Genomic DNA, 72089 nt, shown 5'->3' on the forward strand with positions numbered 1-72089 from the left:
TGTTTCAAGTATACATGAGACCACTTGAAACTCAATAGATGACTGGAAATGAAAAAGGTGACCAGCACCTCTAGATTACATCAAAATAATAGAAAACTACGCAACTACCTTTATTTATAAGAATCAGTTTCCCCTCCAGCTGCTTTAGGGTTGAATTTTTTGATGATTTGAGAGTCCCTGCATTTTCGCAGCCAATCACATTACCCTTGTTGTGACCCTTAGTACAGAATATGTAATTGATTTGTTGCCTTTATGAAGACTGCCTATATTACAGTAAAATTCATTAAATGTTGCATCAATTAATAGTGACAGCACACATGGGAAAGTGAGCTATTCTGAGTTTTCTTTTGCCATTTTGGGATCTTACTCCCAAGAGTGCAGCATTGCTGATCTGAAAACATTGTTTAAACTCCTCAAATTAATGTTTCTTCTTCCATGTTAGTTGCAGATGAAAAGAAATAGCATCTACAATATGTTCCTCAATGCATGAAAAATGACGACAACCTCCTGGCTGAATAATGTATTGGATTATACATAGGACTGCCCATGAATATGACCTAGGAGCTTCAGTTAGTGCAGAACCTGGCTGCCAAAATTCTAACTGGTTCAATAAGATGTAGTAATATAATTCCTATTATAAGAGGATAGCACTGAAACCTACCTTTGAATTGCCACTTCCCATATCATTCTCTTGACTCCAAAATAACTTTGATTATAGCCTCCTAAATGGAGGTGCTTTTTGTATTCAGTAAAGAGAGAGGATGCAATAAAGAGAAAGTTCCCAGATACTTGGTTTGTTGATGTCTTCTAACAGCTCTCATATTGTTCAGTAAATCAGACTTTCCAGGATTCGGTGGAGGAAAGCCATGGATCTTTAAAGGTGATAAGAGTGCTTTAAAATGTATGGTGTGGAGGAGATGATGGTCCTTCCCCCCACCTCTGGGAACAAGGCCCAATTTAAGAAGGTGAACAAAGTGAACAAGACAATGTTCTGGGATTTTTTTAAAAATGGCCAAAACTTTATTGATTTCAGAAGTTGGTAGGATTTAGCATAGGCATTGGGCATATATCCCTCTCAGTCCCCTGTTGGAGGACTGAGGCTTCATAGGGTCATTCATGGGATATATGGCTCCATCACAAGACACAGGTGATCAAATTATGGAGACATGCAGAATAAAGTTGACGTATTAGGGGGAATTTGTGTCAAAGTTGCCTGATATGCATTCATCCATTGTTCCATTTTGCTCTGTATTCTATGCACTGACTTCCAGTGGCTCTCTGGGCCTTCAGACAGGGCATCATTCCTTGCCCTGCTTGGAGATGCCAAGTTTTAAACCAGGAGCTGCCTTCATGCAAAACAGATGTTCTACAACAGATTATAGGGTGAAATTCACATACAGAAGGTGATTGTGAAGCACGCACATGCTTTCTTATAGAATTCTGGATATGATTTTAGAAGAATGCCCTACATCTAAGAGATTCCACAAGGCAGCCTTGATCTCTTTGTTTCTCATGCTATAGATGAATGGATTCAATGTGGCAGGAATTATAGAGTATATCACAGCAAAAGCTATATCTAGATAAGAAGAAGCTTCACTGGGAGGCCTTGTATAAGCAAACACTGCAGTGAACAGAAACACAGAGACAACAGTGAGGTGGGGGAGGCAAGTGGAAAGGGCTTTTTTCTTACCAAGGACAGAAGGGATTTTGCGCACTGTAGAAAAGATCTCCATGTATGTTATGATGATGAAAATGAAACAACCAAGCCCTATACTACAGCTTAGCACAATAAATCCAACTTCCACTAAGTAAAAGTTAGCACAGGAGAGCTTCAGTAACTTCGGGATTTCACAGAAGAATTGATTGACAACATTAGAACAAAACCTGTTGGCAAATGTGCCCCCAGTGTGTAATATGGCATTAAGAAGGCTAATAAACCACCCAATGGCTACCATTCGAATGCAGGCTCCTTTGTGCATAATTGTTTCATAGTGGAGTGGATTGCAAATGGCTACATAACGGTCATGTGCCATTATAGTTAGCAGAGCATAATCTGACGTTCCAAATAAGAAATAAAAGAAAACTTGAGCAACACATCCAAAATAAGAAATAAATCTGCAATTTAGGAGGGAAATCGCCATTGATTTGGGTACCATGACTGAAACTGTTCCAAGATCCATGATGGCCAAATTCAGTAGAAAGAAATACATGGGTGTGTAAAGGTGATGGTCAAGCACAATAGCAATAACAATAAGGAGATTCCCTATTATTGCCATTAAGTACACTATCAGAAATACGAAGAAGTGTAAGATTTGCAGTTCTCGAACATCTGAGAATTCCAGCAGCAGAAAGGCAGACATGGATGTAAGATTGTGCATTTTGTTCACATGCTACCTGTAGAAGAAATCAAGAATTTTAAGCATACAAATATTGATTATCTAGTTTGATTTAAACAGAGCTCCTTTAATTTAACAGTCAAATGCATCTCATTTTCCTTTGTTTAATTCCCGCTGGGAAAACAATATGATGGTTCTTTTTCCCACTCACTATGTCCGCTCATTTCCCTTGTACACCTTTTGCAAAGCCTCTCCTCTTCGCCAAGGGGAGGGGTTGTGAGCGGGTATCGCTTCCCACGCTTCGCAGGAGGCATGCATGGCCCACTGCACCAATATGGCTGGCTGTGGGGCATGGTTTGCCGCTCTTAAACGAGCGTGGGACTGTGGCTCAGTCTGTTTGTTTCCTGCACACACGGATCTTCCTCCCTCCCTCCTTCCCTCCCTCTTATTTTCATGCATTCAACAACTGAGCTTGTTATGGACCTCAGTTGGTCGCCTGTTGAAGAGGCATGGTTGGGTTTTTTTCCACTCGGCAGATTGACACCAGCCACTTGGTTCTTTTGCCCACCTCAAAGCAAATCATCACAACTTTGTAAGGTTCGGCAGTTAGGCATTGGAAAATGCGTTGTGTGTTGGAGGGGAGGTTGTGGTCATCACCTACCCCTCCCTTTGAAAGGTATTCCGTTAAAGGAATTCAGTGGTCTTGGTTCCTGTCCGAAGCCCAGGTGGTGATCCTCCAGTGACTCTATGGGAAAGCTTCCAGTTGATTAGCATCAACAAGCCTCCCCTACTGGTTGTTAACCCTTGTGTGACTTCCAGCAGAGCGGGCAGGAGTCAAATATAGTCAGTTTGATCCAGTGCCTAAGCCAATACCACTCACATTCTGTAACATTCTTTTAGCCCATTAACCTAAAGTACTTGTGTCCATGTGTCTTATTTTATCATAAAGTGGGGGATGGGGCCTTGACTCACAAATGTGTGCATTGCAACATGATTCTATATCCCTCTAGCTATCCCTTGACATCTGTGCATTAGATGGAGCATCAGAAAGAGAAGCCACTTGCACACACTTATATGTGCAAAGGGGCTCACTACTCAGTTATGGGTCCTAATGATGCATGTTTTTGCAGCAGCTAGAGGACAACATGCATACAAAGTACACATATAGGCTATACTCCCCCCCCCCTTTAATCCACATTTTCCACAGAAGATCTCTAGCAAAATCTGCAAAAAATAACCCATTGTACATCTGCGGTCACTGCTGGGGTGCAAACTCTTTGGCACATTTTTTTTGGGGGGGTGGGGGCTGTTTGTCAGCTTTGGGCTGACTTTTCAGTGACTAACCTCTATTGCCCCACTCCTCCTTTCATTTGTTCCTTGCATTAGCAGATTTGCACAAGAAACGTAATAATGAAAATCAATGATTGGGACTGTTTTCTCCAAAAAGAGTTGATTTAATGTCTATGCCACTATTTCTCGAAACCAATTAATTCCTCTTTCCTTGGAATTGGAGAATGTGTCTGACTGAGTGAAAAGCAGCATGGCAGCCAGACCAGGACTGCAGGAAGCAACATTTATGTGCATGTGATTCTGCTCATGTGACACATTCTGGGCACCACAGTTCAAGAAGGACACTGACAAACTGGAACGTGTCCAGAGGAGGGCAACCAAAATGGTCAAAGGCCTGGAAATGATGCCTTATGAGGAACGGCTAAGGGAGCTGGGCATGTTTAGCCTGGAGAAGAGGAGCTTAAGGGGTGATATGATAGCCATGTTCAAATATATAAAAGGACGTCACATAGAGGAGGGAGAAAGGTTGTTTTCTGCTGCTCCAGAGAAGCGGACACGGAGCAATGGATCCAAACTACAAGAAAGAAGATTCCACCTAAACATTAGGAAGAACTTCCTGACAGTAAGAGCTGTTCGACAGTGGAATTTGCTGCCAAGGAGTGTGGTGGAGTCTCCTTCTTTGGCGGTCTTTAAGCAGAGGCTTGACAACCATATGTCAGGAGTGCTCTGGTGGTGTTTCCTGCTTGGCAGGGGGTTGGACTCGATGGCCCTTGTGGTCTATTCCAACTCTATGATTCTATGATTCTATGATACCTCCACTGCTGCATTGCAGCATTTATTTGAGCAGGCACTGAGCAAAAGCTAGGTAGAACAGAGAGCAAGCAGCAGGAAAGTACTAAGAGCACAGAGCTGGATTTGGGCCATGTGACCTGCCTCTTTACTAGTCTGCTGCCTTCATATGTGGTTTAAGATGCTGTCCTATACCTAGTCTTTAAGAGGGGAACGGGGTGTGGGGAGGAAGTCACCCTTCATCTCAGCCAGCAAAAGGTCTTGGATCAACCCTGACTGGCTCATCTGGGTTTCTGTTCCCAGAAGCAACAAAAAAAAGTGGTGAAAGAGTAACAGCCCAAGAGCAATGTTGGAGGAGAAATAGGGAATGATGAATACCAATATGAAGAATCATCGATTTATGACCATAGGTTGCTTTATATTCAGTGTTCAAAAATTAAAACTTACCTTGGCTCTTTAAGAACAGCTGTGGTTCTTTGTGGGTAGGTGATGTTTATGTTTAGCTATTGTAGATCATGACTAGTCATACATTCATAGAGTCATCTGAAAATTCTTCCAGGAGGTGACAATACACCCTAAACAGGTTGCCATATTTCCCTAAACGTAAAGGTAAAGGGACCCCTGACCATTAGGTCCAGTCATGACCGACTCTGGGGTTGTGGCGCTCATCTCGCTTTATTGGCCAAGGGAGCCGGCGTACAGCTGCCAGGTCATGTGGCCAGCATGACTAAGCCGCTTCTGGAAAACCACAGCAGTGCACGGAAACACCATTTACCTTCCCGCCAGAGCCGTACCTATTTAACTACTTGCACTTTGACGTGCTTTCGAACTGCTAGGTTGGCAGGAGCTGAGACCAAGCAACAGGAGCTCACCCCATCACGGGGATTTGAACTGCCAACCTTCTGATCAGCAAGTCCCAGGCTCAGTGGTTTACACCACAGTGCCACCCACATCCCTAATCTGTGGCAAAATCAGCAGTCGCTGCTGGTGTGGAAATCTTTTAGCACATTTTGGGGGGATTGGTGGTTTGTTAACTGTGGGCTGACTGTTCAGTGTGTAGCGTCTATTGCCACATGCCTCCTTCTACCTGCTCCTTGCATGATCAGATTTGCACAGTGTATGTGAATATTTCTCTAAAGTAATTTCTCTTTCCTTGGAATTGGGAAATGTGCCTGACTAAGTACAAATGCATCAAGACAGCCAGGAGGTTTAATTTATGTTCATGCATTGTTCTGCTCATGTTACACATGCTCAGAGTCAGCCTACCCATGAGGCGAGGTGAGGTGAGGGAACCGTCTCAGGTAGCAGGGGCAGCAGACCTTGGTGTAGATCTTTATTTTCTGCTTGTTCCTGAATATCTTCACTCACCCTTTCTTTCCCGGCAGGGACTGGAGTGCTGTTTTGATGTTCATCCCAGGTACCAATATGTCTTGGGCCAACCTTACAAATGTTGGTACCTCCACTGCTGCATTGCAGCTTTTCTTTGAGCAGCCACTGAGGGAAAGCTAGGCAGCACAATAAGCAAGAAGCAGCCAAATATTAGAGGACAGAACTGGGTTTGTGCTTTGTGACCTGCCCAATGCCTCCTAAGGTAGCCTCTGCCCTCATGTGTGGTTTGCAATGCTGCCCCATCCTTAGTCTTTGCACAGGGAATTGGGGTGAGGGAGAGAGAGAAAGCAAGTCAACCTTCATCTCAGTCAGCATAATGTCTTAGATCAACCCTGAGTGGCTGGGTGGCAATTCTAGATTAATTTGGATTTCTGTTCCCAGAAGCAACAATCACCACCACAACAAAACTGCTCAGGGAAACTTGTGCTGTAAGAGTAACAGCCAGAGAGTGATGAAGGTGGAGAGAGAGGGAATGATGAAATAAGAAAAGAAAAGAAAAGGAATAATAGATTTCTACTATGGATAGAGTTGAATTAATATTTTAAAAATCAAAACTTACCTAGGCTCTTTCAAAACAAGTGGGTTTCATTGTGGGTAGGTGAAGTCTTTTGTTTAGCTGTTATGGGTCATACATTCATAGAGTCGTCTGAGAATTTTATTTGTTTCTTCTTTTCACCCTTGCCAAAAACATGGTGTAGCAGTTTTATTTCTAAATCAGGTTTTAAAAGCTGTATGTGTAGGAGGTTCATTGGATATCTGCTTTGGCATTTTGGGAAAACACTCCCATGAGTCTAAACAGCTAATCAGAACTGGAATTCTCCCACTCCAATTATTGCTGCCTCTGTTTTTTGTCACAAACAAAAAGAAATAATTAATATTAGCACTCTGTGTCTGATGCAGCATTCCAGAGCACACTGCATTTTGGAGGGAGCTCAGCCCTTTTGTCCCAGAGTGGTGTAGTGGTTAAGAGTAGTAGTCTCATAATCTGGTGAACCGGTTCGATTCCCTGCTCCTCCATGTGCAGCTGCTGGGTGACCTTGGGCTAGTCACACTTCTTTGAAGTCTCTCTTTTTTTATATATAAAATATTTATTAAAAGTTTTAAACAATAAAACACCATTCACATACACAACCCAAAAATGGAAAAACACCATCACCATCGGTCACATAGACCAAAAGAGGAAAAAAAACAACGGAAAAAGACATACAAAAAAAGACAAAAGACAAAAAATCATATAAAAGACATGAAAAATAGTTCAGTTTCATAAACAAAATTTCCATAACCCTCTTTTCTGACTCCCTCACATCTCCCTTTTCTGTGTTCCCATTTACAAAATCTTGTTCAGCAATGCTTCACCTTCTCTCAAGACTTATTTAAAATTGTACGTTTCAACTATTATGTCTCCAGTTTTACCCTTTGTTATCAAATATTTAAGCTTGACATAATATTATTCAAGTTTCACCTCTGTTCTTATAGTTCAATTGTTTTCATACTCCTTTCAGCTAAGTCACTAATGCCATATTATCTTTATATCCTGCATCATTCTAACATTCATACAATTTACAATACTTTTGCAAATAATCCTTAAATTTCTTCCAGTCCTCTTCCACTGTCTCTTCTCCCAGGTCTCGGATTCTGCCAGTCATTTCTGCCAGTTCCATGTAGTCTATCAGTTGCATCTGCCATTCTTCCAGGGTGGGCAAATCTTGTGTCTTCCAATATTTTGCGATGAGTATTCTTGCTGCTGTTACTGACTTCTTTGAAGTCTCTCAGCCTCACTCACCTCACAGAGTGTTTGTTGTGGGGGAGGAATGGAAAGGAGAATGTTAGCTGCTTCAAGACTCCTTAGGGTAGTGATAAAGCGGGATATCAAATCCAAACTCTTCTTCTTTTTCCTTGCAGTCCCCCATGTGTGGATTGGAAGATAGATATGAGGATTAGTGCACATATCAATGAACCAATCAATGCATGGGTTTGGCAACAATACTTGTGAAGTTGTCTGAGGGCTGCCTTCTTTATTTCAAAAACATTAAAACTCATTGGAACTGCTAGTAAAGTCACTTTCACACAGATAAAACGTAACAAGGGATCATCTGTCATGTATTACTCTGTCCTGGGCTATATGAGTTTCTTGGCCATTGTCAGCCAAGCATGGCTTTTTTTTGCCTGCCCAGAAACTACCTGACAGATTTATTGAAATCAAGTTTATCACGTTCAGCATGTTGATATTTTGCAGTGTTTGGTTATCTTTTGTTCCAACCTACCTGAGCACAAAGGGAAAATACATGGTGCCTGTGGATATATTTTTTCACTTAACTTTCATTGTTGGGCTGCTGGGTTGTATCTTTCCCCTCAGATGTTATACATCATTGAGTTTAAGCCTGGCCTGAGCAACAGGGCACAGCTAATAAGAAAGAATGACCGCTCCCCGCTTAAAATGGGGGGCGCCCTTTGCGTGGATGCGTGCAGCCCCTAGATCTGGAGCGGCTCCAACAGCATAGGCTTGGCTTTGCCTTCCCTCAGGTGGGATACCTGGAGGTCTCCACCTACCTCAGTCAGTTGTCCAATCCCACCTGGGGAAAGCGTTGCCAAGGAGACTAGGCCAGGTAGGGGAGGGATTACCTGCCCACACAATAGAGGGAGGATCTTACCTAGGAATCCTCACTTGGCTCCAGAGCTTCTCCCACCCTACCCACCCTCAGTTAAGGTCTTATTTTGCAGGTTAACTTTTCTTCGGAGGTTTTGCAGGTTAACTTTTCTTCACAGGTATGTGGGCGCTGCTACGTTAAGGTCGCTGTTAAAGGGCCGAAAAGGAATTTCCCTGCATTGGCAGATTTCGCCTTTCCCGTAGCAAAACGTCACAACTTTGGCGGTATCAGGCCTTGGGCGGAATCCTTTTGTCCATCTTCCTCTTGCGGCGGCGATACCAGGGTTCCCCGTTAAAGGGGTTTTCTGAAGGGAGGCTTTGGCCGTACACCGAAAGGTCGTCATTGCTTCCTCCTGCGGCGGCGGCGTTACGGGGGCGGCCATCTCTGCTTGAACATATGTTCTCCAGAGCCGGCCCATCCCCCCCACACACACTGGATAACCCTGATGCTCCCTAGGTCCCCGGCTGGGGACCGGGGAGGGAGAACACCCAATGCCTGAGCCAAGGTCTACCCACATTTGAAATTTAATAAAGTTGTGGCCAATTTAATCCCATAGCACGTTGTCTTGAGTCGTGATTCACATGACGGGGGGACCGTGCAGGATCTGGGGACTCCGCCTGTCCACGCAAATGTGTCTGCAGTTTGCTATAGTCCACAGCTGATTGTATTTTGTTGATACTAGTGTCAATATTTTCTAAGGCATTCTGTCTTGGCAGCTGCCTAAAAGCTTTAAAAATCACTTCTAGTTGTTTTCTTTTAAGTATTATGAATATACTCAGATTTTATTAAAAGTTAATCTGATGCACATGGAGACCTGAAGTATAAGCTCAGCTAACTAGCCAGCCTAGAGGCCTTGGGCCTATTGTTTCTTTGTAGTGCCTTATCTTGTGCTAGGAGCAGCTTTACTCCCAATGTTGTAAACACATTCCTAAGTGTCTACATTTGACAATGAGACATGCTCTGCTCAAATGTCCTAACCCCCCTCAGGTAGAAAGGAATGCAAATAGATCACATGCAGCGGGGGCTGCTTAGAGAGAGAGTTCTTTGTTCGCTTGCTCAATGAATAGGTAATGAAGGAAAGACCATACAGAAGCACTGAGGGCCTTCTGGTGGTCCCTCACTGGGAGAAGCCAGGTTACAGGGAACCAGGCAGAGGACCTTCTCGGTAGTGGCACCCGCCCTGTGGAATGCCCTCCCAACAGATGTCAAAGAGAACAACAACTACCAGACTTTTAGAAGACATCTGAAGGCAGTCCTGTTTAGGGAAGCTTTTAATGTTTAACAGACCAGGCTTGTTGGAAGCCACCCAGAGTGGCTGGGAAAACCCAGTCAGATGGGTGGGGTATAAATAATAAATTATTATTATTATTACACATGGTATACTGGTAATTATTATTGTGTTGTAACTTTAGATTGGAGGAAGTTTATGTATATGTATTGCTTTAATAGATAACAGCTCAAAATTATCTATCTAGTCCTAGGTTTCTTTTTTCAAAAATCATGTTTAAATAACCAGTAATAAAATAAACAAATGAATAGTCCTAAATATAATAATAATTCCCAGTTTTCTTAACCATTTAATCATACTGGCTCATGTGTTTCTTCCCCAAACAATTATGAGTGTGAATCACACAAATATTAATACAAATTTATTCCTTAAACGTAACATTACAGTCCTGAATTTTGACCATTTTCTCCATGGCAGAGACTCAATTTAGTTAAACAAAATGAAAAACTTCTCTTCAGATGTGGAGGGGGAACGTTTTTCTTCAGCAATTCCTCAGAGAATTCACAACTTCAAACTGGAGATTAGCCTGCCCATTAATTATCAAAAGGACTATAATTATATCCTCCCTTATACTAAAACCCCAAAGAACTGCAGTGGCCACCAGCAAAAACAGAAAATAAAAGAAATACAACTTTTGTAGGATGATACAAATATATCCCTCATAGCATCCCAATCTGGGACCAGGACAAAATACACACAAGACTCTTCCACTTTGATATCTGATGTTTTGCACTTTAAGTTGGAACCTTAAAAGATGAGAATAGAAGGAAACAGGAGCATCCATGTCAAAGGCAAGGGAAAATTGCAAACTTTTGAAAATGAAGCCTGTATTGCTGTTGAATAGTTATTTGTTTTCTGATTTTGAACATGAGAAGAAAAATTATGTGTACCAATCTGGATTTTTGCCCCGTTTTTGTTTTGATTCCTTAATTCCTTTGTTACACATTTTGTGTGTTTTTAAAATAGTGTAAACAGCCCTGTGATCTTTAGATGAAGGGCTGTATAGAAATAATAATAATAATAATAATAATAATAATAATAATAATAATAATTAATATTTTGTATTCAGGATGGAGATTCTAGTAGCATTTCTTCTGATACAGCTTCCTCATATGGCATGCAAGGATCACATTCTTAACTGCATGGTTAAAGATCCACACCTCCACTTCATGACTATCAGCAGCCAGGTGACCTCTTCATTGGTGGAATTGTTTCCCAGAGCATCATCGTCACAAATTTAATACCGTTCACAGAAGTTCCGCCACAGACTCTGCATGAAGAGCTTCTGTAAGGAATTTGTTTTTAATGCATTATTCTTTCTTTCTGTCACTTGAGCAATGTGTCTTGGCAGCTGCCGCCTGAGTTTGTCTCACTGTTAATAGATTTCACTATGTTTACAGCAACAAGCACTCAATAAACTGCAGTGCAGAAGTACTCCAACTTTCATATGGTTTGGTTATTTAATTTTCATTTAGGACAAGTGCTCTTCAATAAATTGCCTATTTAATGTTCTAGTAGTGAAGATGGTGATAATCTTACAAGATGCAGTACACAGGTGAGGGGAAATGTTCAGCCAAGGTCCATATTCATCCTTTGCCTCCAGTCTAGAGTCACATGCCAGCATCTCCAAAATCCCATGATCAAATAATATGCATGTACTGGACAAAACACACGCACATACATACACAGACAAAATACACATGCATACACATCCCCCTCTTCATTGGGGAGATGTCAGCTGAAAGAAATATTTAAAACTCCTGTCTCCTGCCCTCTCAGCAGACACTGGAAATATGGCGTGCTCATTTAACATATTTCAACGAGCGCACTGCATTGTTGCTTCCATGGAATTGTCCGCCTTTTAACAAAATGAATATATGCTTTTGCCAATCATGGGTGGAATTGGATGAAAGCAGGCAGTAGGGCAAATGTGCTGCTCTGTTTGGCTGAAATCAGAAAAGCCCTTGCAGCTACCTCCTTGCTCCAAGCATGCTTTGGCAGCACAGTAAGGACAGCACACTGCAGTAGATGGTGGCTTTAAGCCTGTCAATTTACTCCGCTGCTGGGAAGGAGAATTGCTGAAAAGGCTTTATGAGATTGATCTGGTTATCTATAGGCCACCAGTGCCCTAACACTACTGCAGAATGACATTCTAATACAGAACACACCTCTCTTTCTAGTGTGGTAACAAAGAATTACCAACACATTCTCACCTTGGCGTTTGCAATCAAGGAAATAAATGAAAACCCTCAGCTGTTACCCAACATCACCTTGGGTTTCCGCATTTATGACAGCTATTTCACTGCCAAAGGGACCTACCATGCTACAATGCTACTTATATTCACACCATGGAAACATCTCCCAAACTACAAATGTGACATCCAGGATAACCTCATTGCAGTTATTGGAGGACTGGACCCACTGACCTCCTTGCACATGGCAACTGTCTTGGATATTTACAAGATTCCACAGGTAGGACAGATCCTTCCAGATTTTTAGAGGCAGACAGAGGGAGAAAGGGACAGAAGGATTTACCATTGGAGCAAACAGGTAGATTTTCCTTATAAAGAGATGAACATCAAATCTAAGCCAAGCAATACAGCCCGCTGAATTGATCTTTAAATCTGAATTAAGAAATGTACTTTAAAAGCATAGACTTATCATGGGTCCCATGAAGACAATCAGGACACAGTGAGGTTGCAGGTTTGTTCTGAAGGGGAGAAGGAGGAAGCCTCCAATTTGGCAGAAGGGGAACATCAGGACAGTGGTCTGGATAAGGGTCCTACCCCAGTGTCATCAGGGGTCATGGAAGGGGAGGGGGAGTCAGAGGGGTCCTCTTCTACACCTCATCTGGAAAGTGAATTTTCCCCAGTAGTAGAGTAGCTGCGTAACTTTTCAGTAACTTGTCACTGAAGTCACAATGCTGCATGGGGAAAATACAATTTTAACGTTCCAGGAGAGTTATAAGAATTGTTCATTTGATGAATAAAGATTACTTGAAGACTTCAAATAGAAAAAAAAACTTCTCTCATTCTCTATTCTCCTTCACACCTCCTTTAGCTCATATATAGCCCTGCTCCAGTGATGAATGACAAAACCCCAGGCCTTTCTTTTTACCAGATGACACCTCAGGAAGCCATTCAGTATGCAGGGATTCTCTCTTTGCTTCTGCATTTCAAGTGGATATGGATTGGAATCCTTACCTCCAATGATGAATATGGAGATAGATTTGTCCAAACTGTATTTCCACTTTTCTCCCAGAGTGGTATCTGTTTTGCCTTCATAGAAAGAAGCCACAAACAAACAATTGTCACTGAAATTAATAACATGTTTACTCAGGGGGCAAAAATACATGATAAAATCATTGAGAGCAAAGCCAATGCAGTGGTTGCCTATGCAGAATCATTGGCAGTTGTTTTTTTTGAGATGGCTATCATACCTATCAGAACAACAACATGTGACAAATAAAGAAAAAGGTATTGTGTGGATACTGACAGCCCAGATGGAGCTCACATCTATTACATATCAAAGGACTTGGAGTATAGACATAATCCATGGTGCTCTCTCCTTCTCAATTCACTCCAAGGATCCTTCAGGATTTCAACATTATGTTGAGAATAGGAAGCCTCTGAATGCAAAAGGAGATGGCTTTATCCTGGACTTCTGGCAACATGCATTTGGTTGTATATTTGCCAATGGAGTAACTGAGCGATTGGATGGAGATTTTTGTAATGGGGAGGAGAAACTGGAGAGCCTTCCGGGGCCCTTTTTTGAAACAAGGATGATTGGCCACAGCTACAGCATTTACAATGCTGTCTATGCTGTGGCCTATGCTTTACAAACGATGTTCTCATCTAGACTCCCATACAGAGCAATGGGGGCTGAAAGGGGGCAGAAGCTTTGGAATCTACAGTTCTGGCAGGTAATGGACCCAAGGAGTACAGCACCTAGAGTGTTTATGCACACATTCCACCAGGCTCAAAATGCCGAGTAAACTGACTCCCAAGCTGCATATGGCTCCCAATTCCCTATTACTTCATTTCCCTATGAAGTAGGAAAAAGGATGTTTGTATCTAACTATATCGACACCAAGATATTTGTTGTTGTTTAGTCGTTTAGTCGTGTCCGACTCTTCGTGACACCATGGACCAGAGCACGCCAAGATATTATCTACCCATTTAAACAATTATATACTGAGAAAAATGTTGTTTAAAAAATAATAATATGAGAATCCATTTGTTTCTGGGTGTATTTAAGGAGGCTACCAGTCAGGAATAACTAAAAAGATTTCAATGAAGCTTCTCAAAAGTAAACTTTAAATGTATGAAAACTCTTTCTCATTCGGTTATTGCTATACTGCAATTTGAGGGAAGGGGAGTAGAGGTGGGGGGACATCTCTTCATCAAGGGAAAGCGTTTTTATAACTCCATCTAAAAGATGCAATGCACTACTGTTAAAATGCATCATGCTCTACACGCTTACATTTCCCTTTGCATTCTAGTTCCATCACTTTCTGAGAAGAGTCTCCTTTAACAACAGTGCTGGTGACCAGGTTTCCTTTGACCAGAATGGGGAGTTAGTAGCTGGATTTGACATTTTCAACTGGATTTTTTCTTCAAACCAATCCTTCCATAGAGTGAAAGTTGGACAGGTGGACCCCCAAGGTCTTCTGGGCAATGTATTCAGCATCAATGAGAGTGCCATAACGTGGCACAGCTGGTTTAATCAGGTAGGAGCCAATTGCTAGTAATTTCAGTAGGCAGGGCTGGAGTAAAATGGAGGTGGTACCACCTTTAGCCATATTTGGTTCTTCTTTTGTTCTTTCATACTTACATGGTTTTCTTTCATTTGTGGATTAGGCAAAGCCTCATTCTGTATGTAGTGAAAGTTGTCATCCTGGTTTTAGCAAGAAAGTGAAGGAGGGGGAGCCATTTTGCTGCTATGATTGCATCCCGTGTCCAGAAGGGAAGATTTCAGTCCAACACGGTAAGAAATATATTGCCAAATGATGTCAAACCTTCTTGATAAACAACAGAGCACACCAAAGGTAGAGCACCAGAAAGCAGAAGCAAGTGACTATGCAGCAGATGCAGGCTATGAGTTTATTGCTCCAAAGGATGTAAATCTCACCTGCCCCCACCTTCTCCTTAAACATTAGAGTGTTACCAGATGAACATAAAAAGGTACATAACCATTACTTTGCATTGTATCCATTTGGTATTCCTCCAGTTGCCTTGAACTAGCAGAGATGGCGGCATAAAGCGCCTATCTTTCCCTTTTCAGATATGAATGACTGTTCCAAATGCAGTGACATAAGCTATCCAAGCAAGAACCAAGATTCCTGTGTTCCCAGACTGGCTTCCTTCTTGTCTTTCAAAGAACCACTGGGGGTCGCTTTAGCCCTTTTTGCCCTTTTCTCTTCCTTGATCACAGCTCTGGTGCTAGCAGCATTTCTGAAGCACCGCAGCACTCCCATTGTCAAAGCCAACAACCGGGGCCTCACCTACACTCTCCTTGTCTCCCTCTTGCTCTGCTTCCTTTGTTCATTGCTATTCATTGGCCAGCCACAGAAGGTGACATGTCTTCTCCGACAAACTGCTTTTGGAATCATATTCTCAGTAGCTGTTTCTTGTGTGTTGGCCAAAACCACCACAGTGGTCCTGGCTTTCATGGCCACCAGACCAGGATCCAGCATGAGGAATTGGGTGGGGAAGTCATTAGCGAACTCCATTGTTCTTTCCTGCTCATTCATCCAAGCAGGCATTTGCTTTGTGTGGTTGGTAACTTCTCCCCCCTTCCCAGATGTTGACATTCATTCAGTAAGAGAAGAACTTATATTGGAGTGCAATGAGGGATCTCTGACTTTCTTCTACTGTGTTTTAGGCTATATGGGCTTTCTGGCCATTATCAGCTTCAGTGTGGCTTTCCTTGCTAGAAAGTTACCTGACAGTTTCAACGAAGCCAAATTCATCACCTTCAGCATGTTGGTCTTTTGCAGTGTTTGGTTATCCTTTATCCCATCCTATCTGAGCTCCAAGGGAAAGTACATGGTAGCTGTGGAGATCTTTTCTATTTTAGCCTCTAGTGCTGGGTTGCTGGGCTGCATATTTGCCCCCAAATTTTACATCATTGTGTTGAAGCCTGAGCTGAATAACAGGGAACAGATAATAAGAAGAAAAGCATGACATACTCAAATGTATTTGTGTTCAGTCATATTCTGCTGTGCAGTACCTTTTGGATGCATATGCACTAGTATACCTCTGGGAAATTCACCCTTGGCATTTTCCCCTTTGCAGGTCTTCCCTAAAGCTCTCCAAATCATTTTTTTCTCAGAACTGACTAACCCGACTGTTAGGATCTTTTCACCCAAGGTTCCAGAAATTCAGCATTTTATTTATTTTTTGCCTACAAACATACACTCTGCCACTGATCTGCACCATATATGAACACCCTGCTTTGGCCACCATCTGGTGGATATATTGTTTTACAACCTCTTCTGAAACTGCTTTGTGATTTGAAAGTTGTTTCTGGATCCCCCCCCCCCTCTGCTTACTGCCAGGAAGGAAACTTAAATGCATCATCTTTTTGGTCACAGCCATTAAACCAGTTTTCTAGGAATTTTCAGTTCAATGGATCTGAATTTTTAGTTCAATAGAACACATGAATGTGTTATGTGTATTAAACATTTTCTTGCAAAGTTCAAGTGTTCCATTTGCAGTGATATATTTCTGCTTATCCCATAGACTATCCCAGAGTTTGTGTCAGTGAAGCTCAGGTGCTGACAGGAGGATCAGAAGCAGGCATAACTGAGAGAACAGTTAGCAGCGGAAGGCAGAGAGGAGGGGGAGAGCAGCTGTAATCTGAGCTCGGAACAAAGGGGAGGAGAAAAACAGGGCCAAAGTGACAGGCAGCTGTGTAGGAGTTCCAATAGTGAGCCAGAAGTTGGAATGCAGGAAACATTCTCTCCCAAATCTCGTAGGATCTCAAAAGTGGCCAAGACGCGCAAAAGTTACCGGAAGAGAAGGTGGGGGCTTCCGTGCTGGGGAACGGGGATGAGCTCAGTCCGGGCAACTCCATCTTCTGGGGAGGATGATGAGTATAGGAGCTCCATCCTAGTTTGTTGTTTTAGCAATAAATCTGAAATATTTAACAGGCAGAGTCGTCTCACATTTGTGGGAGAGACCAAGCCATAACAGTTTGCTACAGTTTTCCTGTGAGACTGATTCTTTCTCTTTCCTAAGTTATTTGTCTCTCTAGAACAGAAGTGATGAACCTGTGCTCTCTAGATGTTCTGGAGTATAGTTCTCATGATTCCTATCCATAGGTCATGCTATCTGGGGCATGGAATCCAACAACATATGGCTGTCCATAGGTTCCCCACCCTATAACATGTCTTTTCCTTTCTTTTTTTCACATCTGGAAGTAAGAGGCAAAGGTAGTGCTATTTTTCTAGATAACGAGGGGCTGGAATGCATCATGAACTCACCTTGTTCTCTTATAATGGCAAAGACACCGACCTGAGAGTTGCCAGAACTCAATTCCAGCTGGGGAAAAGAAGCCCTGGACAAAGCACACCTCAACTACCCCCACACAGAAAGTTTAATGGTTGAAAGGCATGATGTATGTTTTTGTTCTAGTGATGTAGGTTGAGATACAATTTGTATTAATTAGCTAATAATTAATTATGGATGCAAATGTATTCCTTTTACAATTATTTATTGCTCGGGACTTCCGGGTTGGCACCTCTGGCAATGGCGGATTTCCTCCGATCGGGAGGAACCCGCTCCGTGAAAAACAGGGTCTGAACCGCCACGGCGAGGCGGAGACCCATTAAAAACCACAGGCGGGAGAAGCCTGTGGACGTGGGATTCGGCTGGCACCTTTGCGCCTCCCCTACCCGCGGGGAAACCCTGTTTTGGGGATCCGGAGCGACGTGGGGTGAGTGGCGCGGTGCTTTGAATCGACTGCTTCTTTCACGGAGTGAAGCCGCATTGCTGTTGCCGGAGAGCGCTGACTTTTTCCTGTGGACAATTGGATTTTAAACTACTCGTGAGTAAAACAGAAAATTGGATTTTTAAATACTTCAATTTGGCACTGAAACGGGAAGGTTATAAACAGGAAGTCCGCCTCCTGTTTTTGTAAATAGACTGAAGCAAAGACGTTACAAGTAAAGCCTTTGAAAGCTTTTGGCAAAGGATCAAATTTCCACCGGTTTAAAGTTACAAAACCCCCTTTGGAAGCAGGAGAAGAGGAGAAAATTTTGGATCTAGTGAGCCTGCAGGAGAGAGTGAAAAAATCAAATTACCACTGCTCTGAACCTGGGAACGGGCTGCCAGATGACGTTTGGAGAGAGTGCTTTTGACAGAACGGATTTGACAGCCAGCTAAACAAGAGTAAGATACTGTTTCCATTGTCCCTTTCTGCGTTTAAAAAAAAAAGAGTAAAAGTAACTGAAATTTTATCTTTAATGTTTGAAATTGTGCTTGAAAGAACTGATACAAGTGGAGACTGTTTCCCTCTAGAGGGAGCTTTTGAAACTGTAACAGGACTGTAACTGGGGAATTTCCAGCTGCAGAAAAGGAGTTTGGTAACCAGAGAGTGACCTTGGACTATTTAAAAATGTTGACAGAAGAGGCCATTGTGACTGTTTTATGTAACATAAGCTGTTCGCTAGGACAGCTTCACAAGAAGATGGATGATATGACTCTCAAAGTTGATAATTTGGAACAGAAAGTGACCAACTTGAGTCAAAAAGCGAACACTAACACAGAAATAATTCAGGACTTGGTACAGGAACCCATTTTGGCAGGACAAATGGTGGAGGAGAAGGAGGAGAAGGAGATTGCAGCTGTTGTTCAACATAAAATAATACAAGTGAGATCTGTGGATTTACAGAAGCAAATTGGAGATTATAAGTTGAGGCCTTCTATGATTGAATCCAGGAAAAGCCAGACTCCGAGGAATGGATCCCGGTTTGGATTAAAGAAGGAAAGTTGGAAAGAGCCCTCTATGCAGGGATTAACTGACTTTTGGGACATGGACTCGGGCCTGGAGGAGATTGAAGTTTTGGGGGCCTTTGGAATTGGAGGAATTTTGAAATATACCCGGAAATACTTTATGGACTGTAGTTTTAACTATGGAAATTCAGCTGATCTGTTCAGAAGGAAGAAAAGGATTGACAGGTTGGAATTTCCCCAGGATTGGCTCTTTAGCATTAAAGAAAATGAAGAAGACCTGCAGAAGGGACTTGGAAAAGAGTTAAGAGCCTCGGACATAAGATCACCAGGTTGATGGACTTTATGGAATTGACGGAAAGGACTGGCAGAATCCGAAACCTGGGAGAGGAGATGGTGGAAGAAGATTGGAAAATTTAAAGTTTTTATATAGACTTATGGTAAAACTAATGAGTGATAGAAAAATGGTGGGATGATTTTTTATTTTTTATTTTTTATGGGGTTAACAGAAATGTTATAAGGAGTTAAGCACATATAAGTAATTTAGTTTTAATGGAAAGTAAGGTTAAAATAATACATTATTTACAATATCACAGCAAATGGAGAAAGATGGAAACGATTTGCTGAAACAATTAATAGAAGCGGAACACAAAAAGGGAGGTGTGAGGAGGTCGAGGAAACAAGGGAACGAAAGATAGAGTATGGAAAAGAGAGGATGTATGTTTTTAAATTGTTTTTGTTTTGGGGAGTGGGGTTTGATTAGTTTAGCTTAATGTGTTTAGTTTTGAGTTTAGGTTGTGTTTTGTATTGTTTATATATTGTATTGTATTGTGTGTGTTTTTTTCTCTCTCTCTTTGTTTTTTTTTCTTTGCTTTTTCTTTTGTTTTTTCTCTTTTGCTTCCCCCCCTCTTTTTGTAATCTATAAAAGTAATAAATATTATTTTTTTAAAAAACCACAATTATTTATTGCTCATTGCCATGATATAGAATGCTGCATGTAACTAATAAAATTGTATACTTTGTTTCTTAATTTTGTGTGTACAGGGAAGTTTTTCACATCCCAAAGATGTAGATCAACCCTTGGCTGTTGTAAGGGGATCAGGTACCTAAAACTCATAAGGAAAATCAAAGCTATTCAGCAGTTCCAATATACATATATAACCTTTAACTTGGACCATCAATAAACTTTGGCTAGAACTGGAGTTATGTGTTATGTCTGACAAGAGGGTTTTACAGTGAAATACTAAAGAGATATGTCTATGAATTCTAAAGATCTAAAGATCTAAAACCCATTTGGTGTACCTCCAGGCCTTCTTAAGAATTGCTGATAGCAAATAGTGACTTGCTGTATTGTATTCCTTGGCCTGAATATGATTACTATAATGGATGCTCACCACTTTCCTGATGGGCATCTGTTGCAGACCCTAACCCTCTGCCTCCTTCCTGGCCAGCCAGACCCTCCTGGTCTCTGGCCAGTGGGGATTTCCCCTTGATCATTGCAACCATGGGGGTGTTACCTCCTAGTCAAAAGCCAGGTTCAAATGGGGAAATAAGGGCCCAGGTCTTGGGGAGTTCCTTTGCTGGTTGGCTGGGCACTGGCCACAGCCATGACCAGCCATGGCATCAGTCATACCCCAGTATTGAAAGATTTGCCATCCTGTCTTATATTGACCTGACCCCATTGTCCTCACCACCTTGAGAGAGTTACAGAGGAGCCAATACAATCAACCTAGGGAAGGTGTGAACACTGGCTCCACGTTTGAAACAATTCTTCCCTAAGTACCATTTATTTGGACGACTCAGGTCTATACCCACACAGCTGTCCTGCTGTCTATGAGCCACCCACTGTCTTGATATTCTCACAAATCTGGTTTATTTGTTTTTAATATCAAAGGTATATACCACCAATTCATATATTATCATAGAATGGCGTACAACAATATATACCATGAAATTTAAAACACCATAACAACATGGACTTGTGTAAACATCAGGCTGGAATTTTCCTACTCATCCACTGTTATTGATCAGTAAACCAGATCTATAATTTAAAATCAGTTGCATTGGAAAATAGAAATAGGAAGGGGAGGGGAGGGTTCTGAGCCCTCCTAATTTCCCACCCTGCCCCACTCTTAATGTCTCTCCTTTAGGTATTACGTCTAAGAAGACACGTGGTGAATTAGATCTGATCATTGAAACAGTTGCAGATGAAAGATACAATTGGGTGATGAAAAACAAATGGATGAATTCCATGAATAATAAGGTGAGAGGGTCAAAGAACAATGGCATTGCAAGGCCAACCATTCACAGGAAGAAGTACAGATATCGTTTTATAGAAATATATATATATATATTTATCTATTTTTAGAGGAATGCCCAAAATCTAAGAGTTTCCACAAAGCAGTCTTGATTTCTTTGTTTCTCATGCTATAGATGAATGGATTCAACATGGGAGGAATTATGGTATAGATCACAGCAAAAGCTATATCCAGATCAGAAGAAGCATTAGTGGGAGGCTTTGCATAGGCAAAGAGTGCAGTGCCCATAAACAAAGAGACAACAGTGAGGTGGGGAAGGCAAGTGGAGAGGGCTTTTTTCTGACCATGTACTGAAGGAATTCTGCGCACTGTAGCAAATAGCTGCATGTATGTTATGATAATGAACATGAAGCAGCCTAGTCCCAGGCAACACCCTAACACAATAACCCCTACTTCGACAAGGTAGATATTAGAGCAGGAGAGCTTCAGTAATGTTGGAACTTCACAGAAGAACTGATGGACGTCATTTGAACAGAAGGTAATTGCAAAAGTGCTACAAGTATGTAACATGGCATGAAGAAGACTAGCAATCAACACAATGAGGGTCATCTGAATACAAGCTCCTTTGTGCATAATTGTCTCATACTGTAATGGGTTGCAGATGGCAACATAGCGATCATGTGCCATTACTGTTAGAATGGCAAAATCTGCTGCGACAAAGAACATATAGAAGAAAACCTGGGCCACACACCCAGAGTAAGAAATAGATCTGCTGTTCATGATGGAATTGGCTAATGATTTGGGCATCATGACAGAAGCAGAGCCCATGTCCATCATTGCCAAATTAGTTAGGAAAAAGTACATTGGTGTATGGAGGTGATGGTCTAGCGCAAATGCAGCAATAATGAGAAGATTCCCAGCCATGGTGGTCAAGTACAATCCTAAGAACAGAAAGAAGTATAAGATCTGTAGTTCTCGTACATCTGAGAATTCCCACAGCAGAAACATTGACATGGAAGTAAGATTGCTCATTTTTTCTTCAGTATTTGCATTCTCTCTGTTGGAGGAAGAAGCTAAAACGTGTTAATAATGATTAATGAGCTAATTATATCATTTATTTATTATACCCCATCCATCGGGCTAGGTTTCCCCAGCCACTCTGGGCTGATCCCAACAGATTAAAATCAGAATATAGAACATTTTTTTTAAAAAATGCTTCCTGAAATTTAATTATATATTCCCCATTCTTTTGCTAATCAAGTAGTGTAAAAACAATTGAGATTAAAGATTATGCCAAAATAGCCCATTTGTAAATTGAAGCTTGCATATCTGTTATTATATAAAGTATCTAAAGTATCTCAAACACTGATTTCACTCCAAACTTTATATATTAACTAATATTTTCTATTTCTGCTCAGTCTGCATGTTTGGGGGACTCTAAGTAATCTTCCAGTAACATGAAGCTATCTGGGGGTTTTTTAACTACTTCCTTTAGTTGCTTTGCCCCACAAAGGAAGCTGCTATTAATGTCACTTGTAGAGCTGTCCCATCTCTTGTGGCCTAATTCAAACCCTCATCTGCTATACAGTGGTACCTCAGGTTAAGAACTTAATTCGTTCTGGAGGTCCGTTCTTAACCTGAAACTGTTCTTAACCTGAAGCACCACTTTAGCTAATGGGGCCTCCTGCTGCTCCTGCACCGCTGCTGCACGATTTCTGTTCTCATCCTGAAGCAAAGTTCTTAACCTGAGGTAATATTTCAGGGTTAGCAGAGTCTGTAACCTGAAGCGTATGTAACCTGAAGCATATGTAACCCAAGGTACCACTGTAGTAATCTTTGAAGAGATAATCATGATGTTAAACATATGTTTTATATGGCATTTAGATATCACTTGAAGAAGACAGTGTTGGACTGGCAGCTCCCAAACCTGAAACCTTCTGTCAAATGGGGAGATCTTGCATACAAAGCACTTTGTATACCACTGAATTAGGGTTCTTCTATATGTCTATCTTGCAAAATACTGTCTACATCTACATGACTAGTCCACTACCTAATCTTTCTCTCATATAAATATATATATATATATATATATGTCAGGTATTGAAATTGGAAACTATAACATACTGCTATCCTGCGTTATAGGTGCTCCTGGTTTTTCAGAACTTCTGAGATTCAGAAAAAATATATTCTGAATCTCAGAAGCCAGAACAGCAAGAGAGATCACTGCACAGTGAAAGCAGCAATCCCTCTTGCTGTTCTGGCTTCTGTGATAGCTGCGCAGCCTGCATTCGCTCCATAAGATGCACACACATTTCCCCTTAATTTTAAGGAGGGGGAAAGTGAGTCTTATAGAGCAAAAAATATGGTAAGTAACAGAGTATACATGTGTTTGGGAATAAGACAGAATTCTAAGGAAACAGCCTATTTTGAATGTAGTCTGCTACAGATAAATATTAAATTGACTGTATTATATTGCCATAAAACATGGGTAGGTAAACTAAGGCCTGGGGGGCGTATCCGGCCGAATCACCTTCTAAATCCGGCCCACGGACAGTCCGAGAATCAGCGTATTTTTACATGAGTAGAATGTGTCCTTTTAATTAAAATGCATCTCTGGATTATTTGTGGGGCATAGGAATTCATTCATTGTTATATTTATTTTCAAAATATAGTCCGCCCCCCCCACAAGGTCTGAGGGAGAGTGGACCACCACCCTGCTGAAAAAGTCTGCTGACCCCTGACATAAAATCTTCTGATGAATTTCACAAGCTGGTAGTGGTACTGTTTGTGCCAATATATGTCTCTAATACTTCAGTGGGTGATAATGATCTGGGGTATATTTGTGTCCCCATGAAATGTAACACAAATCTAGTTCTGTCAGCATGAATTTTCATGTCATCACTTTTGTTTTTCTGACATGGGGGGGGGGAACCTGCTGCAAATTATGCAGTTACTGGGGGGAAAGCTGTGGCCTTGATCGGGATCTTTTTTCTAGCACACAGACTGATTGGAACAGAACACAGCCCAGTTCTATCATACACGCATCACAAACGGACCACACAGTTGAATGATGTAATATATCTATATCAGCTACATCTATTTGCCTTTGGAACATTCATTAGGAATTTGTTTAATATACCAGGTGGTCATTGTTCATTTTAAAGTTGAGCACTCTAATAAGGACTGGTATCAGCATTCAAGAGTATGTAAGACCCCTTTGGGATGTGGGTGGCGCTGTGGGTTAAACTACAGAGCCTAGGACTTGCCAACCAGAAGGTTGACGGTTCGAATCCCTGCAGTGGGGTGAGCTCCCGTTGCTCAGTCCCTGCTCCTGCCAACCTAGCAGTTCGAAAGCACTTCAAAGTGCAAGTAGATAAATAGGTACCGCTCCAGTGGGAAGGTAAACGGCGTTTCCGTGCGCTGCTCTGGTTCGCCAAAAGCGGCTTAGTCATGCAGGCCACATGACCCGGAAGCTGTATGCCGGCTCCCTCAGCCAGTAAAGTGAGATGAGCGCCGCAACCCTGGAATCGGCTACGACTGGACCTAATGGCCAGGGGTCCCTTTACCTTTACCTTTAAGACTCCTTTAAAATTGAAAGATGAGAGGAAAATAAAATCCTGATAGACACATCTAGATTACATCAGAGTAAAAGGAAACTACCAAATCACCTTAAATTGTTTTAAAATACCTTTAATGATAAGATTCAATTTCCTTCCCAGCTACTTTAGGGGACGATATGATAAAGATGTCAGAATCCATGCATCTTCTCAACCAAGCTCTTTTGGCCTTCTTGCAGCACTTGCCACAGGACATGTAACTGTTTTTCCCGCCTTTAAATAGACTGCATATGTGAGGATAATAGTCACTAAATTAGCAATGTTAGACATGGGAAGGATCATTCTTTTAAGTCTTATTTGTCATCTTGGGATCTTACTCCCAAGAGTCCAGCACAGCTGATCTGAAAACATTGTTGAAAGTTACTGCTTCTACATTGACAGTAGGGGGGGGAAGTATTTATGTAGAAATTATACAAGAGTGGGACACAAAATCAATCTTGTTTTACACCCCTTGGGAAAACTATTGAATCTGAAAGGAAGTCCACAAATCCATGCAAAATTTTAATGAAAGGATCGGAGGAGAGCTAGAGTATAACATTTATCCAGTGAAGTGACAATGGCCACTTACCCTTCTTCCACAGTGAGTGGCGGTTGCGGCCCACCACAGTGCTTCCCTAAGCACCTGGAGCCTCGCCATGTTGCCCTGACTGTTGGGTTCCTCCCCGGCTACCGCGGAGCATCTTGCCAATCCAGGGTGGCCTGGGGGGGTGGAGCTTTTGCAGGCTTCACTCAGGTCTACTCCCTGGACTTATAATCAGGCCGACGCAGCTTATCACAGCTCATTGACCACTTGTTCATGACATTTTACAAGTCTCACTAGGTCCAGTGAGCACCAACTGCCACTGACAGAGCCTGTTATATTCAAAACTATATCATGTGTGGATCAAAGAGAGGCAGGTCCTATCTGTAGCTGGTTTCCACAGTAGATACAACACATTAGATCAATGTGTTGTTTTTCCTTATCTTATTCAAAAGTATGTTAGCAACAAACAAATAAAACCCTGGGTGCTGTATTAATTGGTCTCACTCTCGTTTGCCTTTGACTCCATTAACCAACAGTGTCTATGGCTGAGGTTGGAGGACTAGTTGCATGCCCAGCCACAAAGTCCCTGTCCCCAGGGATCCTTAGGGTCCATAGCAAAACACTCCTCCTCCTCCTCCTCCTCCTTTATATACCGCTCTATACCCAGAGATCTCAGGGCAGTTCAGAGATGGGGAAACCCAAACGTTGGGGGGAGGCTCTATGGCCCGCTGGCCAACCACTTCTGGCTCTATATGGACAGAGACTTCCCCCTCAAGACCCCTTTAACAGGGTACCCTGTAAATGCCGCTGCTGTTAATATAACAGGCTCTGTCAGTGGCAATTGGTGCTCATTGGACCTAGTGAGGCTTGTAGAATATCATGAATGAGTGGCCAATGAGCTGTGATAAGTATGTACAGGTTAGAAAACTGAATTGGTGAATCTTAAAAGTGCTACATAGGACTGCTAACAAGAAACCCAATAAATTTCCAGACCTATAGGAAAAGATTATCCCCTTCACCCAGCTTATGAAACTCACTGAGTCGCTGCCTCTCAGTCTAATGTACTTCATGAGCTTGTTGTGAGGGTATGATTTATTTAGTTAATTAGTTAGTTTATAATGTTTGCATATTTGACCACAATGTGCAAACTGGACATTAGGATTACCTGTAATAAAAGTGCTGGAAAAATGCGAAGGTGAGAGTTTGTGTGAACGGGGTGTGGGGGCAGAATACCACATTCCATGATGGATTATTTCATGGAAGAATCAACTATGATAAATTGGTTCATCAGGGAATGCACATCGTGGTTAGCGTGTGCAATTACAACTAGTTACTGGATACTGGATACTGGATACAGAGAGCGTGGTATCTATGATACTATTATCTTCCTAATTGTGCTGTTTTAAATGTGCATTTTGCATTTGATTTCCTTTGGTAATGTTTTATTTTGATATCTTTAAGATAATATTTTAGTTTCCTGTTAATTATGTTAGCCTGGAAGTAACTGCAAGTGTGGCTGGGTTTTTGACAGCAGTATCTCTTAGAGCGGTGAATGGCACTATTTAGTGGAAAGAAATCCCAATGGACTGAGCCAGAGGTGGATCCTAATAACTCCAGAGATAGAGGCAGTCTCCAGGGTGACTGATGGGAAGATGGAATATGGCAAGGGAAATGTTTCTAGCAATTAATATTATCAAAATAAGAGAAGGAAGATTGCAACATCATATATTATTTTATCAAAAAACAAGTTTTATAATTTAGAATGATCACAATCAAAATGTATGATTCTGTCTACACTACAGTAAAACTGAAAATTCTGATGGGAAAATTACCAATTTTTCAACACTTTTTCTTATTAGAATGAATATTTGTTACATTTGATTGTTCTATATAGGCAACATCCATTAAGTGGGGGTTACGTTCCTAGGTACTGTGAGTTTAACCCTGGATAAATTCCTGGAACCCCTGGAATCTCACACTACTCAGAGATTGGAGTGGCAAGCAAAAATATAATAAAATTGATAATTATTTTGGGGACATACATTTTATGCTTTTGAACTTTCATTTTCTTACTAAAGGCATTGGAAATAGTATTTGCTGATACAGTTACAGTATATCTAATTGTACTATACTTGTATCAGTAGTAAGTAAAACACATTTTGGGGGGGAGAAGGGTGAAGAGGATGAACAAATGGCAATGAATGGCATGGAGAATAAGGTGAATAAATTATAAGACTATTTGCATTGCAGAGTGAGGAACACAGGAAGTTACTTTACACTGAATCAGCCCATTGGTCCATTTAGCTCAGTATTGTTGACACTGATTGGTAGTGGCTCCCTATGGCTTCAGATATGGAATCATTCATTCCTCCACCTGCAGATGCCAGGGGTTACAGTAGGAACTTCCTACATGCAAAGCAAATGTCCACCCCAAGGTTCTAGTGCTAGTTTAAAAACTGTATATCAAAACATTCACATTGAATATACAATCCCATTTTTAAAAACTCAAAATATATTTTTAGAAGAATGCCCATATTCTAAGAGTTTCCACATAGCAGTTTTTATTTCCTTGTTTCTCATACTGTAGATGAATGGATTCAATGTGGGAGGAATGATGGTATAGACCACAGCAAAAGCTATGTCCACATTAGAAGCAGCATCTGTGGGTGGCTTTGCATAAGCAAATACTCCAGTGAACATAAACACAGAGACAACCATGAGGTGAGGCAGGCAAGTGGAAAGGGCCTTTTTCTGACCATGAACAGAAGGGATTCTACGCACTGTAGAAAAGATTTGAATGTATGTTATGATGATGAAAATGAAGCAACCGAGCCCTATACTCCATCCTAGCACAAGAAACCCAACTTCAACTAAGTAAAAGTCAGTGCAGGAAAGCTTCAGTAACCTTGGGATTTCACAGAAGAATTGATTGACAGCATTAGAACAGAAGATGTTTGCAAAGGTGCAACCAACATGTAGGGTGGCATTAAGAAGACTGATAATCCATACAATGGCTACCATCCGTATACAGGCTCCTCTGTTCACAATTAACTCATATTGGAGTGGGTTGCAAATAGCAACATTGCGGTCATGTGCCATTATAGTTAGGAGGGCAAGATCTGATGTTCCAAATAAATATGAAAAAAAGACTTGAGCAACACATCCAGAATAAGACATGAACCTGCTGTTTAAAAGAGAAATAGCCATCGATTTGGGTACCATGACAGAAATTGTTCCAAGGTCCATCATGGCCAAATTCATGAGAAAGAAGTACATGGGGGTGTGAAGGTGGTGATCGAAGACAACTACTACAATAATGAGAAAATTCCCCATTATTGCCACCAAGTACAACAACAAGAAAACAAAAAAGTGCAAGATCTGTAGTTCTCGAATGTCTGAGAATCCCAACAGCAGAAATGTAGACGTGGAGTTAAGATTGGACATTTTATTCACACAACGTGTTCACACATTACCTGTACAAGGAAGAAGATAGGATTGTTTGTTTATAATTATTTATTAACCCGTTTAATTTAAACAAAGTTCCTTTAAACAGTCAAATCCACCATGCATTCTATGCTTTCCCCCTCGGATTGTCACTGAACCCCCCCCCCCCCAGCACCTATTTGAAATTTGTGCATGGTGTGGGGAGGCTAGCATAGCCTTCAAGTGTCACAATTTTCCCAGGACACTCCTGGAATTACAGAAGTCATTTTGGCTTCTCATTTTATCCAGGATTGTCCCAGTTGCTCCCAGCAACACTGATTTTCAATTTGCATTGTGAGCTTTCTTGCAAGGCAGTTTTGTTTACTCAGAACAATCTGCATGTCCTTGCATGTGACCTATACAATATTAAGAGTTAAGAGCACAACACATATCATCAAATAATTTCAGAGTTATGTGCTCAAAATCAATCTACTTCTTTTAGCCAAAATAAATGGCAGGTTACTATTATACCCATTATATATATGTGCTCCTGAGTCTGGCAGTGGCTTGCAGCAGCACCCGGGTAAGAACTGGAATTGGAGCTCGTATAAACTGACTTTGTTATCACTATGCACACATGCACATGCTTTTAATTTGGGATAATTTGCAGCAGGCCTGCACAAATTAGGTAACCTCCGTAAATTGAAGACAGAACACGCAGTATGAACAGAGGCTCCCTGAAGGTTTGGTAGGTCGGTTTTTGCTTGGGACTGCAAAAATAAGGGATAGGAAAATCAAATATTTCACTGTTAATTTTTTGGCTTATTATATCATGAGCTCATACCCTCCCTTCCTATTGACTTGTGCCTTACCCCATGTGCACAGGCACTTAGGCAAGCGGTGAAGACCTTTATGTTTAATGCTACCTTTAACTTAGGTCATAACTGGGTTTTACAGGACAGCTTCTTAAAATATGTTAAAATAAAAAATTCCTTCCAGTAGCACCTTAAAGACCAACTAAGTTAGTTCTTGGTATGAGCTTTCGTGTGCATGCACACTTCTTCAGATACACCATGTGTATCTGAAGAAGTGTGCATGCACACGAAAGCTCATACCAAGAACTAACTTAGTTGGTCTTTAAGGTGCTACTGGAAGGAATTTTTTATTTTGACTATGGCAGACCAACACGGCTACCTATCTGTAACTTAAAATATGTTGTATGTTTGGTCATGTAGCTATTATACCTTTATATCTTGCCTTGCTCTTGTTTGCATGTCACATTGTGAGGGCATGGTCCTAAACAGCTTATAAGAATACAATGAGTTAATACAGGGCAGGGCACCTTGTACACACAGCCCTAGCCTCCCAACCTCACTGCCGCTTCACCAATCCCCAGCATTTGCTGCTTGAGGTGGTCGCTTGACTTTGTCTAATGGGCATGGGGGTGGAATGACACTGATGTAGAACAGAATATCCCTAGTTTCATATGAGGAATGTTGGAGGGTATAGGCTATACCCCCTCAATCCTTCTTCTAATATCTGTGTGTTTGATGGAACATCCAAAAGAGAAGCCTACATACACATACATGTACATAAGAGCTCACCACACAGTATTGGTTTTGCGGTTATTACTGTCACATGAATAATAAAATACTTATATCATCTTTTATAACTTGGCTTGTGCACTTCCATTTTTGTCACAATTTCCCCTTCAATGTGGCGTACCAGATCTCACAATTATACAACTATAATCGAACGTATTGGGTTGAACTCACATTTAGTCATATACTTGCAACAGAACCTCTGCAGTCAATGGGTCTACTAATAGCATCACCAAGTCTGGATTTAATCGAACAAAATTATAATCCAGTTAGAAAAAGTTGGCAAGCAATTGAAATACTTTCAAGTTTAAAATTCATAGGGTATGATATGCTTCAGATGCGAGAGCCCATGTACCTTCTCAACCAAGCACTTTCAACCTTCCCTTGGCACTTACCCCCAAACATGTAACCGAGTATTTTTTTCCCTTTAAAAAAGACAGCATATTTAAAGGTAATAGTCACTAAATGTAGCATCAGCTATTAGTGCCAGCAGGCATGGGAGGGAGTGTTAGTTAATTCTGTTTAGGCATCTTGGGATCCTGCTCCCAAGAGCGCAGCAGAGCTGATCTGAATCTTCAAGGCAATTTTGCTGCTTCGACTTTGGTAGTAGAAACAAACAAACAACAACAGATACAACATGTGCTTCAGTACATGAAAAATGATCACTCTATGGCTATTTATTTAGTTATATCCAAATACTGTAGCCATTTCTAGATAGAGATAGGCTTTCACAAACTATCCATTTCCTGGTTACGGTACATCCTGGCTGAATTGCTATATTGCATTATACATGGGGCTGCCCTTCAATATGACTCCTTTAGTGCAAAACCTGGCTGCAATAATTCTAACTGAAGAGAATTCTAACTACCATTCCATTTTTTATTTATTATTTATTTATTTGCCGTCATGTGCCTCTATCTGCAATACATTTCCAGACCTATCAGAAAAGATTACTTCCATCCCCCCAGTTTACTCACTTCTATGTCATTTTCCCAGTATGTGAGGGGAAAACGGAGGAATATTAAGTGGAGTAGGATGTGAGAGACCATGGATAAAATCAGTCATAAAACATATTGTGTGACTTTGGGATAGTCAGTCCCAGACAGACCTATCTGACCCAGTTGCTGTAGGAATAACCTCTGTTTATTTGTTTCGTTTAACAAAGTTTATATACCACTTGATTGTAATAAAGCCTCCACATGGCTAACAAGAAATATATAATTATTAATAAAAACAGTTAAAAACAGTTTCTTTTCTTTTTTAGTCCTAAATTACCGGTATGTGGCACCTGTCACATTGCCAGTTCCACAGACAAAAACAGTCAGATGGGCATAAATGGGGTATAGCAAGCTCACAAGTAAACCGATCTCAAGCCTTAACAGTATAGTACATGTGGCATGGCCTCCATTAATGAATGATGAGGTATGTGGTCAGTAATTGTTCCTTGTATTTTTCTTTTAGTTTCCAGTTGGTTCCTGTCATTCAGGGTGTTCATATACATTAGAAATGATGGTTGTGTGAACTGAAAAGAGTGGAGATGCTAAAGATTTGTTGTGTTAATGTTCTGCATAATGTTATGCACATCTCTGTCGTAATAGCATATAATAATTTAATATTTTGCTTAGTAATTTCTGAATGTATAAATTTTATCATATTGTCACCCCAATCTCCAAGCAGTCCTGCGCTGTGATGTGTGAAAATTTGCTCTGCACAACTGCTATCTGCACATGAAGGGAACTGTCTCCCTGGGTCAATTGGGGGGGGGTTGCTTGTGTTCTTGTTTTATTTTTATGATCAGTGTGTGTCCATGTCTGTAGGTTTGTGTGCTGCATGTCCGCCGGTGTGTGTAGTATGAGTATAATAAACTAAGAGTGGAGACCCAGCTCTGGCATGCAGCTCTTGGAGGGATAATTTATCACGAACACAACCCACTGGACAACAAAAGTTCAAATTAGATGGTTCTACTAATCAATATTATAAAATAATAGAAAGAAAATTGCCAGATGACATTTTTATGCAAAAATAAATTTTATAGTATTGTAGAATGATCAAGAACAAAATGCCCCACAAGGTCATGTTCTGTTCAGAACATTTTGGGAAAATGATACATTTTATGTTCTTCAACTTTCTTTTTCTAACTAAATGTTTACATGGAATATTTGTTAATATGGTTACATTCAATTGTCGTATACATGTATCACTTGTAAGTGAAATACACTGTCTTGAGAAGATGGTGAAATGCGTGATCAATTGATGATGAATTATATGAAAAATGAGGTGGAGGAATTATGGAATGATTTGTATCACAGATTCAGGAACAGAACAAACTGGTTTACACTTATTTCACTGGGTCCATTTAGTTCAGTATTGTCAGCACTGACTGGCAGTAACCCTCTATGACTTCAGAAATGGAATCATTATCCCCCAGCCAGGACTTGCCAGGGGTAAAGGCAGGAACCTCCTGCATGGAAAGCAGATACTCTACCAAAAGTTGTGTTGTTGGGTTAAAAATGGCATTGCCAAACTTTAACGTATAGAACAGTATACAACACTATTTTTATAGAACAGTTTCCACAAAGCAGTCTTAATTTCTTTGTTTCTCATACTATAAATAAATGGATTTAATGTGGGAGGAATTATGGTATATATCACAGCAAAAACTATATCCAGATCAGAAGAAGAATCGGTGGGTGGCCTTGCGTAGGCAAAGGCACCAGTGAACATAAGCAAAGAGACAACAGTGAGGTGGGGAATGCAAGTGGAGAGGGCTTTTTTCTGACCATCTAAAGAAGGTATTCTGAGCACTGTAGAAAAGATCTGCATGTATGTTATGATGATGAAAATGAAGCATCCTACTGATATAATAAAGGCTATCACAAGAACCCGAACTTCAACTAAGTAAAAGTCGGAGCAAGAGATCTTCAGTAATTTTGAGATTTCACAGAAGAACTGATTGACAGAATTACCACAGAAGGTATTGCCAAAGGTGCTCCCAGTATGTAACATGGCAGCAAGAAAGCCTGTGATCCACCCAATGGCTACCATCCGTATACAGGCTCCTTTGTGCATAATTGTCTCATATTGCAGTGGTCTGCAAATAGCAACGTAACGGTCATGTGCCATTATAGTTAGGAGAGCAAAATCTGATATTCCAAATAAATGTAAAAAGAAAACCTGAGCAACACATCCAAAATAAGAAATTAACCTGTTGTTGTAAAGGGAAATAGCCATTGATTTGGGCACCATAACTGAAACTGTTCCAAGGTCCATGATGGCCAAATTCATTAGAAAGAAATACATAGGGGTATGAAGGTGGTGATCAAGGACAATGACAATGACAATTAGAAGATTCCCTATTATTGCCATAAAGTACAAGGCTAGGAACACAAAGAAGTGCAAGATCTGTAGTTCTCGAATATCTGAGAATCCCAGCAGCAGAAATGCAGGCATGGAGGTAAGATTGTGCATTATGTTCGCAGCACTTATCCACATGTTACCTGTACAAGCAAGAGGATAAGGACTATTAGTGTACAATTATTGATTCATCAATTTAATTTAAGCTGAGCTGCTTTGATCTAGAAATCAAGTCCACCAAATATTCCTTTGCATAATCAGCAATAATTGTTGTCCCCTCTGTTTTCTCATCAGATAATCCCTGTCCACTTGTGCCCCCCCACACACACACACCATTTGCAAATGTAGGCAAGGTGTGATGAGTCTATACTCCCTAAAATCCTTCCCCTGGCATCTATGCATTCAGTGAAGCATCAGAAAGGGAAATTACAAGCATACATTTATACGTGCATAGGAGCTCACCAGTCAGTTGCTGGCTCCAATTATGCAGGGTGCCAGATAAGGTGGACAGACTAAAGACACACAATGTGCAAATATATATTGACTGGGTGGAAGTCCTAGTCTAATCTGGATTTTTTAAAAAACACAACTGGTGCAAACATTTCTTCAGCCAGCTAATATCCACAAATAGTTCATCAGAAATCTGCCTATGCCCTGTGAGCAATATACTGTTGGGAGACTGATTTTAATCTGAGACCACTTCTGCCCTACTGGAGATGGGTGGGTATGTGGAATCACAATTTGCAGTATTCTTAGATTTGTTATGTTTCCAGCTTAAATGTACAAAGATACTTGAGTGTTACCACCTTATCTTCCGAGTCTGATTCTGATACATTCCACAGATAGAGGAATGCTAGTTAATGTACAGTACCGGTAACATGTTTGTATTCTTTTTCTTTCAATTCATCAACCTCAGTTCTGAGAAATTGTTTAGGTCAAAATGCAGTGTAAGCAGTGCTTTTTTTCTAAAATAAAAAATTGTTTGGGGTACTCTCATTTTCCTACTCATATTGACATACTGCCCCTGAATTAGCCAAACTTAGATTCACAAAATGTTTAGGGGTATGCATACCCATGCATCTCCCCCCCCCCAAGAAAAGCACTGAGTGTAAGAGTAACATGCAGAAAGATGTAGGTGTGGTGATGAAGAATGATGCAAAGAAATAAGGAGTTACAGTTTTCTTGCCGCAGGTATTGTTAAGTTCAGAGCTAAAAACCACCCCAACCACTTACCTATTCCTTTTAAAACAGTTTCAGCCTGGGTAAGTGAAGTTTTTCATTTCACTACTATAGGCCATGACTGGTCAGACATTCATTGAGACATCTGAGATGATTTCTTCTTCTTCGGGCACATGCCAGAATATTGTATAACAGATGTATTTATAAACCGGTTTTTAAAAGGTGTGTGTGTTAGAAGGAGCTTAATTGGATATGTGCTTTGGCATTGTGGCAAATTGCTCCCATGAGTCCAAAACAGTTGATCAGAACCAGAACTCCCCAATTATTGTTTCCTTTGTTTCTGTCACAAATGTAAGCAACTAATATATGCTCACTGTCTTATAGAGGATTCCAGATCGCACTGCGTATACAGAGAGGTTTTCCATCTTGGCCCTGGCAGACCTATGTGCGCATTGGAACATGAAAAGAGGATTTGTCTGCATATCTATGAATCAATCCATACATACATGGGTTCCACAATGGTACTTGGAAGATGTCTGAGGACTGCCTTCTTTCTTTCCATGTTTTTTAAAAAAAGTTTATTGGATTGCCTGGTTAATTGTCCACCATACAGATAAAACATACTGTTACAAAAGTTGGGTGCCTCCCTCTCTCTTTGCTGAGCAGTGGCAGGAGCCCATGGGGTTCCAGGCATTCACTCATGATCTGTGATCACTTATCCCTTAAAGTGGGAATAAATTAAATTAGACATGTTTAAAACAAAACTGGTATTTTATTTATACACACCCAATGAGCGTTACAGCTTGATGGTTACTTTGGTAAAGTACAAGCTTGATTTTGGTCAAATTCTTTTTTTACAGAAGTGTTTAAGACTTTTACTTATGACTTTAACAGTGTTCCTAAATCATCTGATTCATCCTAGAATGGCTCTTTGTCCCACCATGCTAGTAAAACACATCTAGCCCCCCTTTATGATATAATATGTTATAATTGTTTTATAAAATAATCTGGTTTGCCCTGCCTAGCAAACCTCTAGCTGCTCAGCTATTCTCCCATCCAAGCCCTATCTAACACTTTAACTGTCAGGTTTTACCTTTTACTTTTCCACTCCCTCCTGATTGGCTAGCACTGTTGGGATACTGCCAGGGAGACAAAAGCCATCATGGCCCCACGCTGTCTCTGGACGATCCATCGACCTCCCGTAGAAATGCAGTATCAATCAATTAGCGACAAAAGCCTCGGAAATAGCTTTCCACATTCCAAGGACTGATGCACGCTCTATCAGCAGAGTTCGTACAGTGAAAGATGCACTCAGGAGAACATTATTTACAACTTTATTCAGCGTTGGTCAGAACAAAGAGAAAACATGACTGCCTGCTTCGATGTCCAGGCACAGAGAGAAAACGAAAGCATATACAAAACAGAAACATCCTATGAACAGGAAATACGTAGGCTGTGACTCACAACAGCCTGTCCCCTTTTTAAGGTGGAACGGAAATATCCTAACAAGCACTTCACCTTGCTGTGATTGGCTACTGAGTCTTCAGGGGGCTGACCAAAGGAATGTCCACCACACACAGCTTTTCCTGACCTCACTGATAAAAGTACAGTAAAACCATCTTCATCATCATTATGAAGCTTCAAACCATGAGGTTCAACCATTTTTTTACAGTCCAATACCCCCCATCGAAAGGGCCAACTGCACGACTTTGAAGGAGATCTTTGATCCACCATTGTCACTTGGTGACATGGAATGTATTCTGCCAGCTTTGACTGATTACTCAGCTCTTGCCATTTATGTATAGAGATAGTCTTTCACAGCAATCCATGTTCTGGTTACCTCTTGCTTGAATTGTTGCATTGAATTATACCTAGAATTGAACAGTTGGAAGGGACCTCAATGGCCATATAGCCCAACTCGTTACAATGCAGGAATAACAAGTAAATAATCCCTGACAGGGAGCCATCCAACCTCTATTGAAAAGCCTCCAATGAATAATAGTCCACCACCTTCTGAGGTAGTCAGTTCCATTGTTCAACAGCTCTTACCATCAGAAAGTTCTTCCTAATGTTCAATCAGAATCTCCTTTCTTGTAATTTGAATCCATTGGTTCAGGTCCTACCCTTTGGAGCAGTGAAAAACAAGCTTGTGCCATCTTCCATGTGACAGCTCTTTGGATATTTGAAGATGGCTATAACATTTCAGTCTTCTGCCCTTGAATATTCTAACTGGTTCATCCAGGTGGAGTAATGTTACTCCATTTAAAAGTGGCTGGCAGTGGAGTTTACCTTTAAAATGCTACCTTCCATAGCATCCTGCTTGTCCCTTAAGATTTTTGGTTAAGTCCTTTTGCCTAGTGTTTCCCTCAGCACAGCTGCATTCTGCATGCACTACACTACAAATATATAGATAGTTAGAGAGAGAGAGAGAGAGAGAGAGAGAGAGAGAGAGAGAGAGAGAGTTGCCCCAGCTCTTCAAGATAACCCTCATAGGTTGCACTACATTCTTTTGTTTGTTCTGGCATTTTAAAGGATTAAAGTGCATCTGTCTGTTATCAGTATCAAAGATCATTTGTTGCCTCTCAGGATGTAAATTACATTTCAAAATGCTATTGTATTGTATTGTATTGTATTGTATTGTATTGTATTGTATTTGCCAACATACCAGGAAGAAGAATCAACACAACCAAATGTGAATAAATAGGTTGTACTTTGTACTTTGGTTGTCAAACGAAATCCATTCCGGAAGTCTTTTCAACTTCCAAAAAAGTTCGACAACCAAGGTGTGGCTTCCAGTTGGCTGCAGGAGCTTCCTGCACTCAATCGGAAGCCATGGAAGCCGTGCCGGACATCCAGCTTCCAAAGAACATTCACAAACTGGAACACTCACTTCTGGGTTTGCCGGGTTCGGGAGCCAAAATGTTCGAGTCACAAGGTGTACGAGATCCAAGGTACGACTCTATGAAATATAACAACTTGAGGATCTGCAAAAACCAATTAACTAGTCAGATTCAACTAATGTAACCAAATCAAATCAAGTCCAGACAGGTGTTGATTAATAACAAGAACACAAAGCAAGATAGCAGACACACACTGTGTACACACAGCAAGGTTTCCTAAGATCCTCACTCCCTTCTGGGTGGACCTTGGGTGTAAGAGCCTAACAGGCACACCATGGCCTCATTGGCCAACGTCCATCCCAATGTTTCTGTCAGGTCAAAGAGCATCCAACCAGCACCCACAGGCTAAACCTGACAACAGTGACTAAGGGATGCCCACAACCAAGCAACACAGTCTTAGGTACTGTAAGTGTTTCATTCCTTCTGAAATTTCATCACCTGCCTGGACCACATGCCAATTTTCCATACTGAAGGAACACCACTCCAACAAACAACACCCAACAGTATAGAGTTGGCAAAAAATAGAAGACCCCAGTCAATTAAGGTTTCCGCAAATATTTCCTACTCAGCCCTTGGAAAACTGATGACTAACTTGTAGACCCAGACTGCAAAAGGGCGGGGGGGGGGGTAGGTGCTGAATAAAGAAGAGGTAAGAGTGCAGGACAGAGCAAGCTGAAATAGGCAGTCTGCAACCTGAAAAAACGCAACCTGAAGCGGACGCAACATGAGGTATGGCTGTATATGAAAAGCAGGAATACTCTGACCATGCCAACAAACACATGCACATACCTGAGGAATCTTGTTGTGACCAAAGGTGATGGAAGATTCAGTCTTCTGAAGTGAGCCCCCACTTACAATGGTAGTACATCTTTCCCCTTATGTGCCTGTAATGAAGTACATTCCTGCGCAGTAGGTCCTGCAGGTTGTTCCGTGTGCCCCTTCAATCAAACAGATTGTCATAGATCTGGCACTTCAGAGGAACATTGGGAAAGATCTTGAGATTCTAACTGATCTCATTCATGCCAAAAATTCAACGGAGGATGTGCTGATATTTTTAAACAATATGATGCTATTAAATTAAGATGAAAAACTTCTCTCAGAGATGATGTCATAAATTTGCCAGTTAGAGATGGGGTGGTTCTGGCTGGGATGGCTGGATCTGTCTCTCCCCGCAACACCCCCAACCCCACATTGTACTATTATGACTGGAGGTGGGTTAAGGGAACTAAGGCTGCATTGATATGGGGGTTATTGAAGTAAAACAGGTATTGCCAGTTCCTGGCCCACCGTGAATAGTCCCCAGAGAATATGTAGTGATGACACACAACTCTCTCTCTCTCTCTTTTCCATTGGTACCAGGAGAGGCTTGTAAAGTACTTGACTGGTGTCCGGAGTCTTGATGTGGGCCCAGACAATGAAATGAAATCAAGGCAAGATGGAGTTGTTCTGGGTGTATGGTTCCTGAGTTTGGGAGATGGAAAAACAATCTGTCCTGTATAGTGTTCCACTCCCCTTAAAGGAGCAGGTTCGTAATCACTTGGGATCAGGAGTCAGTGGCTTGAAGTGCTTATGCCAAGCTTCAGCTGGTGCACAACTATTGTCTTTAATGGACAGGGATAGCTTGGCTACCGTCACACAGACCCTGGTAACCTCCAATTGTGCTATTGTCCAAGAAATAAGAAAACCCCACCGTATTATGTGTTACGGAAAAGGGGCAATGGGGCAGCGAGCTGCAGCTGGCTGGAAAGCAAAACATGGTGGGAATGTTGGGACTGTACCGTGGGAACAAAGGGACAGTCTATTCACTGTGCTGAGCACCGGATTTAGCTCAGAGTGTAATTTGACCTGTACAGGAAGTACAGGAGGTGGAGTTTGTCTCTCTGCTGTTGGAGTCTGAAGAGAGCAGACGCATTTCTCTGTAATGCTGCAAAGACAGAAATAAAGGCATGTAAATACATTTCTGTCTATCTCTTTCCCCTCCCTGGGGGAAGCAGGGAGCAGGGAAGAGTGGTGTGTCCTTCTCACACTGAGGAGGATCGCCGATCGCGACCTAGCCTGTATCCTGCCGGGAAACGCAGACGGGGAGGTCAACAAGGAGATCAAGCCGGGAGCCTGGAGAGTGGCCAGTTTCTCCTGATAAGGCTTGAATTTCCAACATCATGTAGAAGCACTCTGGGACCTCCATCCTCCTGGAGACCTGCAATTTATGTGATATTTGTCTTGTAAAAGAGCATGGATTACTTAATATTAAGGATGTGTGCAGTGAATTCAGACAAATACCAAATTCATCCTGAGCCAAAGCAGGGTGCCTTGAGGGAGGCAGAAGGGTGGATTCTGGATTTCCCCAAGTTGTCATGGGATCTGTGTGAGGCTTCCCAAGTCAAAGCACTAACAGAAAGGAATGTGCCTTCCCGTTTCCTCAGCACCTCTTGTTAGAGATATTAGAGTGGAATTCCCTGCTCTGGATCTTGTGCACCATAGAAGTGAATAAGCTCCACCACAAGAATGAATTCAAAAAAGTTTTACTGCAAAAATGTTTTAAACTAGTTACAAAATAAAATGTTACAAAATGCAAAGTAACACATTTCTCTACACAAACTAGCAAAAAAGTCCAGTCTTTTTAAAGTCCTTGACATTGTCCAAAAACATTCTCTCTTTGGTCCCAGAGAAAGGTCCTATCTCAGTTGCACATTTTTCTAACCATAAATTCAATTCCCTGAATAGATGGATTTTTCTAAAACATTGGCTTATGGGCAAACTTCATTGGAAAATTCAGAGAACTGAATTTGTGGTTAAGTTCGTATATTGAAAGTGTGAATTTGATAGATTCAGTTTAAAATGAGAGCTGAGGTGAAATTCCCACCCATTGTTATTGGTAGTAGCAAGGGATGAGGCCTACACCAGTGTTTAGAAAAGGAAACTAGTCAATAAAGTCCACACAATATTAGAATGCCATGTTGATTTCTGCGTAGATTATAACTCAGCTGATATTAGGTTGACTGTAGCCAAACTATGAATATGAAAAATGATGGATGAAAGAAATTCAATGTAGGCTAGAGGAGGCAGAGGGTAATATTTGTGATAGAAGTAATGTTTGCTGGTTACTGAAATGTGTGTGGCACTTTATTTAAAGGAAACCATTCTCATACCGAAGACCACAAAATCCCATTTTCACAGAACAACTCAGGAGAAAACTTTAGAAGATTTCCCAAAATTTAAGAGTTTCCACAAAGCAGTCTTGATTTCTTTGTTTCTCATGCTGTAAATGAATGGATTCAATGTGGGAGGAATTATGGTGTACATCACAGACACAACTATATCCAGATCGGAAGAAGAATCACTGGGAGGCCTTGCATAGGCAAACAACCCACTTAAAAGAAACACAGAGACAACAGTGAGGTGAGGAAGGCAAGTGGAGAGGGCTTTTTTCTTTCCATGAACAGAGGGGATTTTTAACACTGTAGAAAAGATCTGCATATATGTTAAGATTATGAAAACAAAACAACCTAGTGCTATACCAAAGCTTAGCACAAGAAGCCCAACTTCAACCAGGTAGAAGTTAGAGCAGGAGAGCTTCAGTAGTGGTGGGATTTCACAGAAGAACTGATTAACAGCATTAGAACAGAAGGTATTTGCAAAGGTGCTCCCAGTATGTAACACAGCATATAAAACACAAATAGTCCACACAATCACTACCATACGAATACAGGCTGCTTTGTGCATTATTGACTCATATTGTAATGGATTGCAGATAGCAACATAGCGATCATGTGCCATTATAGTTAGGAGAGCAAAATCTGATGTTCCAAATAACATAAAAAAGAAAACTTGAGCAACACATCCAAAATAAGAAATAAACCTGCTGTTTAGGAGGGAAAGAACTATTGATTTGGGTACCATGACGGAAATTATTCCCATGTCCAGCATAGCCAAATTCAGTAGAAAGAAGTACATGGGTGTGTGAAGGTGATGATCAAGGACAATTGCAACCACAACGAGGAGATTCCCTATGATTGCTATAATGTACAATGCTAGGAAAACAAAGAAGTGCAAGATCTGCAGTTCTCGAATGTCTGAGAATCCCAGCAGCAGAAATGTTGACATGGAGGTAAGATTGTGCATTTTTTTCACTGGGCATATTCACATATTACCTGTACCAGAATAAAATAGGAAGAAATATTGAGTAAGCAGTTTAATTTAAGCTGGACTCCTTCTGTGTAATAATCAAATGAAGCTGATATTTCTTTGCTGAAATATGAAATGAAGACATATGATGACAGGCTGTCTGACCCCTCTGTATTGTCCTGAGAGAATCCCTGTCCACTCATTGAGCCTCTATATCTGTTGCAAATGTGTTCAGGGCAAGGTCTGACTATATCCATAATCTCTTCTCCTGACATCTATGCATTCAGAGGGACCTCAGAAAGAGAAGCCAACATGCAGGCACATCTATGTCCTAGGAGTTCACCACCAAGCTATAGGTCTCAATGATTCAGGGTTCTCAATTAAACTACCAGATTATTTGCACACAGTATTCACTTATAGCCTTCCTTTTGGGTGTTTGGCTGGACGTGGAAGGAAATATGAAACTTAATGCATCCTGAGAAGGCAGGGTGGATCAACTATTTTCATTGGTGATGCAGATACAGGTGCCTTTCCTCCCATCCTTCCCACAAACTGTGTTGACACATTTGCCCCAGTTCCTCTGCCTGCCCCAGGAAGGTCACCAAACAGCAGGCCCCTTTCACAGTTAGCAGGTCCCACCCCCCATAAACAAAGAACTGCTACTCAATATTCTGTCAGGTCCCATTAGAAGATGGAGGACTCTCAGATGAATGCAGCATCATTGTATCATAGACCCACATAAACATATCTGAAGACTAGTACAGGGACTCACTATATCACTGTACACACAATTATTAATAGTGTACAAGCCACCATCCAATTGTTGGAGGGACTGCTCTCCAGATTTGTGTAGTGTTTACCTCTTAGCTTTTCATCTCCTGAAGAAATCCTGCAAGGCAGCAGAGGTTTAGAATCGGAGTTTTCCTTCTCCTAAATGGGCTACCTTTCCAGTTTGACAAGCCCCATCTGCCTCACTTCCCTCTACAGCACCTGCAGAAACCACCTTCTCTACCACTGGACCCACCATTGGTCTTGTTTGCTCAATCCGCCAGATTAAGATCCACTAAATCTTTGCATGCAGGATAAGTCCTTAATTCACCAAGAGTTTGAGACCCATTGGTTACCCACAGCTGGTTTAGCTAGCCAAGCAAAGCTGTTCCCAGTTTGTGGCCATTGTCACATGCTGACAGCTCCTAGGAGCCACAGGTGAGAGCTGAGTGCAGGGTGGGGACCAAAGGTCAACAAGCTACCCCAGAAGGAGCATGACATATACCCCACCAGAGGTACTGCCCCTCCCCTAACACCTCATGCACCGCATCAGTATTTAGCTGCCTTAGTATTTAAGAAATAATTATGGAACTGTCTTACCCAATGTTAGCCCCTTGGTGAGGAGGTGACTTGCTTGAAAATAAGAAAAATAGCTGTTAATTGGGAGAGTGAGCAAACACTATTGGAGGATAAACCAAGTTTGTGTAATGTGACCTGCTTTGTGGTGCCTAAACTAGCCTTTGGTGTGGCGTAAGATGCTGATGAGTGTGGCAGGGAGTGCCGACTTATATGTTGCCTCAGCCAGAAGAATGCCTTGGATCAGCCCCAACTGATCTGCTGGTCCTCCTGCTAGCCTACTCTGGATTTGTTTTCTGGTGCAGTCAGCTTATGCAAACAAATAATTTATCACATCAGTGTCTACTCATGGGAGAAGTATAATGGTGGGAGGCTGAATTGGTTGTAAGACCACTTTTTCCCTAATTGCTTGCAATTTCATTATTTTTCTTTTGGTCAGATTTCTCAGTTGAGTGTACAAAGATGCTTACATGTTACTTCCACATCTTAGAAGTCTTGCCTTGATGTTTCCCACAGACATACTGCTGCCCCCGCCCCCCAGTTAATGCATACTGCTTTTATTATTACACTTTAACGACATTGACTTCAGTGAATGGGAAATTTCAAAGGGAATGTTGTTGCGTAAGAGAAATGTAGGTGGTGGTCCAGTGAATAAAGAGGGGGGAAATGTCAGACTTTTATCACTGTAGATAGTATTAAATTTACATTTTTAAAAAAAAATTAAAATAAAACTTACCTATCCCCTTTAAGAGCAGTTGGCTCTCAATGTGGGTAAATGGCATTTTTGGGGGGTAGCTGCTTTAGGTTATGACTGATCATGCATCCCTTGGGTCATCTGAGAGTCTTTCATCTGCTTTTCAGATTTGACTGAATATTGTGTAGCAGCTCCTTTGTAAACTGGCTTTTTAAAGATGCTCATGTAGAAAGGAGGTTAATTGGATGTGCACTTTGGTACTTTGACAAATTGCTCCCAAGTGTCCAAACAATAACTTTCATAACAATAATTTTCACCCTCATTATTGCTTCTTCTGATTTTGTCAGAAATGTAATCAAATAAATATTGCATGCACGTTTTGCCTGAATTGGCAATGGCAAAGAATTTTGGTTCACTCTACATTTTGGAGTGAGCGTAAACATTTTGTCCCTCTGGGTCCCATGTGCGGATTGCAACAGAGATATGGAGATGAATCTGTTTTGCATATTTATGTATTTAAAAGCTGATGCAGAGTCTGCCTTATTTCTTTTTAAATTGTCAAAGCAGCTAGTAATGTGACTGTCATGTCGGTAAAAAAGTCATATAAAGTGCTTCCAGGGACCACATGTCATAACAAAGAGTTATAGATACAGATATCAATGTAGGCAGCCATCTTGCTTCCTGGGAACATTTTAAAAACTATGCAGTTGTGAACTTCCCGTAGTGATGTGTCACAAGTCCGCTCACCTTTCACAGTGGGCGGCATTGCAGCCGGGCAGCTGGGTCACAACAATATGCCAGCTTAGGGGGCAGAGAGTTGCTGCCTTCACCCTGCGTCATGGCAGCTGTGTTGTTGCTGCTGGGGTTCTGCCCTTGTTGGACAGCCCCAGCCAATCAGAGCTCTGTGTGAGTGTGGCCACGGGCACATTTAACCGTGGCACAGCCGGCTGGCATCCCTCTGCCATTGCTGGCAGGTTAGAAAGCTCCATAAATAGAAAGGAATGTGCCTTCCCTCAGCACCTCTTGTTAGAGATATTAGAATGGATCCCTGCTCTGGATCTTGTGCACCATAGAAGAGAATAAGCTCCACCACAAGAATGAATTCAAAAAAGTTTTACTGCAAAAATGTTTTAAACTAGTTACAAAATAAAATGTTACAAAATGCAAAGTAACAAATTTCTCTAAGCAAAGTAGCAATAATTTCCAGTCTTTTTAAACTCCTTGACATTGTCCAAAAACATTTTCTCTTTGGTCCCAGAGAAAGGTCCTATCTCAGTTGAACATTTTTCTAACCATAAATTCAATTTTCAATTTTTGGAGCAATTCGCTGTTAAAAAAATATTCTCATGACATTTCCTCAGCATTTTAGTGTGCATATCTTCTAATAAATATATTTATGTGCAGTTTTTACTAATGCACACATTTTTAAAGCATTTTTTGTGTTAGGTTCACTAATATATCCATTTATTTACATAAATTCCCTGAAAATGTGGATTTTTCTATAACATTGGCTTATGGGCAAACTTCATTGGAAAATTCAGAGAACTGAATTTGTGGTCAAATTCGTATATTGAAAGTGTGAATTTGATAGATTCAGTTTAGAATGAGAGCTGAGGTGAAATTCTCACCCATTGTTATTGGTAGTAGCAAGGGATGAGGCCTACACCAGTGTTTAGAAAAGGAAACTAGTCAATAAAGTCCACACAATATTAGAATGCCACGTTGATTTCTGCGTAGATTATAACTCAGCTGATATTAGGTTGACTGTAGCCAAACTATGAATATGAAAAATGATGGATGAAAGAAATTCAATGTAGGCTAGAGGAGGCAGAGGGTAATATTTGTGATAGAAGTAATGTTTGCTGGTTACTGAAATGTGTGTGGCGCTTTATTTAAAGGAAACCATTCTCATACCGAAGACCACAAAATCCCATTTTCACAGAACAACTCAGGAGAAAACTTTAGAAGATTTCCCAAAATTTGAGAGTTTCCACAAAGCAGTCTTGATTTCTTTGTTTCTCATGCTGTAGATGAATGGATTCAATGTGGGAGGAATTATGGTGTACATCACAGACACAACTATATCCAGATCAGAAGAAGAATCACTAGGAGGCCTTGCATAGGCAAACACCCCACTTATAAGAAACACAGAGACAACAGTGAGGTGAGGAAGGCAAGTGGAGAGGGCTTTTTTCTTTCCATGAACGGAGGGGATTTTTAACACTGTAGAAAAGATCTGCATATATGTTAAGATTATGAAAACAAAACAACCTAGTGCTATACCAGAGCTTAGCACAAGAAGCCCAACTTCAACCAGGTAGAAGTTAGAGCAGGAGAGCTTCAGTAGTGGTGGGATTTCACAGAAGAACTGATTAACAGCATTAGAACAGAAGGTATTTGCAAAGGTGCTCCCAGTATGTAACGCAGCATATAAAACACAAATAGTCCACACAATCACTACCATACGAATACAGGCTGCTTTGTGCATTATTGACTCATATTGTAATGGGTTGCAGATAGCAACATAGCGATCATGTGCCATTATAGTTAGGAGAGCAACATCTGATGTTCCGAATAACATAAAAAAGAAAACTTGTGCAACACATCCAAAATAAGAAATAAACCTGCTGTTTAGAAGGGAAAGAACTATTGATTTGGGTACCATGACGGAAATTGTTCCGATGTCCAGCATAGCCAAATTCAGTAGAAAGAAGTACATGGGTGTGTGAAGCTGGTGATCAAGGACAATTGCAGCAACAATGAGGAGATTACCTATGATTGCTATAATGTACAATGCTAGGAACACAAAGAAGTGCAAGATCTGCAGTTCTCGAATATCTGAGAATCCCAGCAGCAGAAATGTAGACATGGAGGTAAGATTGTGCATTTTTTTCACTGGGCATATTCACATATTACCTGTACCAGAATAAAATAGGAAGAAATATTGAGTAAGCAGTTTAATTTAAGCTGGACTCCTTCTGTGTAATAATCAAATGAAGCTGATATTTCTTTGCTGAAATATGAAATGAAGACATATGATGACAGGCTGTCTGACCCCTCTGTATTGTCCTGAGAGAATCCCTGTCCACTCATTGAGCCTCTATATCTGTTGCAAATGTGTTCAGGGCAAGGTCTGACTATATCCATAATCTCTTCTCCTGACATCTATGCATTCAGAGGGACCTCAGAAAGAGAAGCCAACATGCAGGCACATCTATGTCCTAGGAGTTCACCACCAAGCTATAGGTCTCAATGATTCAGGGTTCTCAATTAAACTACCAGATTATTTGCACACAGTATTCACTTATAGCCTTCCTTTTGGGTGTTTGGCTGGACGTGGAAGGAAATATGAAACTTAATGCATCCTGAGAAGGCAGGGTGGATCAACTATTTTCATTGGTGATGCAGATACTTGTGCCTTTCCTCCCATCCTTCCCACAAACTGTGTGAACATATTTGCCCCAGTTCCTTTGCCCGCCCCAGAAAGGTCACCAAACAGCAGGCCCCTTTCACAGTTAGCAGGTCCCACCCCCCATAAACAGAAAACTACTACTCAATATTCTGTCAGGTCCCATTAGAAGATGGAGGACTCTCAGATGAATGCAGCACCATTGTATCATAGACCCACATATACATATCTGAAGACTAGTACAGGGGCTCACTATATCACTCTACATACAATTATTAATAGCATACAAGCCACCATCCAATTGTTGGAGGGACTGCTCTCCAGATTTGGGTAGTGTTTACTTCTTAGCTTTTCATCTCCTGAAGAAATCCTGCAAGGCAGCAGAGGTTTAGGATCGGAGTTTTCCTTCTCCTAAATGGGCTACCTTCCCAGTTTGACAAGCCCCATCTGCCCCACTTCCCTCTACAGCACCTGCAGAAACCACCTTCTCTACCACTGGACCCACCATTGGTCTTGTTTGCTCAATCTGCCAGATTAAGATCCGCTAAATCTTTGCATGCGGGGGAAGCCCTTAATTCACCAAGAGTTTGAGACCCATTGCCTACCCTCAGCTGGTTTAGCTGGCCAGGCAAAGCTGTTCCATGTTTGTGGCCACTGTCACATGCTGACAGCTCCTAGGAGCCACAGGTGAGAGCTGTGTGCAAGTTGGGGACCAAAGGTCAACAAGCTACCCCAGAAGGAGCATGACATATACCCCACCAGAGGTACTGTCCCTCCCCTAACACCTCCTGCACCCCATTAGTATTTAGCTGCATTAATATTTAAGAAATAATTATGGAACTGTCTTATCCAATGTTAGCCCCTTGATGAGGAGGTGACTTGCTTGAAAATAAGAAAAATAGCTGCTAATTGGGAGAGTGAGCAAACACTATTGGAGGATAAACCAAGTGTGTGTCATGTGATCGTGTTGTGGTGCCTAAACTAGCCTTTGGTGTGGCGTAAGATGCTGATGAGTGTGGCAGGGAGTGCCGACTTATATGTTGCCTCAGCCAGAAGAATGCCTTGGATCAGCCCCAACTGATCTGCTGGTCCTCCTGCTAGCCTACTCTGGATTTGTTTTCTGGTGCAGTCAGCTTATGCAAACAAATAATTTATCACATCAGTGTCTACTCATGGGAGAAGTATAATGGTGGGAGGCTGAATTGGTTGTAAGACCACTTTTTCCCTAATTGCTTGCAATTTCATTATTATTCTTTTGGTCAGATTTCTCAGTTGAGTGTACAAAGATGCTTACATGTTACTTCCACATCTTGGAAGTCTTGCCTTGATGTTTCCCACAGACATACTGCTGCCCCCGCCCCCCAGTTAATGCATACTGCTTGTATTATTACACTTTAATGACATTGACTTCAGTGAATGGGAAATTTCAAAGGGAATGTTGTTGCGTAAGAGAGAAATGTCGGTGGTGTGCCAATGAATAAAGAGGGGGGAAATGTCAGACTTTTAAAACTGTAGATAGTATTAAATTTACATTTTTTTAAAATTAAAATAAAACTTACCTATCCCCTTTAAGAGCAGTTGGCTCTCAATGTGGGTAAATGGCATTTTTGGGGGGTAGCTGTTTTAGGTTATGACTGGTCATGCATCCCTTGGGTCATCTGAGAGTCTTTCATCTGCTTTTCAGATTTGACTGAATATTGTGTAGCAGCTCCTTTGTAAACTGGCTTTTTAAAGATGCTCATGTAGAAAGGAGGTTAATTGGATGTGCACTTTGGTACTTTGACAAATTGCTCCCATGTGTCCAAACAATAACTTTCATAACAATAATTTTCACCCTCATTATTGCTTCTTCTGATTTTGTCAGAAATGTAATCAAATAAATATTACATGCACGTTTTGCCTGAATTGGCAATGGCAGAGAATTTTGGTTCACTCTACGTTTTGGAGTGAGCTTAAACATTTTGTCCCTCTGGGTCCCATGTGTGGATTGCAACAGAGATATGGAGATGAATTTGTTTTGCGTATCTAAGCATTTATGTATTTAAAAGCTGATGCAAAGTCTGCATTACTTCTTTTTAAATGTTCAAAGCAGCTAGTAATGGGACTGTCATGTGGGTAAAAAAGTCATATAAAGTGCTTCCAGGGACCACATGTCATAACAAAGAGTTATAGATACAGATATCAATGTAGGCAGCCATCTTTCTTCAGGTAGAGACTGGCTATTATGATGTCCATTTGCTTCCTGGGTTGTTGTTGCTGGAGTTCTGCCCTTGTTGGATAGCCCCAGCCAATCAGAACTCTGTGTGGGCCACGGGCACATTTAACCGTGGCACAACCAGCTGGCACCCTCTCTCTCTCTCCATTGCTGGCCTAATCCAAACTGCTCACATTCGTAACCAATAAAGTTGTGACCTATTTAATGTGAACTTATTTAAAGATAACTATGAGAAATGCTGGGCTGAAGTAAAAAAAGATTTAGAAATATGGTCAAACCTGAAGCTTTCATTGCTAGGCCGTATTGATGTGATTAAAATGAATGTATTGCCTAGAATGTTGTTTCTATTTCAAACATTGCAAATTGTGGACAAGATGGACTGTTTAAAGAAGTGGCAGAGAGACATTTCCAGATTTGTCTGGCAGGGCAAAAAACCCAGAATAAAATTTAAGATATTAACTGATGCAAAGGAAAGAGGTGGATTTGCCCTGCCAGACTTAAAACTTTACTATGAATCAGCAGCTTTCTGCTGGTTGAAAGAGTGGCTACTTCTTGAAAATACAGACATTTTGGATTTAGAAGGTTTTAACAATGTTTTTGGATGGCATGCATACTTATGGTACGATAAGGTCAAAGCACATAAAGCATTTAAAAATCATATTGTAAGGAAAGCATTGTTTAATGTTTGGATAAGATATAAAGACTTACTTGAAAACAAAACCCTAAGGTGGCTATCACCAATGGAAGTGAAAGCTTTGAAAAGGCTTAATATGGAGGCCAAATGGCCGAAATATTGGGAAATTCTGGAACAAGAAGGAGATAAGTTGAAATTGCAGAGTTTTGAAAAATTGAAAGATAAAGTGAGAGATTGGCTTCATTATTATCAGATAATGGAGGTTTATAAATTGGACAGGAAAATTGGCTTCCAGGTGGAAAAGTCAAAATTAGAAACAGAGTTGTTGGAATCCAAAACTAAGAATTTGTCAAAGATGTATAACTTGCTGTTGAAATGGAATACGCAGGATGAAACAGTTAAATCAGCTATGATTAAGTGGGCTCAAGATATTGGTCATAACATTATGTTTGCTGACTGGGAACAGTTGTGGACCACCGGTATGAAATTTACGGCATATAATGCCTTAAAAGAAAATATTATGAAAATGATTTATAGGTGGTACATGACCCCAGTCAAGCTTGCAAAAATTTACCACTTGCCTGATAACAAATGTTGGAAATGTAAAGAAACTGAAGGTACTTTTTTCACCTTTGGTGGACGTGCCCAAAGATTAAGGTTTTCTGGGAAATGATATATAATGAAATGAAAAAGGTATTTAAATATACCTTCCTTAAGAAACCAGAGGCCTTTCTCCTGGGCATGGTGGGCCAATTGGTGCCAAAGAAAGACAGAACATTCTTTATGTATGCTACAACAGCAGCAAGAATACTCATCGCAAAGTATTGGAAGACACAAGATCTACCCACCTTGGAAGAATGGCAGATGAAGGTGATAGACTATATGGGACTGGCAGAAATGACTGGTAGAATCCGAGACCAGGGAAAAGAGACGGCAGAAGAGGATTGGAAGAAATTCAAGAATTATCTTAAGAAACATTGCAAAATTAATGAATGCTAGAATGATGTTGGTTTAGAAATTAAGTGGATTACAGCTGTAAAGATTAAGTCAAAAGAAAAGAAAGGTTAACAATTAGATAAAATTAAGGGTGAGGATTTGCTGAACTAATATTTGAAATTGGAATGCAGAAAGGGGAGGTATGAGGAGGTCGGTGAAGTAAGTTTTAAGAAAATAAGGATTTGAAATTATACTTGTATTTTTTTCCTCTCTTTTTTGTCTGTGTTTGTTTGTATTACTGTGTCTGTTTATATAATTTGTGAAATTTCAATAAATATTTTATAAAAAAAAAGTTGTGACCTATTTGAACCCATAAACCAAAATACTTTGTGTCCGTGTGCTTTATTGTTCTCCTGGGAACTTTGTGGCTCATGTGGCTTGGAACTTGTGGCTTGGAACTTGCCACGCAATTCAATTCTTTTGCTCTTGATGAAGAGTACTGTGTTTGAGTAGTACTCAACTTTTTGAAAAAGCTCACCTGCTTCCCCTTGTACAGGAGACACAAATGTGCATCAGACATTTGAATTGAACCACAAGGTAAGAGACAAGAGTGGAACAATAAAATAAAGCAACTGACTGGAAAATATACATTGCCATACTTAATACATACAGCTCACAAAATATTGTCCACAGTAGCTATTTCTGAACTCAAATAACTTAAGTTGCTTAGCAATCCCACAGTGCCCCCTTCAGTTTGCAATGTATCAGTGATTTTAAGGAACAGAAGTTAATTTAAATTGTTAAAGAAGTTAGCTGGGGCAGGCAAATGTGCTCTCCCCCCCCCCAATAAGGAAAGCGAAAAAGTAGCAAAAAGACAATATGCACTACAAAGGTAACTAGTAGTGCTGAGCTGAATTCCCCCCCCCCCAAATAAAAACAAGCATTTGTCACACAACATAAGAAGTCATATATTATTTCACAGAATAAGTCTCTGAAGATTTTGTGAATATACTTATGTAAAAATAAAAAAATCCTTCCAGTAGCACCTTTAAGACCAACTAAGTTAGTTCTTGGTATGAGCTTTCGTGTGCAAGCACACTTCTTCAGATACACATCTGAAGTGTGTATCTGAAGAAGTGTGCTTGCACACGAAAGCTCATACCAAGAACTAACTTAGTTGGTCTTAAAGGTGCTACTGGAAGGATTTTTTTATTTTGACTATGGCAGACCAACACGGCTACCTATCTGTAACTGATACTTATGTAAGTTTGGAAAGTTTTATTACTATTTTAATTTAATTAGTTATAAACTGTGTGTGGATAAGGAGAATGCCTGTTTCACAGTGAAAACCAAATTATACTGATGAGACAATGTAACTTTCCATTTTGGAATTCTTGTGTTTTCTTATGTTGCAAGGAGCAATGCCCCAAGTGTGCATATCCCCAAGCTCAACAGATAATACTAAACACTGCAGACATCCCCAACACACACACAAAACAAGTATAGAGAAAGTTTATCCCTCTAGAAGAGAACATGAGGACTGAAATACTTAGATTTCTCTCTCCCTCTTTGCTTTCTCTTTTCCCTTGGTTTTATAATCTTCAAAGATTTCTGCTTCCATGGAGCCTCCAAATGAATACCAACATTCCTACTGGCTCCCACATCACATCTTCTGACGCCTGATAGCCCAGAGTTAAGATTCTGCTATTTAATTAACTGCTTAATATCCTAAAGCTCAGACAATTATTTTTGTTTCCTTCAAACCACCACCACCCCCACAAAAGTGGCTACCTAGATAAGTGCTGTCAAATGAGGGAATCAACATTTTCTCCATCTTTAAATCAGGTACAAGCAAAAAAATTTATAATTTATTTTCTTGTTATCCGTTAATTGCATCTATGTGCATGGTATGAATTTAATGCCATTTTGTTCCAATCATCTGTGAAGAATATTATCTTGTGTGAAATGTTCTAGTTTTGTAGGGTTCATCCTCTTCAAACTGGAGTAACATATGACTAAATGCCAATAACCTTATGTTTTTATAGCAAATAGTAGGGAGGGATACAGTAGAGGTTTATCAAGTTTGTCTAACCACCTTAAAGCCATCCAGATTGGTGACCAATTTGTGGTTGCAAACTTCCAAAGATTACTAACAATTTTCTGTGTGAAAGCTTTTTAGCTGTCCCGATTCTCCCACCATTCATTGGTTGGCCTCAAGATCTAGTATTATGGAGGAGGGAGAAGAATTTTCTTTTTTACCCCTTTTCCCAACCAAAAAGCCAAGCAGTGTAACCTTTCCTTGAAGGGAATTTGTTCCAGCTCTATGTTCATTTTGGTTGCCTCCCCTCACCCCTTTCTGAACTCTCCAAGATACTTTTTGAAGTATGGCAACCAGAGCTGTGGACAGTATTGCAAATGTGGTTGCACTATAAATATTTTTGAACCATTACAAAATTGGTGGGTTCATTTTTAATCCCTTTCCTAACTGATCCCTCATATGGGATTTGGCTTTTTCTCAGCTGCTACTCACTAAGTCAACATATCCATTGAGCTATCATGATGAATGCAGGTTATCTTGGGCTTGCTGATCTGAAGGTTGGCGGTTCGAATCCCTGCAATGGAGTAAGCTCCCATTGCTCTGTCCCAGCTCCTGCCAACCTAGCAGTTCGAAAATATGCCAGTGCAGTGGCGTAGCGTGGGGGGTGCCAGGGGGGCCGGCCGCACCGGGCGCAACATCTGGGGGGGCGCGCTCGCTGCCTCCGGAGTCGCCGAGCCTCGGGCGCAGGCTGTAGCAGAGCCCCATGTCTCGTGGAACCGACGAGCTGTGCGCGCGCCCGGGCTGAAGGCGTCCGGCAGGCAGCGGCTCTCAGCCCCGCGCATCAGGGCCGCGGAGGACGTGCCAGGCAGCCCCTCCTCACAGCCCCGCCTCCGCTGCTGCTGCTGCAGCTGCTGGGCCATGTTGCATTTTCCTCGCCTCTCTGCCCCCCTCCTCCTCCGGGCAAGCGGCGTGGTTTGGGCGGCAGCGCCAGCAGCAACTCGACTCAGATCGGCAGGTTAGGGGTTGGGGGGGGCGCAAATTACTTGCCTTGCCCCGGGTTAGGGGGCGCAAATTACTTGCCTTGCCCCGGGTGCTGACAACTCACGCTACGCCGCTGTGCCAGTGCAAGTAGATAAATAGGTAGGAAGGTAAGTGGCATTTCCGTGTGCTCTGGTTTCCATCAAGGTGTTCCATTGTGCCAGAAGCGGTTTAGTCATGCTGGCTCTACATGACCTGGAAAGATGTCTATGGACAAACGCCGGCTCCCTCAGCCTGAAAGCGAGATGAGTGCCACAACCCCATAGTCACCTTTGACTGGACTTAACCATCCAGGGGTCCTTAACCCTTATCTTTATTGGTCAGTCATTGTCTGCTATGACCCCATTGGGTACATGTATGCAGTCAGGGCTTTTTGTCTCATAGTGCATCGCCTCTCACTTGTTAACAGTGAACCATATTTGCTATTTTGTTGCCCATTCAGCCAGTGTGGAGACTCCCTTTAGAAGCCTGTCACAATCCTTTTTCTGGTTTTGGCACTTACATGCTAGTCTTGACTAGGGAAGGGATTCCCACAAATGACAGCATGTTCCCTCAGATAATCCAGAACTTTGACACTAGAATGTTACAGAAAAGGTTTTATTTATTTAACAATTTTAGTCACAACTTTTTGGCTCAGATTATTTAAATCATATTTTCTCCTTCCTACTTGTTTGTTTGTTTTTATTGTATTGCTCTATACCTAAGTCACGCCATAACTATAGTTCTCCAGGAAATTTTCAAAATCAAAATACTTAAACAATTTAAAATTCCCCATCAACAAGGATATAATTAGCTAAAGCAGCACTAGGACTATTATTATAAATCAGACCAGAAGGCTAAAATCGACACATTCAATATATACAGTGGTTTAGTCTCAACTTTATAATGCATAGTAGTAATGCCACATTGATGTTTCTTTCATCGGGGTCTTTTGGTTACAGTTCAATGATGGCACAATGATCCTGAATGAAAAAGAAAATATCTCAGGAACAGTTGTGACAGAGTTTGTGCTGATTGGATTCTCTAGACTGCAGAAGATGCACCTGCCATTGTTCTGCCTCTTCCTGGTCATATATGTGTTGTCAGTAATTGGCAATGGTCTGATCATCCTCATAATCCGCCTCGATGCCCGCCTACATACCCCTATGTACTATTTTCTCAGCAACCTTGCCTGGTTGGAGATGATCATCACCACCACAGTCACACCTAAGATGCTCAGCCTTCTCATCACAAAGGAAAAAACCATCTCCTTCTTTGGATGTGCTGTTCAGCTAACACTGTACTTCCTTTGTGGGACCACAGAAGTTCTCCTATTAGGAATCATGTCTGTGGATCGCTACTTGGCCATCTGCAACCCACTGCGCTACACGGCCATCATGAGTAACCAAGTCTGCATGCTCATGATGCTTTTCTGCTGGTTTGGAAGTTTCTTTTGTGTTGCGATTAGTGCCGTTTTCAAGACAGGCCTTCCTTATTGTGGCCCCAATGTCATTGATCATTTCTTCTGTGATACTGGCCCCTTGTTAAAGTTGGTCTGTGCAGACACCACTCTGGTTGAAACCGTAGAATTTTCCTCATCCTGTTTCACACTCCTGAGTTCCGTCTCTGTGACAGCTGTCTCCTACCTGAGCATCATTTTCACTGTGATCAGGATGCCTTCAGCGCAAGGCAGGAGGAAAGCCTTCAGCACATTCAGCTCCCATATCACTGTGGCCACCCTCTATTATGGCAGCTCCATATTCATCTATGTCAGACCACCTGGAAGTTCTTCTATGAATTTTAATAAGGTGGCCACTGTGTTCAACTCTGTGATAACTCCATTCCTTAATCCACTTATCTATAGCTTTAGAAACAAAGTTGTCAAGGATGTGCTAAAAGATGCAGTGAAGAAAATTGGTGCAATATTTAGGAAAACAGTTGATTAGGCATCTCTTGCTTCTTTGTCACTCGAGTTCCTAACTTAACTTAGAACCTTTCTGTTATGCCTTGTCAAATATCACCCTTTCTCAAGTACTTCTTAGAGGAGAAGGAACTGCAAAAGTGCTTTAGATAATAAATATCAGATTTTTTTTGTGTCTGCTTCCTTAGCTGCTGCTACTAACAGAGCACCATTTTGATGGCAGCACATCATGTATAAGCCAGCTGTCACTACTGGGGTCACTAGCACCATCGGACAGAGACCTAGCTCTTGCAAAATGAGAAGACTGGAGTTTTAGTCCCAACTGTGATCAATAACACCTCATCAGAAAGCCCAATATTTATGATTGAGTTATCATTTTTGTGGACATTGTCATACTTCAGTACTTGCTTTCTTCTGCATCTTTTAATATCCAGAGTATCAAAACATTCTTTAATAGCAGGACATGGTGTTTCAGTCTTAAATAAAGCCATAAACCATGTAAAAATGTTGAAATAGTTCATTCTTCACAGCTTCTTTTCAATTCCTATAAGTTCTGGAGATGGGGTGAAATATCTTAATGAATGCACTTGGTTTCCCAATAAATATAAGAAATAATCATGTCAGAAGACTTGCAATAGACATTGCATCCAGGCAACAGTAATCTGGTAAATGATGTAAATCAGGCAGGCATTCCCACAGGAATTTGATGGCCGTGAGGTTTAACTGTATGAATTATTGTTAAATGCCAATATTCACTGGTTTTCTGACATGTTAACAATTACTATCCAAAATCTGGTGAATGCTACCCATACTAGTTTGCTTTAAAATGTTTATAGTGATATATATATGAGCATTCATATACTGTATTTGACAAGCAGAGAAGTGTGCAACCAAAACCTTGACATTCATAGAAATTGACAAAATTTGCATGTAAATGTTGACACCAACACTCATCAAATCTGGACATTTCCCACAACATGGGGGGGGGGGGGAGCTGTGAACCTTCTTCATTGCTGCTCATTAACAACAGCTCTTTGGGAAGGGAAGGAGAATGGGTACAAACTCATGCCATCCACTTCAGATTTTCTACCACCATCCAATAATTAAGGTTCTAGATTTCAAATATCAAGGAACATATGTAGTAGAAACAGTTGGAAGCTTGATGATTCCAATTATATAATTGTTGGGCCTATAATTTAAAATATGCTCGGTTAATATCTAAAAGCAGCAGGTTCTTGCATACCTATGTATATCTACCAACAATAGCATCCTGAATATAAAATTTTATAGCGACGTTGATTGTTAAAAAGTTTAACAAATGTTACAGAATAACTAGAAATAACCAGCATATTATCAGTTTGTTTTAATTTAATTCAGAGACATATGGTCTCCTAACACCCTTGGGAGCCTTGGGATTTCAATGTTATTGTCTAGAATCTCTAAAAGTTTCTGCATTCTGTATTTATTCCAACTTATTTGCTCCCCTCCCCATGAGAATAATTAACTTACTACAACTTAATTTCAGTTCTACTGCTCCTTTTCATTAAAATGCATTGCTTTATACATTCATTAAGATTTTCCACAACCCTCTTGACTGCAAGTTCTTTTGAGAAATGTAGGTAAAGACAATTAGAGTAATTGTCTTCAAGGGGTTTAAAGGGGCATGATGCAGCAGTTGTGCATGTATAATTTTTCAACTTTCATATTCCAAAAATGAGGGGTGCTAAAAGGCTGTAACATGACTTGGGAATTCAAACAGTATTTTTATTAAATTAATACAATTTAGTTTTGCTTGGTGAGTAAAATGTCTGTAACATTCTATATAAATTATTTAAGAAGATTAGCTGACATTTTCAGAAGGTAAAATTAAATTCTTTGGTTTTCTAAAAGCAGTTTATGTGCTTCATCATCAAACATAGGTTTGCCAAGAGAAAGGTGCAATCACTGAAATAATAGCGGATTTTAATTTCTTGCACCTTAAAACATATTTTTAAGAGCCCTCACTGAAGAAATTTGCAAAAAATAAGTTCCATCCCCTAAAATGGCACTGCATTGCAGCAGTCTTTCAGTGCAGCTAACCAGATATGTGTATAGAAGCTCAATTTAGGATGCCTGGAGTTCCAGCATGAAAGAAATGCAGAATGCAAATATAAAACATGCAGCAACCACTTGTATAGCATATGCTTTTCATAGGACAAGTCCCAGATACAATTTCTGAATATTGCTGGACATGATCCCTGGGGAGCCTCTGTTAGTCAGCCTAGACAATGCTGAGAAAAATGGACTGACTTGGCATAAGGATACCAGCATTGTCCATGAGGATATAACACAACTCCCCCACAACAAACACAGCCTCTTCTCTAAAGTACTTTTCCAACACTACGTACGAGAAGTATTTCTGCACATAACATGTGTCCTTTCTTGAAACCCATTTTGCTTCAGGATTTTTGTATAAGGTGCACCTACCCCTTGCATTCATGACAACAGTGTTTTCCTCCTGGACATAATTAATGTTCTCCTGTATAAACACCTGATGGACTTGAAAAATAAATTGTATCACTGGTCAAGGCACTTATTTGACCTTCAAACTTGCCATTGCAGACAGTGGAATGGATTCCATTTCCTCATTGGGAGATTTTAAGCAGAGGTTTGATGGCTATCAAACATGGATGCATTGCAAGTGATTGGACTAGATGACCCTCAGGCTGCCTTCCAACTCTACAATTCTGTGATTCTATTATTTTTTCAGAATATTCTGAATCTGAGCACTGTTTTTCTATATAAGAAAAAGTGCTCATAAATCCCATCATTTACAAACAATTACACCTATGCACCCCCATTTTATACACTAGTAAGAACCACATAATGTGGTGAATACAGAAAAAGGGGACTACTACAATGGTCACACCTGTTTCCACTTTATTTGTGAAGAAAAATATGTTAAGCACCTCTTTGCATAACTACAGAGTGACTTGGTTGCCATAGGAACTAATGATTGGAAGGGGAGCAGAAGGGCACAGGCCCTCCCAATGCCTTCTCCAGGAAAGGGAAAATGCTATCTGCTGCGAGGTTTTTGCCTCATGTGGTAGTGGGTCAATAGTAAGCACCTACCTGCCAATGGGGGTGGCTGGTGCCTGGACTGAGGGAGGCATTTACAAGCACGCGCGCGCGCACACACACACACACAAACACACCTGGCTAGCAAGAGTGTAATTTACATAGGCAGGGGCAACATATTGATATCCCCTTACCTGCACTCCCTCCTGTTCATGTAAATTATGAAACTGATTTGTAAAAATGTTACACGGAAAAAATACAAGAGACATTACACTTACTTCTGTAAAACAAGAAAATCTTTAATAATAAAGCACAGTGTGTGGCCCCCCCCCCCCAAAAAAAAATTATGCTTCCCACTGCAACTTTGGGGCATACCGGAGCTAGTGTGATATGAATGAGCAAGATGGCACTTCCTGTGTGTGTTGTCCCCCCTGCAATCACAATGCAAAATTTTGCAATGGCGGGGGATTCAGCAGCTGTGGGCAACCTTCAGGGCAGCTACAAGGAAGACCCACCAGGGTTGTGAGTAGCCCACATGTTCTTCAGACTTTTGCCTCTGTGGTGGTGAATGGAAAACCCTGTCACCTGGAGGATCTGGGAAGCCCAGTCTATCTCTGGTCATGGCAGTGAGATCAGACATCAAGGTTTCACACAGCTGAATCTCAAGGGTTGTGATAGGAATCCCCATGTGATCGTCCTCGCTTTAATGAGCCACAAAGAGAATGAAATAGGCTACTGTAATCAAGTACCGGTATGTTGTGTTTAAAAGCTGCTTCAGTGGGCAATTAATTAACAGTTCAGGGTGTATATGGATATTTCCTCTTTTTGCTGCATATAATTTTGTAATTTTCACTAGTTAAATCAGGATTTTCTTTTCTTTTCTTTATTTGTATTATTTTCTTATTTTATTATACAGGGTGAATCTTTTAAAAGAGGACCCATGGAACATGTGTGCGCTGTATTCACAGGGCCTCTTTTAAAGGACTCACCCTGTATTTTGACTGCGCCAGACCAACACGGCTACCTACCTGAATCTAGGTTTTTCTTTGTCAGACTATGACTTGAAAGGCAAATGGTGATGATGAGATACCTCAACATAGTTTAATAGCTTTCAGTTTATGGTTTTGAAGTTGGAGCCATACAGAAAGGGACGTAGCGAGAGCTGCTAAACAACAAAGATAAACTAAACTGTTTCTGATTTGATCAGCTTTTGAGTTTCTCATCTAGAAAATCTGGAACACATTTTCTTGCCTTCAGCTGTGGCCCCACTCCAACCGCCTTGTGTCACTGCAGTGCTGTAAGTATTGATGGTTTCATACTGTCATCCATTTTAGAATTCATTCAGAACATGAGGCTACAATATTTTAGTAAGCTCTTTCTTTGGGGGATAATTGTGTTTAAAGCAGTTATTGGGAACCTTTCACCCTCCAGATGTTACTGAAATACAACTTGGATCATTACTGGCCATTGACCATGCATGCTGGGGCTGCTGGGAGTTGTAGTTCAGCATTATTTGGATGACCAAATATTCCCCATATCTGGTTCATAGCATGTTTGATCCATGGATTCCATGTCTATTGGATCTCCCTGACTTCAACTCAGCAACTGTAAAAGCAGTCTGTGGGTTAGCTGGCTATGGGGTTGTTCATAACCAATGCTAAGATGTATTTCATTGATCTTTTGTTCTTATTTCAAATTTCTATACGAATCCTCATATTTACTTTGATTTGTGCATTAGACAAAAATGTACGGCAAATTATTGATGGGCACGATGATAGTAGCCACAAATGTTGATTTCCTTGAAGTTCATTGCATGGCTTTTGGGGGGGAAGAGGGAAGTGAGAAGAAACTTCCATATCTGTCATGACATTCACATAAAAATTCTGAAATAATAATAATAATAATAATAATAATAATAATATCCCACCCATCTGACTGGGTTTCCCCAGACATTTCTGTCTTTAAAAGACAGAATATACAGACTATAAATAATCCAATAAATCAATAGAAAACAACAACAACAACCAGCTTACAGCTATATCTGAATTAAAATAACCACCAACTCCAACAAATTTAATCAACCCCAATCCAGCAAAAACAAAACAGAGGAACCAAAATTAAAACAAAAAAGTTTGAATATAAATTGTATGGATTTTGTATGCAATTTATTTGTTGCATTTTCTATTTTAACTAAAAGCTGTCCTAAGATCTTGAACACTCTAACAAAATGAAACAAAAGACAGCCTCCATGCACCAAGTCTTTAGCTAGTTGGTGACTGTGTGCATTGAAGTAAGATTCAATGTTCTGTTTTCTGAAAGAGGAATCTTACCAAAATTATTTTATCAGAAATGTTTGGGCCAGATTTCTTATATCATTCTTGTTCTTTCACTCTTTTTATTGTTTCCAGCCTCATATGCACAATCCTTAGTGACATCAAACTTTTGTGGAGGGGTTCTGGTTACAGTTTCATGGCACAATGATCCTGAATGGAAAAGAAAATATCTCGGGAACAGTCGTGACAGAGTTTGTGTTGCTTGGCTTTTCTAGTCTTCAGGGGATGCAGTTGCCATTGTTCTGCATCTTCCTAGTCATGTATACATTATCATTAATTGGCAATGCTCTGGTCATCCTCATAATCCGCCTTGACTGCCGCCTTCACACACCCATGTACTATTTTCTGAGCAAACTCTCCTGGCTGGAGATTATCATCACCACCACAGTCACACCTAAGATGCTAAGCCTCCTCATCACAAAGAAAAAAACCATCTCCTTTTTTGGATGTGCTATCCAGATAACACTGTACTTCCTTTGTGGGACCACAGAAGTTCTCCTGCTTGGCGCCATGTCTGTGGATCGTTACTTAGCCATCTGTAACCCACTGCGCTACACGGCCATCATGAGTAGCCAGGTCTGCATGCTGATGATGCTCTTCTGTTGGTTTGGAGGCTTCATTTGTGTAGCTCTTGGTATCGTCTTCAAGTCGGGACTACCTTACTGTGGCCCCAATGTCATCGATCATTTCTTCTGCGACACAGCCCCGTTGACACTGTTACTCTGTGCAGACACCACCCTGGTTGAAAATATTGAATTTGCCTCATCGTGTTTCACACTTCTGAGCTCCGTCTCTGTGACAGCCATCTCCTACCTCTGCATCATTGTTACTGTCGTCAGGATGCCCTCAGCCCAAGGTAGGAAGAAAGCCTTCAGCACCTGCAGCTCTCATATCACTGTGGCCTCTCTCTATTATGGCAGCTCCATATTCATCTATGTTAGGCCAGCTGGAAACTCTTCTATGGATTTTAATAAGGTAGCCACTGTTCTTAACACTGTGGTTACTCCTTTACTTAATCCAATTATCTATAGCTTTAGAAATAAAGTAGTCAAGGATGTGCTAAAAGATGCAGTGAAGAAAATTGGTGCAATATTTGGGAAAACAGTTGATTAAGCACTTGCTTTCCCAAACATCATGGATTGAACTTGTGACCCCTTAGTACCCTTGATCTTAATATAGTAACCTTTCTGATCTGCCTTCTCCATTGTCATGCCTTCCCAAGTATTCATTCAGCTAGAAGAGATTGATAAGGCCTTTGGACAATAAATATCATATGTTCAGTGGCTGCTTTCTTCAGTTCTCTCTTCTTTTTCTCTACAGACAGAGATTCTGCACCAGCAAAATGAGAAGGCTGCAGTGTAGGAACTTAAATGTGTATGAGTAATTCATTTGTAAGGCAGGGTCAACAGGATAAAGGAAACAGGAATGTTTTGATGGAATATTGATGGAGGGGATGAACAAACTGTACCCCAGGGCAGACTTCTGTAATCTTTCATAAAATGGCACCCTGCACAAGGCCAGAATTCAGCACCCCAAAAGAGATATTCATGTCTTTTTTTCAGCTGGAACTCACGAGAACTCCGTTTTGGCATCTCTCAAGTGCCCGCCATTGCCATTATAAGAGAACAAGCTTTCATTCATTCATTCATTCTTTCATTCAGCTAGGTGTTTATGGTCAGTGTTTGAAATTCCCATTGTTCTAGGTGTATTTTGCTACAGGGAATTTCATTAGATTGAGCAGTTTCTGATCTCTGTATGCAGTACTGTGCCTAAGATTTCAGATTAAAACTGCAGACTGGGAGGAAAGGAGAACCTTTTTCTGCCTTCCCACTTCCAGCTACTCTCTGTAGGCTGGAGAAGAGACCCTCTTAAGAATATTAGGGGAAGGACTAGATCATGGGGAAAATGAACATAATATTTTAGCTGCAGTTCATTCATTTTCAGCTTTGTATTCTTCTTATAAAAAAGTGCGCCTAGACATTCTGTTGTGCCCATAACCTAGGTTTATGGTGCCATTAGCTCATAGCTTTCATCTGTGAAGCTGTGTAATTTATCTATTTGCCTACCTTAATCAGATAGCATAAGGTTATAACACAATATCAGGTCTCCCAATAGTATACAGCATCAACTTTAATACTTCATCTCTCAGCTTTTTATTCCAGACAGCTGCAAATCTCAGAATAGGGTGCTCTAGTCTGACTTCTGTATAACTTACTGTCACATAGATTGATAAAACACCAACCTCATTTTCTCCCAAGGTGAGATAGGAACCTTCTCCCATAATAACCCATTTAAGAACCACGAATTGATTAGGAAGACAATAATGTACAAAAATGGATACACTATATAATGTGCAGACATACTGCCAATATATTCATTTTGTTGTGTTTTTATTACGTTGGAACCCACCCAGAGTGGCTGAGGCAATCCATTTAGATGGGTGGGGTATAAGCAATAAATTACTGTTGTTTTCAATTATTTGTATGACTAGTTTAAAAGTTCATTCAATTCCATGGGTTGAATGCTGGTGGGGATTTATTCTGCTTCAGTTCCCTCCCTCTTTTGTTCTGGTTTCTTTCTCCTTTATGTACCATCTCACTCCATCTCACCTCCTGAAGTCAGAACTATGCTTTTAAATATTCTTATATTCATATAAAACAATGCGATATATTTTATTCAAATTCTGTTAAATGATGACATAATATATGCAAAAAAAGTGTGAAAATCAGTTCATTATTTGTAGCTCTGCTTCTTTGTAAAATGTTATGTAATTTCTGGGTATGATGAGTTATAGTCACTAACTAAAGGGACGATATTCCAGTAAATGTCAGGAATGCTTCTGTCACAAAACATGTGATTGACATCGTAACATGACCCAGTGTGGTATAGTGCTTAAGAGCGGTAGGCTCGTAATCTGGTGAACTGGGTTCATTTCTCCGCTCCTCCACATGCAGCTGCTGGGTGACCTTGGGCTAGTCACACTTCTTTGAAGTCTCTCAGCCCCACTCACCTCACAGAGTGTTTGTTGTGGGGGAGGAAGGGAAAGGAGAATGTTAGCCGCTTTGGGACTCCTTTGGGTAGTGATAAAGCGGGATATCAAATTCACTAACAGCTGACATTCACAGATTTCATCAGGGGTTTAATACTTTTTCATTTAAATTTATTCATTTAAATTTCATTTAAATTACATTGACTCTCATCAAGTTTCTTTCTTATAATGTGTATGCAAACATAGGGGAAGAAAAATGGAAACCTATTTCAAATCAATAACTTTTTAAAATATTTCTAAATCCATTCCATGTCACCTTTATATGCATGAAGGAAGAATGAGGACAAACACACATGGCCCACTTCAGATTTCCTTAATAGAGTCAAACATTAATGTATTATTAGGCTATTTTAGTTCATTTTGATGATACAGTGGTATCTCGGGTTACAGACGCTTCAGGTTACAGATGCCACAAACCCATAAAAAGTACCTCAGATTAAGAACTTTGCTTCAGGATGAGAACAGAAATTGTGCGACGGTGTGGCGGCAGTGGGAGGCCCCATTAGCTAAAGTGGTACCTCAGGTTAAGAACAGTTTCAGGTTAAGAACAGACCTCCAGAACGAATGAAGTTCTTAATCCGAGGTACCACTGTATTTGGTCTCCTAGCTCCCTTGAGAGTGGTAAGGCTCCAACATTATTTTCTACAACCTCAAATATGTTCTGCAGTCATTCAAAGCACTGAATTATTTGTTTTAGTCCCTGTGGGATTAATTAATATACCCCAACTTCATTACTATTCTATAAGGACAGTTAGTTCATTAAAATGTGTTGTACTAAGATCCTCCATAACTCTCCTAACAAAAAAAGGTTATTTTGAAACCTGATGATCATCAATAGAAAATGAACAAAACCAATTCAGCTGATATTAACAATAAGAATATTCCACCAACCCTAATTTAAACATATAAATATTGATATTTCATATTCATATTATTTAATGTCAGATCCAGGTTGGCCCAAGTAGTCTCTCATATGTGGCTAACAGAATGAATAACCAATTACCTGTAGGAATTTTTGGAATTTGCATTTTGCATTTTGGAAACAGAAATTGGATTATTGAACTGGCCATTACCTTTGTCTAGTTGGGGGGAAAACAAACCAAAATCAATTCCAAAAGAGAAAGAAAGTTGTGGTGTACTATGGGTTGATGTAAGATAGCTGTACCTCTGATAGCTTCTATTTATTTCTACACTCCAAAAATGGAGACCAAACAAAATCTGCAAATGAGTTCCTAAATCCTTGAGCACTGATTATCTGTTTTTAAACCTCAATGAAGGAAAGATTTCAGCTTAGAATTCCAAACCAGTAAAGAACTCACGTGAGGATCTCAGAAGAAATGTATAACCCAAGCTACTAACATCTACTTCATTCTCCTTCCTAAGTACTTCTTTCTGTTCAGTTCAGGCTTCATGACAATTATATAACATTTAGGAAAAAAGATACAGCCCAATAATCCAGCACTAGAGGCTAAAATGGAGAAGATCTCCACAGCCACCATGCATTTTCCCTTTGTGCTCAGGTAAGTTGGCACAAAAGAGACCCACACACTGCAAAACACCAACATGCTGAAAGTGATGAACTTGGCTTCATTAAAAGTGCTAGGCAATTCCCTAGCAAGAAAAGCCACAACAAAGCTGACAAGAGCCAGAAACCCCAGGTACCCAAGAACAGAATAAAACATAGGGACAGACCCTTCATTACATTCAACCACAATTTCTTTAGCCAAAGAGTCCATGTCCAAATGTGGGAATGGGGGAGCAGTACAGAGCCACACAGTACAAAGAGCTCCTTGAATGAGGGAACAGGAGAAAACAATAGAAGCTGCCAGTCTTTTCCCCACCCAGTTCCTTATCCTGGATCCTGGTTTTGTGGCGATGAATGCTAAAACCACTGTGATGGTTTTTGCCAGCACAGAAGAAACAGCCACAGTGAAGATGATGCCAAAAGCTGTTTGCCTAAGGAGGCAGGTTACTTTCTGTGGCCTTCCAAAGAACAGCATGGAGCAGAGGAAGCAAAGCAAAAGGGCGATGAGCAGAGTGTACGTGAGACCACGATTGTTGGCTTTAACAAGGGGAGTTTCCTTGTATTTAATGAATATTTTAAGCACCAAAGCAGTGATCACAGAAAATGAAAATGCCATGAAAGCTAAAGTGATGCTCAAATTTTCATCATAGGACAGAAAGTGTGACATCTTGGGGAGACATCCATCTTGCTCTTCATTTGGATATTGATCTTCTGGGCATTTTATACATTTGTCCATCTCTGGGGACAAAACATACAATCACAAATCAATTCAATGAAACCAGCACAATTGCCCATATATGTAGAGGAAAAGGCATGATCACAACTCAGTCAATGAAACTAGCACATGGGTAGATGTCTGAACCATACAGAATACTGGAGACTTCTACATGTACATATGCCTACAAAATTCCCATATCTAAATATAAGATTTAACACTGCAAGCTTTATCATCTAAATCCACACAAACAACAGATTGTAATATGAGAGGTAATAAACCAGGGGCGGAAGTTGAGGGATGTCAGTAGGGGAAAGGGGAAAGTGAAACTTGCATGTAATGTAATGATTGCAGATATTGTTGTAAGAGAAAAAAACCTCAATAAAAATGATTTAAAAATAAAATAAATCCACACAAACTTAACTAAGCCAGTGGTGGTGAGGGGGGAATCATGTTCATGTGATAACATGGTTGACACTTGCCTTTTGGATTAGAAATCTTCCCTTCTGCACATGGGTCACAATCGTAGCAACAGAATGGCTCCCCCTCCTTCTTTTTTCTCACAAACCCTGGATGACACACGTTATTACACACAGAAGAAGGTGGTGTCTATTCAGAAATGCAATGAAGGAAAGGGCTAGTATACTGAGGGTGTGCATCAATTGGTTGTGTGCTACCTAGATTACAAGGCAAATAGAAGTGATCTGAGTTTTTCTCATGCCCAAATTGAGGGTGTATTGAGCTGGATCATGAACGCTCTAATGGTCTGAGTCACTCTGGTACTAGGTTGCATAAAAATTGCCACATTTCTAAAGCAAGGGCTGCATTGTTTTTCACATGGATATACTGTATTTTGCATTTGTTTTCACCACCATCATTATCTCTTTGCAGGGGGAACATAGGAAAGAATCATAGGAATCTGCCATTTACTGATAGATAAATTGATCCATCTAGCTCAGTCTTGTCTTCTGCCTGCATACAAAACAGATGTTCTACTGATAAGCTATGGCTCTTCCTCATGGAGAGATCTATCCCAGCAAAAAGTAGCTGTATTCCCAAAACTCCATGGGGTAGGAAGAAGCCCACCCACATCAATGATTCTTGGAATATCAGGGTTTTTACTGAGCCATGACATTTTCCCTACCCAACTCTTTCTTGAGGATCAATGACCTCTTTTGACCACCACCCCTTCCCCTATGGGATTCAGTGAAGCAATTACTTTTTTCCATGGTGAAGAGGCTGTATCTGCAAAATACAGATACTAGATGAATCTTGTGACTGGTGCACACCTGTTGTATATTCTTATCTCCATGGATCAATCACATTGAAAGTAATGGCATAAGAGAGGACACAGGTTCGATGCAAAATAAGTTCATCATTTCTGGGTCAAGAGATGTGCTCTCCTACAATGCACATTACACAAAGTTTCACTGTCCTAAGGCTTGATCCATTGAGGCCTTATAGAAGGCTAGTGACTTATATGACAAGGGACAAATGAAACACGAACTATTCTACATATTCCCCTTCTAGTTATTTCTAGCTTAATAAATATTTCAATGCAGTTCACATCTTTAAAAAACCCTAAAGACTAAAATATGTGTTATAAATGAATAGCTTAAAGAAATACATTTTCATTTTTTCCCCCATTCTAAGAGAAAATGCATTTAAATGTGTTCCTTGGGCTTTTAAACATTGCAAATTAATCAAAAACAGCCAGAACAAACTAGGAGTGGTGCTCTGGACTGATAATGACCCTCACTCTGTGCTGAACCTCCTGCCCCATTGCTCTTCAGGACATGAATGTTCTCTATTTACATTTTTAAGAATATTTGCATTAATTGCATTCTAACCATTAACATCATACTCAGTTTGGCCAATAACCTCATATGGCAAGCATGTTCTCTAAGAGGAACAAGCCAAAACTTCATTGATTCCATGTCCTACATAACTCCACTAGGCTTCAACACAGTGTTTGAATAAAGGACATAACAGTTAGCAAAATATTACTTTATTACATACCAATAGTTCACAACATTTCCTATGCTGAGTTGACAACAGGTGCTCTGTACTCTCCACAGAGATCTACCTTAAATTGTTAAAGTTACTTATTTGGAAATCTCTCAGGTGAAAGAACTGTGAATGAGTGTTTCCATATGTTTTAAAGTGAAAATTTCCCATAAGTTAGTATTTTCAAATATATTTGTAAACCACCTTAAAGACCTAGATGATTGGATATAAATCTGGCAAATAAATAAATACATTGAGGATTCGTACTAGAATATCCACTGATATTTTGTACCTGAAACCAAAGGTCAGACCATACCTGGTTAAACACTTTGTGCCATGTGATGATCTCCTCGTTAATGGTGAACTGTCTGCCTCCCCATGGATCCATCCTCCCTACTTTCACCTTCATGAAAGATCTATTTGGGAAAGTAATCCAGTTTATAATATCAAATCCACTTTCTAATTCACCTTTTTCATTCAGAGACACTTGGTCACCAATGCTGTTATTAAAAGAGGTGCTCCTCAAGAAATGATGAAGCTAAATTTGAAGATGTAAAATCAGTTTTTTTAAAAATAGATAAGAGACAACCATAAAAATATTTTTACAACATCCTTCAATTTGTTTTGCTTATTTTGGTCATACCTATAGTCCACTTTTCTAACCAGCAGGCTATACAAGATAATTTAACAACAATATAAAAACAATAGTTACAATCAAAAGTATGTGCCAATGAGAAGATTCAGTTGAGATGTGAATCAGTGCTTTGCAATGTAGTTTGATTCAGTCTGAACTGATTTGGAGGCTTCTCCATTGACTCAGGAAATGGGGGCATCTGCCTCATTTTTCTGTCCTCCATTCACTACTTGGAAATAAAAAAAAACTACATACAATTTATTTTCCTTTTAACAAAAATAGATGTAATTTGAACAGCACATAAATTTATCCACAGCCTTTGTGCTAGGCACCTCTTACATTGATTTTGGGGTGGAAAGAACAGAAAGGGGACATACTTTCCTGGGTAAGATTGTTCTGTCTAACTATAAGATTGACCTGCCAGTGAGAAACCCCACTCTGCCATCTGCTCTTTCTTCCCCATGTGGCACCCAACCCCATTGCCCAACAAAGCCTCACTTACTGGGGTCTTGCAGCAGTGGTAAAAGTGGGTGTGGAGCTTGCAGAGCTGCGGCCCCATAGGATTCAACCACCGGAGTTGTCTGCCTCAGGCCAGCCATGTATTACACATTTTCTCATGATTGTCAAAATGCTTTGCTTAATTAAAAATTACCTGCCATGGTTGTGAGTTTGGAAGTGCTGCCACTGCTTTGTGCTTGAGATTTAATACATACATTGCATGTAAAGCATGGGCTAACACGTAGGCAGCGTTGTATATACTGTAGCTTTGGGGAGTCATGCTCATTTGAAAAAATGGTCCTGGAAGGCTCTCCAGCTTTTCCTGACCGGTGCAAGTTCCATAGCTCTCTTCAGACTCCTGGGAATCTGGAAGTAAGCAGTCAAAAGCCTGCTGCCAAAAGTCCTTGATAAAACTGTCTCCACTGAGTGAGTAAGGATTTAAAGGCTGAAGGAAATGTTGAAATTTCTCTATCTGATTGGTGTGAACAGCAAAAGACAAGGCTCCTTGAAAGACTTCTATACTCCAGCCCCTGTGAAACTGTAGTGCTGGGAAGTCCCACTCAGCTGTCAAGATCCATACTCTTCCTAGAGATGTCTCTACCATATTTACTGTTTGTATTTGATACAGCAAGAATATAAAACGAAATATAGCTGCAGTTTCTGCAAATACAATAACTGCTTTTGCTTTGTGATCTTTAACAAAGCCGGCTATATCCCCTGATGTATGGTACTCATTAAGCAAGTTGGAAAAGTCTGTCGGAGATGGCATTATGTCAGTGAAAGCCAAACAAAGGCCATTCTGGGAAAGCTTTGGAACCAAGGTCTGCACAAAATTCTCTCCTTTATCATTGCCTGATGTAACTATCCCAACCCATGTCCACTGGAAATGCAGAAGTAATTGGATAATCAAATGGTACTGATACTCTTCATTGGGAACCACACGGTAGATGAAAGGGAACTGGGTTTTCATACTCTGAGAAGGACCAAATAAGAAATAAGAGACCTACAAGAAAATAAAATAAAGACATATTGCTGAAAGCAGATCGGAAGTGTAGTGTGCTTTCTGAGAGAGTGCTATCTGGAGAAATATTATTTTTCTCTCCCACATCAATTTCTCTCATTTTTTAAGAGTTTTGAAGCTGATTTGTCTACATTGCTTCATGGTATTCTAAAATACGGTATTATGACTGTTAATAGCAGACTCTGCATCTTGCAATGCTGAGGATCCTGAAAATGATCGGTTCCATTCCATTCCATAGTTCTAGGGCAAACATTGGACATGACACTCTAACTCATCCTTCAAGCAGTCCCCAAAGTATTTTGTAAAGGTAGAAATGTCTCTGTCCAAATTCTAGGATGTGAAAGCAGAAATTCTGAGAAGGCCTTTCTTGAGCTAAGTCAATACACCACTGTGAAAAACATATAGGATTTCTGACTCCTTGTGGGTAGGACAAAGGACAATCATTTACTAATTGGTATTCTTACCCGCTCGTCACTGTAAGGTCCTGCGTAAATTACAACATTGTGAAAATGCAGTATTAAAATCAGTTACAACAGTAAGCCTGTTCCTACTCAGATAGGGCTTGAGAACATGTCAAACCTCTACAACAACTCATTCTGCAAGGCTTGGGAGAGCTGTTTTCATTTGTTTGTTTGTTTGTTTGAGACTCTGTCCTGCCATGTGATGCCCAAAGTGTCCCTGATGCAGCACATGTAGAAGGCATTGAAGCATTGCTCCTGGTGGTTGTAAATTGCCCACAACTCACTTCTATAAAGCAACACACAATCCTGGTAGACCTTCATCTTGATATTGGTAGTTAGAATCACATTCTCCCATACGCTTTTGGGGAGGTGAGTCGTAGCTGACTTGCCACGATGCTTGTTCAGTTCAGAATCGATTAAGAAATTGCTGGTGATGGAAGGATACAATCTTCTTGTGAAGCTTAGATGGGAACCCTATCTTGTTGAGCAGTGTGCAGGGTCCCTTTTGGCTGCCAAGGCCAAAGGCCTTCATTAGGTTTATGAAGGTGATGTAAAAGAGGCACCTGTGCTTTCGGCATTTTTCCTGCAGCTTACTTAGTGAGAAAATCATGCTGATGGTTAACTTCTAAGTTCTAAATAGTGACTCAGGAGAGACTCTGTCGGTGAGATAGAAATTTCTAATATAGCCTACTTTGTGTCTGCCCCTTTCTCTTACAGTTTACCACAAAAAGAGCACTGGAACAAGTTTAATGGCCTTAAATTCAAAGAACCGTCTCATCAGGCAAGATATACAACAATAAATACATTCCCCCCCCCACACACACACTCAGTGCTCCTTTACAAGCTTCTCCATGCCTCACATACATACCTGAGGAATCTTATAGGGACTTAAGATGGTAGCCATGCA

General features: G+C 40.6%; 6 protein-coding genes across 6 annotated transcripts in view; all 6 read right to left on the reverse strand.

Moving 5' to 3' along the window:
- Positions 1-1430: 1430 nt before the first annotated feature.
- On the reverse strand, positions 1431-2378 carry LOC308461514 (olfactory receptor 14A16-like; the record flags this gene model as incomplete). Its single annotated transcript, XM_080978510.1, has 1 exon — positions 1431-2378. One exon carries the CDS (start codon positions 2376-2378, stop codon positions 1431-1433), a length of 948 nt encoding a protein of 315 aa, XP_080834636.1.
- Positions 2379-21048: 18670 nt separating this feature from the next.
- Positions 21049-33584, reverse strand: LOC308460846 (olfactory receptor 14A16-like; the record flags this gene model as incomplete). Its single annotated transcript, XM_080977380.1, has 2 exons — positions 21049-21690; positions 33291-33584. 2 exons carry the CDS (start codon positions 33582-33584, stop codon positions 21049-21051), a joined length of 936 nt encoding a protein of 311 aa, XP_080833506.1.
- Positions 27598-28536, reverse strand: LOC308461853 (olfactory receptor 14A16-like; the record flags this gene model as incomplete). Its single annotated transcript, XM_080979018.1, has 1 exon — positions 27598-28536. One exon carries the CDS (start codon positions 28534-28536, stop codon positions 27598-27600), a length of 939 nt encoding a protein of 312 aa, XP_080835144.1.
- Positions 33585-40732: 7148 nt separating the features above from the next.
- Positions 40733-41671, reverse strand: LOC308461527 (olfactory receptor 14I1-like; the record flags this gene model as incomplete). The annotated part of the gene is made up of 1 exon (XM_080978524.1): positions 40733-41671. One exon carries the CDS (start codon positions 41669-41671, stop codon positions 40733-40735), a length of 939 nt encoding a protein of 312 aa, XP_080834650.1.
- Positions 41672-45660: 3989 nt separating this feature from the next.
- LOC308461528 (olfactory receptor 14I1-like) lies at positions 45661-46599 on the reverse strand (the record flags this gene model as incomplete). The annotated part of the gene is made up of 1 exon (XM_080978525.1): positions 45661-46599. The coding sequence occupies one exon, from the start codon at positions 46597-46599 to the stop codon at positions 45661-45663; it is 939 nt and encodes a 312-aa protein (XP_080834651.1).
- A 19083-nt stretch (positions 46600-65682) lies between these two features.
- The window catches only part of LOC308461854 (vomeronasal type-2 receptor 26-like), a gene marked incomplete at both ends in the record, with an annotated part of 8601 nt that continues 2194 nt past the window's right edge, over positions 65683-72089 (reverse strand). Inside the window, 5 exons of the mRNA XM_080979019.1 lie at positions 65683-66584; positions 67044-67170; positions 68885-69106; positions 69855-70703; positions 72051-72089. The exon at positions 72051-72089 is cut by the window's right edge and continues 253 nt beyond it. Coding sequence (XP_080835145.1) covers positions 65683-66584; positions 67044-67170; positions 68885-69106; positions 69855-70703; positions 72051-72089 — 2139 coding nt within the window. The remainder of the gene's footprint in view (positions 66585-67043; positions 67171-68884; positions 69107-69854; positions 70704-72050) is intronic.

Source organism: Podarcis pityusensis (assembly GCF_964106645.2).
Source record: "Podarcis pityusensis genome assembly, chromosome: 13".
NCBI lineage: Eukaryota > Metazoa > Chordata > Lepidosauria > Squamata > Lacertidae > Podarcis > Podarcis pityusensis.